Source organism: Numenius arquata, chromosome 15, assembly GCF_964106895.1.
Source record: "Numenius arquata chromosome 15, bNumArq3.hap1.1, whole genome shotgun sequence".
Taxonomy (NCBI): domain Eukaryota; kingdom Metazoa; phylum Chordata; class Aves; order Charadriiformes; family Scolopacidae; genus Numenius; species Numenius arquata.
Genome location: NC_133590.1, coordinates 6,730,181 through 6,802,269, shown reverse-complemented (window position 1 = coordinate 6,802,269; position 72,089 = coordinate 6,730,181). Strand labels below are relative to the sequence as shown.

At 41.5% G+C, this 72,089-nt stretch overlaps 1 protein-coding gene across 2 annotated transcripts; it reads right to left on the bottom strand.

The window, feature by feature from the left end:
• Nucleotides 1-18,314: 18,314 nt before the first annotated feature.
• On the bottom strand, nt 18,315-57,324 carry SHOC2 (SHOC2 leucine rich repeat scaffold protein). Of its 2 annotated transcripts, XM_074159030.1 has the most exons (8): nt 56,622-57,324; nt 42,195-42,332; nt 28,507-28,637; nt 24,670-24,858; nt 23,247-23,369; nt 21,053-21,190; nt 20,440-20,557; nt 18,315-18,523 (listed from the first exon to the last, which is right to left on the bottom strand). In XM_074159030.1, exons 1-8 carry the CDS (start codon nt 57,322-57,324, stop codon nt 18,315-18,317), a joined length of 1,749 nt encoding a protein of 582 aa, XP_074015131.1. The 2 variants fall into 2 exon arrangements, with proteins under 2 accessions (XP_074015131.1, XP_074015132.1); XM_074159031.1 differs by lacking the exon at nt 42,195-42,332.
• Between the last annotated feature and the right edge of the window lie 14,765 nt (nt 57,325-72,089).

The following is a 72,089-nucleotide window of genomic DNA, read 5'->3' as shown; positions in this document are numbered from 1 at the left end:
GCCCCAGCATCCTGCTCCACGGGGAAACGCTCCTGCCGGGTGGGGGGGGGGGGGCGAGCAGCCCTCACGAAGGGAAGGATGGGGGCAGAGCAGCCAGGGATGGGGTTAGCCCCCCCTCCTGCTATCCGGCCCCCCAGGCTGGCTCAGACCCGGCTGCACGGCCCTCCCTGCCCTGCAGCACCCACTAGGGCCCCCACCCCACAGCGCCAGGCTTCCTCCTGGGCCCCCCTTGTTGCCTCCCCCGTGCTCCCCGCTGGCTCTCCCCAGCCCCACAAGCAAGAGGGAGGGAGGTGGGCAGCAGGCACAGGAGGGCAGCTGCCCCCACACCCTCCCCACGGGATGCCCCATCCCTGGGGAGCATCCCCAGGGGGCTCCCCCAGCAGCACAGGGGCTGGTGTCACCCACCTGCGCGGCTGCAACAGCGACACGGGACCTTTTTAACAGCGAAAGAGCAATAGTGACGTACCTGATAGCCCGCCCGGCCCCCAAAGCTGTCAGCTCTCAGCATGTACAGATTACTCACCGGAACGGCGCACGGACTCCAGCCCTGATCCTCTCGCTCACGGTCTCTTCTCCCTCATTTTCAGATGGCTCTAATGATGCTCACTTGGTGCTCCAGATACAGGCAGCTCTCAATTAATCGCCGTACTGAACGCTCGGGCCAATGAACGTATTTCCTCTGCGAGATGGAGGAAGCCCTGTCATCTTCATCCCTACGCCACACACCGTGTTATAAGCCAGGCCCGGGAGTGATGACGCCCGGGAGAGAGGGACCAGGAGTGGGAGAGATGGGGTCTGGGGGCTGGAGAGCACAGCCTCTGCAGCTGGCATGGGGCAGAGTGAGGGAAAATGAGGGGGAATCCCACTGTTTGAGCAAGGGAGTGCAGGACCCACTGCGCCGGTTTGCCTAGGAAAAGGGCAATCTGCATGGAGTGCCTTAAAACCTGTAAATTGAACCCAAAATGACCGACACACGCACACAACCACAGACTTCACTGCAAGGGGCAAGTGGAGACACAAAGGATGAAGGGACTCACCTAAGTCGATGGTAAGACCAGGCGGGATGTCAAGGAGGTGCTGGACTTGGTGAGCATCTCCTGCCTTCTGCTCATTGCATGTGTGCCCTGCAGGAGGACGCGTAGCTCTGCCCAGCAGTGGGTCTTCCTCTCCCTTAGATGTGGGACCTGCAGGGGCTTGAGATCCCCCCTGGCAGAGGCCTCCTTGGTGACTGCTTGGATAGAAGGACCCAGAGAGAGGGAAGGTGCAGGCCATGCCCTGTCTGACCTGGATAACCCCTTCTCTGACCAGTTTGACCCCAGTCATAACAGCGCACCTGCACTAAGGCCACCACGGACCATCTGAGATGCTTTGCTCCAGACCTGGGCTGGCACCTTTCTGGAAATACCCTGCATGTCCCCATGCTCTCCGCAGAGCTGAGCTGCGTTCCCCAACACAGGCAGAGAGCAGATTTAAACAACAAAATATGACCAGCTGCCTTGTTTTTCTGTCTCCTTTTGTGGCCGGACACCCTCAGTCCACCTGAAGCTAAACCCAGACAACAACTCACCCCTGAGCCACTGTGTTGGAAAAGCAGAGCTTTGATCGGGTCTCTTTGCTGGGACAAAGAGCGTGAGGGAAGCACGTGAGGCCAAAAGCCTGAAGAATCACAGAATCACATGGGGTTGGAAGGGACCTCTGGAGATCATCTAGTCCAACCCCTCTGCCAAAGCAGGTCCACCTACAGCAGGTTGCACAGGAACTTGTCCAGGCGGGTTTTGAATGTCTCCAGAGAAGGAGACTACACCACCCCCCTGGGCAGCCTGTTCCAGTGCTCTGCCACCCTCAAAGTAAAGAAGCTCCTCCTGATGTTTAGGTGGAACTTCTTATATTCAAGTCTGTACACATTTCTTCTTGTCCTATCCCTGGGCACCACTGAAAAAAGACTGGCCCCATCCTCTTGACACCCACCCTTTAAGTATTAAAAGTATTTAAGAAAAGGGTTTGTTCCAGAAACCACTGGAAAGAGAGCTCTCTGTGAGCGGGGAACAGCTGGGATGGCATTGTATTCATCCCGGAGAGGGAGAAAACCTGCCTCATCAAAGGCACTTTCCTCACACGGCCACCATCATTGTGAGTGTGACATCTCTGATTTTATTGACACCAGCAGCACTCAGCGCTGTCTGCAAAGTGACTCGGTAACACCAGGTCTGCCCTTTGTCTCCTCTGCAGGTCATCTCGTGGCTCTGCCCAATTCTTGAGATGAAAGGTGGTCGGAAGCTGCTGGGGCTGGCAAGGACCCTTAAGATCTCACATGACAACTCGTGGTGCACCCTGTCCTACAGGACGGCCGTCTTTATGAGACTATACCATGCTTAATGATAATTTGTAATATTCATAAAGCCTCAACTCCCACGGTCCTGGGATTGGGCAAGAAACTTGCGTTTGTAAACCCTGGAAGGCTGCACAGAAAAGCTTCAGGGGGAAAAAATCCAGCTAGTAAATCACATTTTTATATCAATCCCCCAGCATTTACATACAGATGCTCAGTTTTTGAATGCGTGCTGCTGACAGCACTGGTACGGGTTATAAGGACTCTGCAGTTCGAATTCAATCGACAAGTGCCTGAGGAGACAGCCCAGAGAAGAGCCTGTTCTCTGGCAGCATCGCGCTCCGCGGAGCCGCGGGAGCCTGCCCTTTCCCTGGGAAAGCAGCCTGGTTTCTCAGCAGAGCCCCATGAAGAGCCGGGCTGGCCCGGCGAGGTGGGACAGCCTGGATGCTGTGTGCTAACGAGCGAGGCTGAAGGCTATCGATCCTCCTCTGACAGCTCACCCTCCGCCAGCCGCCGTCCCGGGCGGGCGGCGATGCCCTTTCCGAGGCACAGCGGCGAAGTTTGTGTTCACACGTGTACCTCGAGCGCGCCCCCCGCAAACAAGCTGACCTTTACAGCTGGTTTCAGGTCATTAATTAGGCACACCGCTTCCATGTTTATACATCTCTTCCGCCTGCCGGCTCCGGCATCGCTTCCAGCATCATGGGGTGGAGCAGTGGGGGGGGGAACCGGGACCACCTTCCCCTGCTGCCTCTCAGGAGAAGGAGCTGAGAAACACTCGTGGGGTCTCGGAGCTGCTCACAGCACGGAGCAAATCACATGTGGGGAGATAATCTCTGGTAAGAATCGCTACGATAATAAGGCTGCGAAGACGTGTGTTTTGAACAAGCAGCCCCAGGAACTGTTTATTTCCAGAAGAGCAGTGAGATTCTGGCAGGGAAAAAAAGGAGCAAGAGCTGCCAAAGGACCGAGACTTGCTTTTTGGACATAGTGGTTCAGGGTTACAGAAGCTGGACAAACCTAAGGGTAGCTCAAGGCACACCAGCACAGGCTCCTGGGGCAACCCCACGAGAAGGCAACCCCTAGAAGAAGGTGCTGGGATTATTTCTCAGCAGAAGCTTTCAGGAGCAGCTCTGCACTGACTTGACACAAGCCATCAAAGAGGGGGGGCTTTGGGTTGGAGCCGTGGGTGTTCTGTGACCAGAGGTAAACAGCAGTGGCAGTTTGCTCTGTGCTAGGAGAGCTGGGGTTCGCTCGTTTGCGCTGATATCAATATTTGCATATCCATGGCAGGAAGCCCTTCTTGTAGCTGTGGATTTTGATCGTGCTACCGGGTATATTTGAATAAATCAAAGCAGGGTGTCTTTCCGGAAGATTTGCCTTAGTAACTGGGCTCCGTTGGGGGTAACGCACTGAAATCCCATGGCTTGTGACACCCCATGGACTAACGGCTGAATAGCCCTTCACGGCAGCTTCAAATTGGCCGGTTTTCCTCCAGGGCTAAGGCAAGCTGGCAGAAATGCACCCAAGTCACACAAAACCCCACTTTTCCCTTTTGCTGCGTTAACTCCAGGAGGAATGACACCATAGGAGCTACCAGGGGAAGAGGCACAGACCTTCTGCAGGCAAACCTGGCATTGCTGGGTGTATCATGGTGCCACTGCAGGGTAATAAAAAGTAATACAGCAAGCCCACCAGCCATTTCCAGGGAGGTGTTTCAAATGCCATGATTCATATTTTTCTTCTTGCATTTTAAAAATTGATTAAAAAAAAAAAATCATCACCTGGTCCAACCACCCCTCCAGCTGCTTTAGGAACCCAGGCACTTTTCCTCCTCTGTGCACATTCAAACCCACAGCCCTTCCTTTCCCCCTGCACGTGCAGGTTTGGGCTTTGCTCTTGCCATAGATCTCACAGCAACGGCTTCTGCAGAGCCATGTTTTTCAACAGAGTTTGTCTGGCCTCAGCTGCTGGATGTACTTTTCCGAGTTGTTTGAATAAACCAGTGGGAAACGGATCGCTGCGACAGCGGTCTGTGCTAGCACCTAATCCCCCCAGGGGCAGGGACGCTGCCACGGTATCAGATGTTCAGAGGGGAAGGGAAGGAGGCACGATGAATATTACCCGGGGTGGCAGTTCTTCGCTACCCCCCATCCGCAGAGAGCTGGCTCACACCAGCACAAGACGGATCCCGAGTGGCCACCTGCTCCTCCAGTGGCTTGGGTTGGTTGGTTTTTTTTTGCAAACAGCTTGAAAGCTCTGCTTGCCTTTCCTCGTTCGCTGGCGTTCAGGTTGCCTGCCCTGTTTGGCAGGATTTTCACTACCGGGTTTGATTGCACAGCCCTAAACCAACAGCCAAGAGAAACATTTTCCACGCTACAGATTAGAGCGTGGCAGAGCTCACCCCAGGCTGAGACACGGGGACCGCACTCGTGTCAGCCCCTGGTTTATTTATTCATTATTTTCCCTCTTTTGCTTCTGCCTGGCGTCACGGTGGCCTCTGTGACACTAAAGGCTCGTTTGAGCTCTGCAGGAGGATTGATGCACAACAAAAAACCTCCCCAGATTTCTGCGTGTCACTGGCCTTCTGCCTCTCAGGCACTTCATGCCGAGGGGAGAAGAGGAGAGAGGAATGTGCATTTTCTCTCTCTAGCACCCGCGAGTACACACACACGTGTTCCTCTGTGCTGAGTGCAGAGGAGCGTGGTTTTTACGCAGCTTTCTTTATCCAGTTCCCTGGCTGGAAATCCTCCTTCCTCGCTGCATCCGGCAACGTGGCCAGAACTAAACACCTATAGAGCCATCCCTCAGCGCGGGGGAGCAGCTCCATGCCCCTCCCCAGGCTGCCCGTCCTGCCGGCTCACAAGATGAAATTAGCCAATAAGGGCAGAAATATAACGAAAACCAAACCTGACAGACTATGGACCATCCCTAATATATGACAGGCACCTTCTGTATCGCTCACCATCAGTCCCTCACTCAGGGGACTGACTCAATGCCTCCCATAAATCCCTTTACAGGACTACGATGGGCTTTTCCATACACGTGGGACCATATAGCCAAAACACAGCAAGAACACAGCCAGGCCCTTCCAGCCCTGGTCACAGAAAGGGAAGGCAATATCAGCCTCTGATACCAACCTCACAGAGGTTGCCCCCACGCAGCCCTGCTCTGGTGGGTGCTCCCTGATTCGGCAAAGGCAGCTGGATCCCCAGCAAGCAATTACAGAGCCAGGAGCATCTCTGTGCTCCTGATGCCGGGGCTGGTAGGGCACTGCCATCAGCCACTCCAGCCAGCCACAAAGGGAACGGCACAGAAATGGCCAAAAGGCGTTTTCTAACCAGCTTTTCAGAGGAAGAACAGGTAGTCCTGGGGGTGTGGAGAGGTGCCCAGACCAATGTTCAGAGAGGAGAAAGGTTGGGCGCCACTAACTTTCCTTGTAACCTTCCCTAAATGAAACTAATCAAGTTTCTGCAGCTCAACAAGTTTCCTTTCATCAGCAGAGCCAGCCCACATTCAAGGCAAAATTGAGGCTGCCTCACTTTAAAGCATTTGATTTCCCAATTGGGAGAGGTTAACATTCAATTACTCAACTGGGAAGTAACTCGCTCATCCAAGTTTCACTCCCCATGGCCTGAGCATGTGTCTCTGCCCTTTCCCTCCCCGTCCTTCACCACCTCCATCTGAGACTGACACAGCGATGCTACCTCAGGGCCGGGGGCTGCACTCAGCAATATTCATTCCCTTCCTCTTGCGAAGGCAGAAGTACCCCAGGTGAGCCGTAACTCTCCGGTTGGCTGCACGCCCCCAGCAAGCTCCCTTGGCACAACCAGAGCGGAGCTTCCAGCAAAGCAAAACAACTCTGAAAAGAGAGGGTACAGCAGAGAGCAGCCAAGCAGGGATTGAAGGTTGCAATTCCCACTTGGCGAGGTTCTCCCAGCAGGTTCAGCTCATTGTGGGAAAGGGGGATTGCATCATACATCCCCCTTCAAAAACCAGACCACAGCAAGCTGCTACAGCAGGAGACAGCTTTCCACGCACACTTGCATCAGGCAGGTTTGCTGTCTGCGTTTAACCCAGCTTGCCGTGTCCATGTGAATCCAGGGTGGCAGCACTAGATTTAAAAAAGATCAAAGAGCCAAGGTGGCAGCAGCAGTTCCTGAAAGCTGAGCCGTATAACAGATCCAGGGGATAATTGCCTGAAATTGCCGGGTTCCCAGAAAGCAGAGCACGTCAGTATGGTTTCACAGGGAAGGAAGCCACTGGGGAACACGGCAAGACTTTATCTGTTTTCCCTTATTAATTATTTCACCATCTAGTGGCAAAAGCAAATAACGCTGAGAAACCGTCCGGGAGCTGCAGCCGGCTCTGGAGGGAGACCTCCCTCTGCACCAGCTTCTCCCAGTTACCCCCCTCAGCTGCCTGGGCTGGGGACACAGAGGAGGACACAGGGGAGCATCCAGCACCCTGCAAGTCCCCCGGTCCTAAGTCATGGTACAGACTCCTCAGCACAGGCTGGCTCCCATCCCAGGACCCCCCAGCCGCTGTGTCCCTGCTTGTCCCCCCACCCCAGCTGTAACCCACAGGCTGCTGTATCTTCTCCCCCCGGCACTGGTGGCCACCTCCCACCCTCCTGCCCTCCAGGTTCTCCCCAGAACCGCCTGGCTCAGCCCTAGGGGGGGACAGTAAGCTGGGACAGCTGCAGAGGAGCAGCACAGGGTAGGGCAAACCCAGGTCTCCCAGTGATCAAACCCAGCTTAGCTAAAGGCAGGGGCTGAGATAAGCCCCCAGGAAAAGATGTCAGGGTGAGCAGTTGAGGCTTTTCCTTCCCCACCTCAACCGAACCATTAGCCAGGGCTGTGGTGGGTGGAGGAAGAAGGTTGGTGGAGATGGACACAAATACCTTCAAGGAAAAACCTTCACTGTGGACTCAGCTGGGTGTTACAGGCGCCTGCGGTGCTGGGGAGAGCTTGCCTTCATCAGCTTCCTACAGGACCTGTCTCCCTGTGCTGCCCCTTCGCCACTGGACCGTGAAGAAGGGTCAGGGCCAAGCTCCCTTCCCACCCCTGGCCACGATCTGCCCACTTGGGAAGCGGCAGAAAGGTTTGCACATGGATCTGCTCCATGAAGGGAGGGAAGGAGCCGGGACCTGCCTCTGCGGGGGGAGTTCCCGGAGAGGAGAGCTCACGCTGCACACACAGCCCTCGCAGCAGGGCCAGGGGCTGCCCTGCGTCTCAACTCCAGCTGGAGGATGGTCCGACACCTTCCCGGCCTGCGTGATGATAGCCAGGCGAGCGGAAAGCCGACAGAAACATTCGTCATCCGGTGGGCGCAGGAGGGATGTTTCCTCTCCCCAGAGCCAGGGTTTCCATCCTCGCCGTGGTTTGCAGATCCTGCCGCAGAGGGAAATCCGTCATCGTTACTGCGCTCATTCCCTCGTTGCCTACAATACAATTATCCCTATGCAGATTGCAAGGTACAACTTCTTACCCCACCCCCCCACCCCACCCCCCCGAGAGGCTCAAACTAAGTTTAAACACCAGCTTTTGATTTATTTGCTTATTCAGCACCATCAGTTGCTTTTCAGCACTGCAAAATAGCTCTCTCCTCAGGAAACATTTATCCCTATCTGGGAATACTATACCAAGGGTGGTAATGTGTAATCAGGACAAAGCACTTAGAGAAGGCAGGCTGATGTAGTAGATGCTGAGAGGAGAGGTATAATACATCACCAACTTGTGCTTTTTCAACTCAGATTTTCCTTTTCCCTGGAGACATCATAGGTAGCAAGGGAAATTCCTGCCATATAAAATTCAAGAGCAAAATAATCCATGTCTTGCTTTGAAATTTCACAGAAAACTAAGCACATACTGACAAGCCTTAATCTCTGGTGCTACAAACAAACTCTCTTCCTTCTTTTTTTTTTTCTGAGAAGTCATTTTCCACCCTGTGCAGCGCAACACCACCAAATTCTTCTGCCCCGGTTTTGTCTTTGCCCCAGGATGAAGGATGCTGCCGGGCAGCGCTCTCAGCACAGGACACCATCCCCATCCTCACAAGGCTGGATGTCTTTAACACCCTCTGTCACTCCGAGAGCAACCGATGGCAGCTACGGCTCGGGGGAGGGAAAGGAGAAATCTCCACTACTTCACATAGAATTCTGCTTTTCAGCCTGTCAGCGCCAGCTAAACACAAGGGCAGGAGGAGTGAAAGGGAAAGCAAACCTTGTGCGGAAGGCTGGAGCTCCCCTGCAGACAGGGAGCGTTGAACCCACCCCAAGCTCTGCTTTCCGCTCCTCGAGTCCAAGCCATTTGCTGCCTCGTGACCACAAAGAGGTGGAAATGCCGTACAGCACCCACGCATCGCCGGAGGCGTAGTCCCAGCACAATCAGACACTTCGAGAAGAAAACAGAGCAACCACAATCTCAAGACTTAACAGCACCCTTTCAGGTCAGCGAGGCTAAAAATATCCCCCAAATCCTCAGAAAGGCAGCTCATTGCAGACTTCCCCTGGCTTTAATGGGCAGCCCCTCGAAACTGTTTTGTTGAGGAGACAAGGTGTATGGGATCAACCACCCACCCAGCAGCCAGGAACCAGGCTCAGGCGCTACTGAGGGTTCCCGGTGTCTCTGCGCACCGGGACACCTCACCAGGCCAGCAAAGTCCTCTGGAGTTGAAGTCACAGATCATCGCCACTGACTCCTCACTACAATCCAAACTCAATTTTCCTTAAGCAGAGCTAGAGACAAGAGCGGCAAAAAGCAATTGTGGCAACTTTAACAAATATATTAAGAAAATCTAAATTTTTTAACACTTCCAGGGGATGGAATGTCTGTATGAAACGAGAATGTAATTTTCTCATTAATATTTCACTAACAATTTAATTGTGGGAGCGTGTGCATTTTCCTAAAGCAAAAGCGATGAGTATTATTAAGCATTACACATATTTCAGAACTCTTTATGGACCGCTAAATGCTCTGTGTTACTTCAGCAACGAAGCTATTCATCCTTATTCCTAAATGGTTTGGAGCAAAGATTGGCCACAGAATTGTCATTTAATCAAAATTCATTCCTATCGGAGTCTTGACACGTATTCCAAGCCAAACCATTTATCCGGTAAGTAGTCAGCCATCAAAACCCTTCCCAGGGACTCTGAGACACCATGTAAAAACCTGGCTGGGCTCTATAAATCAAGTGTCCATGGAGCCAACAGAGAAGCTGTAGAGCAACACACAGCTGTGCCATGTGCAGCTGATCCGTCTTTTATATTTCCCTTTCCCAGCCATCTGTTCCCAAATCCTGTTTTTCTCCTGGTGTCTCCATTCTGCAACAGAACTAGAGAAAAGGGGCTTGTAACCGATACGAAGCACGTTCAGAAGAGGAGCGGTACATGGATACCACAAGCCGCTGGTCCCACAGCATCTTTTTGCTCTCCCTGCACTTCTCCACTCCGTTCAGCTCAGCACAGCGTGGGAAACACCAGGGTGAGAAACCCCAGGCTGTTCGCAAAAAGAGGGAAATCTGAAGTAGGAGAGATGGGAGGTGAGAGCAGCAAGTGGAGAGGATGAGATCGGGTGTGACACTGCAAGAGCTCACAGCGTAAAAACCACGCACTGCTGGAAAACCCCCCTCCTTCTCACGGATTCCAGTACTTCCAAATACAGCTCTGTTTTTATGCGACATCAACCCACCCTCAAATTTGAAAAGCTTCTTCTCAAGAAGCGGTGGCCAGGCTCCAGGACCATCCATCTGGTGGAGCCACAGACCCAAGAATCTTGGCTCTGCTCTCCTGCTCGACGGCACCAACCGGGAGCCGCTGGCCGCAGGGCACCCGCTTACCGCTTTGCTCAACCGGCTTTTGGGGAATTTCCTCCAGTGCCTTTCACCCCTTCCAGGCAAACCTCTGGCTCTGCCGCTGCTGGCCACCTCTCCCGGTCCCCCACACCAGAACCGTATGGTGCTGTCTGGTGCGGCTCCTTGGAAGGCTGGAAATGCCTAAAAAGAAGTACTTTATATAAAGCCTGAAATCAGAGCTGCCTCGCTGACCAGCAGCTCCTTGCTTGTTGGAATTTCTTGCCCTCTGCTCTGCTGGCAAAGAGAGATGATCTCAGACTTCTCAGTTATAACTTCTCACTCAGTTCACATACTCGGGAAGGACCAAAAAAAAAAAAAAAAAAAGCAGAAGGGCATCCAAAAAATCTTGGGCCATATAGAGAGAAGAGTTTTAGTGCGTTATTCTTACCAAGGCTGTTTTCAAACACCACTTCCATATTTTCATGGAAAAATGTATTTCCATTAAAACTGTCCACACGAAGTTTGGAAATCCCTTCAAGGCAGCACAGCTGTAAGGATGCAGGACAAAAAGCAAACGACCTACTACTAGGTCAAGCGAAGCAACTACCAAACTACAGCAAATTAAGGATTCATTATGAGTCTTAACACAGAAAGACTTTACCAACAGAAAGGAAAAAGAGGGTGTTGTGGAAAGAGCTTTTAAAAGGGAGCACTTGTGTGCAATTTTGCAGATAGCATCTTACTCAGAGGCAGCGGGGCAGATTGATCTCTAAAGGCTCTTAAAAGCTTTTGCAGTGGAAAAAAAATAGTTGCAAGGCATAGAGTCGGGTCATTAACGGTGCAGCCCAGGCTGCCAGCTGCTCACTCAGATACTCCAGATGGCTCCTCCTCTAAATCATCATCATTTGATCTTGGTAATCAAATTATCTCCCACTCTTGCAATCCCTAAGTGAGGCAAGGCTTGTAGGGAGAGATGATGTATTTTATTTTATTTGACTGAGGTGGCTTGTGAAAACAAAACAAACCAGCTTTCAAGGCATTCAGCCTCTTCTAACTGTATCAAAGCTCACCATCTCCAGCCCTTTAACACCTTTTTCCTGCCATTGCCACCACATACAAAGCACCAGCTATAATCTACAAAGCTGCCCAGCATCCAGATTTTACACAGTACTTGCACATTAAACCGCTTCAACGTACAGTAGGTTCCTAAACCCACAGCTTCCCACCAGTGGGAAAAAAAAAAAAAAAAAAAAAAGGACCCGTCACTGGAGAGCAGCATTGGGAGACTTGGGATCCTGGAGCACCTAGGCTGGATTAATTACACCAACACACACAATCTGTTTCTCTCACCAGGGTCACCCAAGACACCGCCTGCATGTTTCTGAGGCCTTTAATACAGCCTTTAGGACATAGGGTGCCAGAAACAAGATGTTTTCTTCACTTTTCACTCAATTAGAGACAAAACGTGTTGTTCTTCTGAAGGCTGGGCTCATCTGTGGACGCTCACTTCAATTATTTGAACAGAAAGTGGTCATGACCAGCAAGATCCCTTCAGTCCTGGTGGCTGCCGAGCGCTGTCTGCAGGATGCTACATTAAATTTTTTTTAATTTAAAAATTTAAAAAAAAAAAAACCCCAAACCAAAACCCACTCCAAACCAAGATAATTTCTTACTTAGCTTTCTGCAAAGGCTTCAAGGAGAAAAATGAAACTCAACCAGTGCACTGCTTGTCTTCAACTTCTCTTCCAAAGAAAGCACAACACCAGAAATTTCCCAATATTTTCAGAAAATTTTGAGCTTTGACAGTTTAAAAAGGCCAGCTGAAATATTCAAAAGTCACATCTTCCAAAACTACGCGTTCCTACTAGCACGAACAGAGTATTTTAAATCCTGGCATTATTTGAATCAGCATACGTATGTAAAATTTCATACTGATTTTGTTCCTCCTACCAAGTTGCAAGAGACGATGAAAGTCAGTTATAGCTAATCAAAGGAAACAATTAATTACCGCAGTGGGCGGCCAGCATCTGAAGTCTGAACCGCAATAGGATCATTGCCCAGTGGGATTATTCCCCACTGGAGTTTAGCACTAGACTTCATCGCCCACTCCACTTTAATTTTCACAACAGAGCTGTACTTTTTATTTCACACACTAGCAGTACACAAAGAACAAAAGAGCTCGCTAAAGGCCATGAATTAGGAAAAAGAATCAGAGCTGGAACTAGAAAACTATGGAGAAAGGCAGCCAGAATTATCACAGAATGGGAGAGGTTTTGCTTGAAGAGAAGCTAAAAAATCAGAACTCTATAACTCGGAGAAAAAATGCTGCCATTTAAAAAAAGAAAAAAAGAAAAACCTCAAGAGTAGTAAAAAGCAGATGAGCAGGAAAAAAAGACTGTGCATAAATTTCTCAGAATATGAGAACTAGGAGTCACCAAATGAAATAAGGTGTTGTGGTTTGAAACAAACAAAAGGAAGTACTTTTTCACCCAGCACATAATTATATTGTAGAATTACTAGACACAGGATGTTGCAGAGGCCAGAAATACAAATAGATTTAGAATTTAAAAAAAAATAAAGAAAAAAAATAAAAGCAAGCACTTTTTTCTGCGAATTTAACTGATCTATCAATGGCTACTAAATGCAGTGATGCCGTTTCCTTTTCACAAGCCCTTCAGACTCTGGCTGGCGAGGCCTGGAGCAGCGTGCCGGAGGATCGGCACATCCCCGGGACGTCCCGCGCCCATCTGCCACTCAGCCCCGAGGGACAGGGGAGGGACGGTACGAGGTCCAACATCACGGCACGGGAGAGCCACTCTTGTGACGAGACTGCCCAGCTCCTGAGCTTGTGCTCAGATCGCGGGATCAGTTACAGCAACAGGGATCGACTTGACTCACAGACAGACCTTTCGGCGGTCTCATCAGCCCCTCCGCTGATTTTATTCAGCAGAGACCTGATGTAAGGACCAAGGAACTGAGATTGCTGCAGGAGTGACTGCCGCACACCACGAGCACCCGTTACAGATTTTAAAGCCATCAGCTATAGCAAGTGCACCGGTGCCACCCTCCTCATCATCTTATCCATCTGCTGAGGCCTTTCTATTCTGACTTCAAAGGACACTAGCGTTTTTTTGTTTGTTTGTAGGACATGAAGCGTGACCTTCTTGAAACAGTGTCTATCAGAGTGAACTTCACAGAGTTAAAAGACATCAATTTAGAGCTGTGTCATGTCAGCTTGGCAACACTCTCTTATTTAGCCAGAATTTTAAATGTCAGTGTCTGTCTTTTAGGCACCAGGATTCTATACATACTTTGTTATTGTTGAAATGCATTTTGCACTAAAATCCAAGATTTATTTTCCCTTTCGGAGAGAAAGGTGGGATTTTTTTGACTCCATGCACTTCTGTACTGTAACAAAGTGAAAATAAAAGGTTTTACCAACATTCATGTTAAAAAAGGTGTCCAATCTCCACGACTCCACACAACAGCAGTTACTGTCACGCAACCTTTGAAGTTTCCTGTAATTGTTCTACATGAAAAAAAAAAAAAAAAATCTATATTTCACTTGATGTCTTTTGAAGAGTGACGAGTATATAATGAGAAAGCAGCTCTTGATAGTTTGGGGCACTGCAAAAGTACGACTTACATCCAAGTTAATGTTAGACTAGAAATACTAGAAAACTTTCAAAAGACTCAGTGGCAGCTTATTTACAAATATACTATTTATAATGAATGCATTGATACAGAATGACTCTTATAAAAAAGCAAGGCAATCTTTTATATAGACATAACAATCAACATTACAATAATTCAGATTAAAAGTACATTTTTGTAGACTGTTTACACTCTTGTTTAGCTTTTAACCACAAAATTAGTGTGGTCCGGTATTTTTCCACAGCAAAAGTTCTGTGCAGTCCTGGTTAAGACCTAAACATCAGAATAATAAACATAATCTTCCGATCTTTGCTAACGTAAAAACAAAAACCATTTGTAGATACTATCGTTTCTTTGTAATTGTCCTTACTGTGCCTTGAAGTTTGTGTTGTGCAAATTACTGCCAACTGCACATTTCTAATTTCTAATTAGAAGCTATTCTGGCATGCCGGTTTGATACAACCCAGGTGTGATATTGACTACATGAAAATCGTTAGTTGCATCCAGATATGAAGACTTCCCTGATATGGGTTTGCACTGATTCAGAAATTTAATTAAAAAAAAAAGTTTAAAAAAAAAAAAAAGAAAAAATAACACCCCAAAGTTTTCTAATTAAATAAAAGGTATTTAAAGGTATTTTTCAAACCCCCAGGATTAAAGATGAAACTTGTATTCCAGGTGACACAATGGGTTTAAGCGCTAACCAGCTGGACAGTTTAAGTACTAATTTACTAAATCATGTACATGAGCAAACACGACCTTCAAAAAGTCTGAACATGCACTCACGCATTAGCAAAAGATGGACAATACTGTAGAGAAAACCTTAAATCCAAGAGAGGTACTGAAGCAAATATTCTACAACCCAAGTCTCTTTTTAAAAAGGGTGTGTGAATTTCAAAGTTTCCAATAGCATCTGGTAAATGGAAAAGTGCCAATTTTTACACAACTGTGTGACCCACCTTTACGTGCAGCATTTCCACTGCATTTATAATGGACAACTTTGGTGATGAACCTATATGAGACAGCCAGAGACAGAACTTTAATGGGTTTATACTAAAAGAAAACATTTTTGCAAGGAATTCCCAAACAACTTGCTATTTAGTAAATTTAAATGCAATATGTGACCAATATGAGTCACAACAGCAATTAGTCCTTCTTTTCATTATTTACCATATCCCTAATCTGCTTTACACCTTACCAGACTCCCCTAATACTATATAGTCTATAGAACAGTCATTTAGCTTGTTAAATAAAGGCATGATTCAGGATAGTGTCCTTATGGGGTATGTGTGTATGTACATATTCTTATGTACATTGGCACAGACACACAGAAAATTGATATTTTGTCTATGGGCAAGCCATCAAGGTTGTGATTTCACCCAAAGTAAAGATTGTCACACTTTTCAATAACCCTTCTAAGTTATTTCCCCCAGTATGGCAAGGGGGATAAAGATTTAATACAAGTATCTGGGAATCACCTGTTTCTCCATCTTGTTTTCAAAAATGGCATAAAGAATTAATTTCGCCACCTTGTCTATGCTTTCATACATATATAGATACACATATATATATATGTATGTATGTATATATACACTTGTCAGGTTGAAGTTCTTTCCATTCATACTTTAATTGATTAGACCAAAGAAAATTCTTAAACATGTGTAAGTCAGCACATGTGCCCAACTGAATGTCATCAGGCATCAAACACAATTTTAAAACTGCCCCAGTTAACGATCCAGCATCCTGGGAAATGCAAAAGTCTTATGTCAGGATGTAAGACTATTTGGGATGATCAAAACAGCTGGATTTACATGGATCTGTGCATAGATTTGGATATAAATCCACATACGTACTTACATGGACTTATATGCATCTATTCCCAATTCATGCCATACATTTAATAATTAAAATTTTGAATCATTTTAAAGAACTTTTCAGATTCTTCTGAGTTGATTTTTCCTGTATCAGAACTTCTGTCACACTGCTTTTATTCAAATCTCTCTTGAAACACTGAAAAAATAAGCGTGCACCTCAGAATGTATAAAATTAAACTCCTAAAACAGGGCTCAGGATTATCTGGCATTGCAACAACCATACTAGTACAAAGATAGTTTGAAAAAATATCCTGCTTTTAATATAGTAATGAATTAAAACATAGCTTTATTTATTCCTATAACTGTAATGAAAAGAATAGCTTGTTTTTAAGCGAGCGTAACGAGCGCTATTTTGGTAGCCAACATTCTCTCCACAAGAATTGATGTGAGAGTCAGTCAGCTCCAATCATACAGTCATTAACCATGTACCTTAACAAGGTGAATAATCAACATATTTACAAACTAAACAAATTCAATCCCATCAACTCTTATAAAAATGGGATTGAGGAGCAGACAGGGAATGAGACCAAGATGCTTGAAAACGCAAGGGGTCGCCACTTTTGGTTTAAGGAACCATATTAATCCAACCAGTTTCCCCTAGTGACCTGAGGGCACAAATATGGATTTAGCAGTAATTTCAGAAGTCAGATTACAGTCTTGATACTAAGCATTTCAGCATCTTCATATTTTAACACCTTAATGCTGAGAAAGATTTAACTTCAGGCAGAATTGTAAGGAACTAGCCTTTTATAAACTAAAAGTCTAAACTGAAAAGCTACAGTAGATGTAAAAAAAAAAAAAAAAGGGGAGGGGGATGACAGAGAGACAGAGTGTGTGAGAAAGGAAAGAACATTACTTAGTAAAATCCAGTGACATCTACAATAGTTTTACAGCACGTTTAAGCCACCTAAGGTTTTATATCTCCACCTGCCTTCCATTTCAACTTACTCCTTGTTAATGAAAAGACATATGACAAAACAGAATGCAAATAGATCAAGGCAATACGTCTAAGTAAGCATGCCTGAAAGCCAGAAATAATATTACCCAAACTTCTGCATGTGAAATAGGTTTCCCATGGCATCGGTTGATTTGATTTTGTTCAAAAGGTACAGTCCTCTAAGTCACACTACCCCAGCAGCAATTCCAATGAGTATAAACTGGACAGTTCTTGAGTAACCGTGGAATGCAACCGCCTCGAGCTCCTGCCCTCCTGAAAAGGGACAACTGGCCCTACAAATGCAGCAATAGCATCAATCTCCCTGAAGCAGCTTCTGCCTTTTAAACAACCGAGGAAGTCATGATAAAACCGAATGTCCACTATTTACAGTGTTTCTCTTGAGCTACCAACGTCTATGCACAAATGAAAAAGGTGCCTCTTTTTTAATAGATCGGTTTAATACTGAAACAGATAGGATGAAGTTAAAAAAGAATAATCAAGATACTGAACTGAGTATTTTGAAGCAAGTGCCCCGGGTGTGGGGAAAAGTGCATTTAGTTCAGCAGCAAAACAGCACAGTGTGAAGATATTGTGCTTGGACACAGAAGTTCCATAATGGAAGGAGGTACAAGGCAAGTCAAGATATAAAACCATAGTACATTGTTAACCAACCTTAAAACTTACATATATTGCAGTGTTTAAAAGTAAGACACATTCATTTATTGTACAAGGACTATAAGGAATCCTTAAAATTGCCTGTTGTAGTTTATGACTCAACATTGTAATAAAAATGTACATATATATTATTTCCTCGCCACTTAACTGTACTGTTAGACCTCATGGAATTGTTACTTCACGAAATGAAAACCGCTCTTCACTGAGTTTACTCCGCGTTTTTACCAATCTGAAAAGATTTACTTGTGCTAGAAAAGACCAACCGCAAAAGGCTCAGTTCAGATATGTTATGCCTGCAACTGATAACTCAGGGAAGCAAGACTTAAAGGAATTCAAGCTTTTTTTTTTTCTTTTCTTTTGCTTTTGACTGCAACCTTTTCACCTGCCAGTTGTTCTGATGAGTATATGCTTTTAGTATACAAACCGGTTGATAAAAATTCATCAGCAGAGGCATATAAATTCTAGATATGATTGATTAAAACAGAGCAAATCAGAATAAAACAAAATCCAGTGATTTACTCTGACTGTAAACAATATAAAAACACCATTTGCTTCAAATCTCAAAATAAGTTAAAAGAAAATCCCAACCTCAGGACACATGACCCTTTCAGGTTTTGACACAAAAAAGAAAAAAAAAAGAGGGAGGAAAACAGAAAAGTTCATTATATAAAGGTTATACATTTCTCTTAACTGAAAGTAAATCTAAGCAAAACTATTTTTGTCCCTTAAATTTAAACTTTGAGTTCATTGGCAATTGCTTTAAATGAACTGGCATTTCCAGATTATTCAGACAACTTCCATCAAATTCAGCAAAGAAAACTTAGACAAGCATTTTTACAGAATAAAAAAAAAAATCTAAATGGCTATGATTCCTCTATTAGCAGAAACACATAATGCAGTCTTAAATTTGCCTTTTTATATTATTTATATATTTATATATATATATAATATAATATAAACCACATATATTATATTATATATACATATACAGACAATTACAACATTAATGCAGTTTGTATTTTGTACAGTGTATTGGACAATCCGATTAGCATCAGACCATGGCACGATATGGTCCCTGCATTTTTAGGAACTGGATGATGAAGGAGGGTCCTCCTGCAACAATCTGAGGTGGAAGGTGGCTGAGCGGGCAGTTCTCAATACTCATTATTGACAGTTTGCTGCAAAGAGCCAGCTCAAAGGGAAGGCTGTGAAGATTGGGGTTGTCATTCAAATACAGTTCTTCCAGATTCTCCAGTGTACCTGGTTAAAATAAAATAATACAAAGAAGTATTTTTTTGATTCGTGCAGTTTATAACTTTTAGACAGAAGCTCTAAATCCACTTGAAAATTCTTTACTATGTAGAATATAGAGTCAGTGACTCATCTGAACTCCCATCTTCAAGCACCAGAACCTAAGCAAAAACCAATTTGCTTTTAGTTTCCCTGTAAAAATATCCATTACTACATCTCCTTTAGATAACAACTGAATTGAGAATACACAGAATAAGAGAACTGAGAGAGACTTCACCATAACTGTTCAGCCAAGTGCTTTGTAATTGCAGGCAACATGGAACAGCTATCTAGTTAGAAGGGCCTAGAAAATATATGGTACAGTATGTATTATCTCTATAAAAATATCTATGCTATACCTTTTATTTAATTAGAATACATATGTTATAAAGACCTGAAGCTGTAACTGTAATGCACCACAGGAAGAAAGCAGGAGAGATCTCTGCATGGCACTGAATTTATTAAATGCAACTAACCCATGTGAAAAATTCCTGCTGAATACAAATTTTACAACCTGCCTCTACTAGGGATACTGCAATATAGATTAACCAGAAGATGGAAAACCGACTAATTTCTTCTTTCTTAAGACTTGCATTCCTCCACAGCAATCAAATATCAAAAATAATCCCTATCTTTGACATACACTCCAAATGTACAAGTCCTCCTCAAAACATTCCTCATTTTCCAATCTTATACACCATAAATACCTCCTACAACCTAAAAAACTATTTCGTCTTTCACAAGAGAAAGCAGTAGCCAGGGCTCTAGGCATGGAAAATCAACAAAAAGAAAAGGCTGGGAAATAGCCGATAACTTTAGATGAAGCAGTTGCATCTGAAAATAGTTAGCTATTCTCTAATCTATTAAAACAACCGGCTTTAATAACCAAATTGTGCTCCTACAATAGTATTTCAAGTTTACTTACATAATTTAAGTCCACAGCTCGTTTCCACAGTATCCAAACTCTCTCTACTAACTTATGAATTAAATTACAAAGCTCCAGATTTACATTGTTTTAGGCCCTTCTCACACTGAGGCATATACAAGATGAGCAGAAGCTCTATCAGCTCTTCACTAAAGATGCTGGGAGAGACAGACTGTGTCCCAGCCTTCTCCATCTGCACATCACTGTTTCTGACCACATCTTGCTTTGTGTAGCTTCTCCCATTGTTTTTTCCTTCATAATGAGCTCTAACTTTAAGATTTTAACTTAAGCGCTCAGAACCATGCTCTGGAGGTACTTGTGACTGACTATAAACTAAATGGGGCTCTCAGTTTCAGATGCTCTGAATCTCTTTTACTCTGGATGTCTCAAGCAGACAAAAAGAATCCTATTCCTCCCTTTCTTTCTGTAGATTTCCTTCACTTCGTTCTCTTATCTCATCAAGGTGAAAAATAACACGGTGGCCTACAAACAGGAGTGTGTGCAGAGGGACTATCAGGAGAAACGTTTGCTTCAGCTGTTTACACCTTACACAGGGTTTTGTCTCCACCACGGAATTACAGCAGGAGCAGCACATTTCCTTTCTGACACAGCCCTCTCTCCAAGAATAGGTTTATGAAGCCGAGTGACTGATAATACACAGGTTGTGGGAGAATTTGGAGAGAAAAGGAATCTCGCTATTCCAGGTTAGTGTGTGTTTGGCAGCTTTCTGCAGAACAACTGAAAAAAGCCAGACCATTTGTTTTACTACAGTTCAGCAAGATAAGGATTGTACACTGTGGTGCTGTTCCCGTGGCACATGCTTCACATCAGGTTGTGTATATCTAGAAGTTTCACATTAATTTTGTGGCCTCTACTTGAGAGTGCAGTAGATGCCTGTCTTCTGTGTCAGTAACTGCTTTGGCTCAGGCTCCCTGCATAAAACCAATAAAAGGGATCTTACCAATTTCCTCAGGAAGGTGTGTGAGAAGATTCTCTCCAAGCCCAAGGTGCGTCAGATTGGTAAGGTGACCGATACCTCTGGGAAGGGTGGTCAACTGATTATTAGTCAGGACCAATTTCTAAAGGGAAAAAACACATTTTTAAAAATTAACTTAATGACCTTTGCTTCAAATGACAGCAAGTAAAACAAGATATATAGCTGACAAATTGATGGGTTCTGCTCTCCGGCATTTGAACAAAAAAATTTCTACCCTTTGGCAATATTTCAGACCTCTATTAAGCACCACTAAACAAAAATAAAATAGTGCATAGTAAAATACACACCTAAATATAAAAGCTTTCATGAATGTGACTGAAACCAGAGGCTATTCCTGTGGCAGTAGTGTATTCGTGGTGCAACAGTTAAACTCTTCAAAATTTGTTTGTTCAATATTAACTGATACACCTGGGGAAGAATTAGTGGGGACAGATTGTGGATGAAGTTGCGCAAGATTCTTAACTTTTCGTTCTATGTCCAGTCCCAAATAGCTTCCCTCATCAAACTAGCTGTAATTAAATCAGCATGGTGTAAATAAAGGACGTAATATGTTTATCTCAGCCCATTATTGTTTCACCTGCAGATCCTTGAGGTAAGCTATTTCATTTGGCAAGGATTCCAGTTTGTTTTCCTCTAGATCTAGCTCTCGGAGTTTCCGTAGATTTCCAATTCCATGGGGAAGTTTCTTTAGTAGATTGTTTGACAAGATAAGAACCTCAAAAAAACAAACACACACACAGAATTTCAGCAACGCAATCAGTAAATAATGATTAACACAGGATCTTGTTATATTTTCAAGTAACGAAGTCCAAAATTAGCCTACAATCAAATTATGGAAGTAAATTGCAAAGACTAAAAAAAATAAAATCAGTGATTAACATCATTTTTTGGAAGTCTTTAATGATAACAAATACATAGATTTATGACAGAATTCTTTCAAATATTATTTTGCATACTAATAAATGCAGAGCATAAACAAAGAACACCTTATTTCCTCAAATGACCAAAGAAAAATTTCTTCCTGGACTTGTTATCCTTCCTCATAGCTATCTCATAACCATGTTTTACATTATTTGCTGTGCTTGCCAAGTTCTCCTTATAAAGCTTGATACTTCCTCTTCTCCCTACGTCCCTTGGATAGGAGCAGCAGCAGGTAAACATACAGATGAGAGCACCCAAGCAGAACACTGCACAGATACACACTGGCTTTTCAAAACAGTCTCCTGTCACACTCCCACCCCTATTACAGTGTCATCCTCTTGGTTTTCTCCTCCTAAGTTGAATTATAAACATCCTAGGTTCAAGAAAAGTATCCATATTTACAATGTCATTTAACAGTTATTCATTATACCACAAGCAAGTTAACAGGGGTTACGTTTCTCCTCCAGAGAAGTCGAACAGTCCAAAGAAGTGATCAAGCAGGCAGTTAGGTAATTAATCACCGATTAAACAATGCTATTGTCTAGTTATTTAACAAGGCGCATTGAAACAGGAGGATGTGAAAGGGCACCTAACGTGGACCCTCCTGCCAGCCACGCGCAGCTCCCTGCCAGGCCAGCCAAGGCTGCAAACGCCTGACTTCTACCACCCCCAACTCTCACAAGCTTCACGTAACGTGGAAACACCACAGGCAGGAGCAGAACAGAAAACAAGGCTAAAAACCAAAGTGAAAATCAAAATTAACAAAAGCCAAAATCTTAGCATTAGCACAAGAAGTATTTCAGTGGCCTTCCTTTATGCGCTACGATATACACAGAATGATAAGAATAGTAACATTTTAATTGCGCATCAAGAAACAAAGGCAGGAACAGAAAATACTACCTCCACGCAATGCAGCTGACTTAGCACTGCTGTGGGAACCTTCACTTTTGTGTAAACACTGCCCAAATAGTTCTTTGTATTTGACTCTCTAATCACAGAGAAAAATAGCGGCAGCAGGTCTGTGGACCGTGCAGCTTCGGCAGCTGGGAGACCACCGGCAAATCCAGTTGTTAGAGGTTACTGACTTCCCAATCACATCAACCACAGCCTTAACTTAAAGGCAACTAGGCTACTCAATAGCTATTACTCAGACATATCATTTCTGACCCAAACTACAGGAATTATTAATTACTCAGAGCAGCAGTCACACTGGAAATTTGCAATTTCAAATACGTACAGCAGATTTTTCCCAGCAACTCACAGATGCTACGAAGTCCCCTCAACTGCCCAAACAAGCACCTCTACCTTGACATCCCTCCAAGGCAACTATGTTTGTCTCTGCTGATGGTACTTTAGGAAACAGGACTAGGGGACACAACAGGTTTAGTTCACGGTTTCAACCTATGAGTTCTTCCCCCTCAAAGGCTGAGAATTCCCACCCAGCTGCCTACAAGGTTCACAGTGCTACATTCAAGCCACCTCTGGCTGTAAACCATTTCATTATGTTTTTCTGATCTCTGCTGTTTCCATGCTGGTCTCTCCAGGAATTGAACCGAGTTCAGTGCCATTTCATTCACAACAGCAACTTTCTGTTGAGAAAAATTTTCTTTCTATATAGTTGAAAATATATATGTATTTAGCCCTTTGTGCACACTCATCTGGAACCTAAGGAACAACATTCAAAAAGCTGTTGACAACAACCGTAAAAGATGCAACACATGTATTTAAACAACATACATACATGTATTTTACTTGTCTTTATTGGACCCAAAAGTAATAATACTTAAATCTGAAGTAGAGAACACCTGTTCACAAGGATTCACTCAGCTGTTCATTTATACTCTTCTCACCTCAAGAGAAACAAGCCCAGATACATCCTCAGGGATTTTTGTGAGCTGATTAGTCGCTAAGTTCAGTTCTACCATACTAGTCCAAGTCCCAAAGTCCAAGGGGAGAGAGGTCAGCTGATTGTCCTGTGATTTAACATAGCAAACATTTAGGGTCTGCGCTCGCAAGAAGTCAGCAAGGCATCTGAGAAATTAAACAAGCAGCTCACAAAATACTTCATAACAAAACAATCGATAATTAAATCAGAAGAATAAAGCGTTGATAATTGGCCAAATATTTTTTAAATTCCTTTAAACATAATAAGCAGTCCCAGCCTAGAGTTACAGAATTGACTCTGTGTTCCTAATATGAACTGAAGTGGAAAAATCAGAAGTACACAATTATGAAGATTTCACACGTCTCAGTAGTTAAAACATTTTTTGTCCTTTCATTGCTGAATACAATGGAGGCTGGGAAAAAAAAGAACAGAAAATTCACCATAACTTACAAAGGTGCTATCAGCAACACTGGAATCCTAAAAATATATGCAGTAAAAAAAACAAAAACAAAACAACCAACCAAACCACACCCACCCCACCCCAAAAAAAGCAAACCAAAAACAAACAACACAGGAAAAAACTCAAAACCACCAAACATACCACAAAAGAAATATACCTTAACAGTTCAGAGTAAAAGCATCTGAACTTAATCTAAACATCCTACTGCTCAAAATGTTGCTACAAAATTTGATCTAGATTAAACACTAAAAAAAACCAAACCTAAATAACCAGGTCATACAAAGTCCTGGTAAACATACAAAGTTACAAATGGGTATGTGATAAAAAATGGTTTTAATGCAAATTGAGAATCCATTTGTGCCAAAAGATATTCTAAAACAGTAGCTGAGCTTAGCTACTGCTCAAACACTTTTTTTTATATATATATAGTTAAAGAACTTGAAACAAACCCATTCATAGATAAACATCATCTCTTTAAAAGACTTAAAGGTTCTTTTTCTGTGCTCTACAGCTACTGCTAGAAGTCTCCAAACTTAGGTTTTGAAAGAATATATTCAAAAAACATATTTTACATAATTCTGTTTATAATCTAAACTGTAACAGTAGAGGGGGGGGAAGAAATAAGCTACTCTATGTGCTCATATCCCACGTGAATATTGAAGAACTATGCAACCAGCTTTCTTATATTGATTGTCGAAACTCAAGAAAACGTGACAAAAGCTTAACTAACAAAAATAAAGACAAATCAATAACTTCTTGATAGTACATTTTTAAACTAATACAGTACTGTTTCTATACGTGACAGCAGCAGTATCCACTTCAGCAGGATCAATTCATTCCTTACATCATTAAGTTTGCCAGAATTCACGGAGCAGCAAACAGTGCTCCTCATTGATTTTACACACAGTAGCATGTTTCTGTGCCTCACCTTCATGTTCAGCTTACTTAATACTTTAGCTCTAGAAAAAATTCCAAAGGGGATTTTATTGATGCGGTTGTGCTCCATATTGAGAGAGTAGATTGTGGAGAACTGGGACGGGCCACCCACAGGATAGGACTGGAAGCAGTTCCTGGCCAGTGTTAAACTAGTCAGTTTGACAAGGCTGGATAAAAGACCCTGTAGAGAGAAGAAAACCACCCAGGAACTTAGGACAGATTTATTTGAATAGCACTTTTTTCCCTCATGGGTGTAATTAGAAATGTTTTCCCACCCAAGTCTCCATCCCCTAAATAAGTATTGCAACACATAAACCAGTGTTAAATTTGATAAAACTTCCATCAGCAACAATCTCTGCTCACAGGCATCAGCCTTTACCTTATTTCCCCCTTTCTCCTTACATACTGCCAGATGCACACAAAAAAAAAAGGCAAGCATATCACATTGAAAAGCACAAGTTTAGGAGGTGTGGTAAGTCTTCTCCTCCGAAAGGAATTTTTTAGTAACACATTGGGAGACCTCGGGCAGCTCTGAAGCAGGCAGGGGCAGCGGCTGGCAGGGGCGGTCAGCAGCGTGGCCATCCTGAAGAGCGGTCCCGGCTTCGGCCAACGTCACCCACCCGCAGCTCGCTCAGTTCCGACGCCTGCTCACAGTCAAGAGCGGAGCCCAAAGAAGTTATCAACAGCGTGAGCCGTTTTTCAAACTGGTGTTTGATACTTGCAGTACACATCTTTGTTAATAACATAACAATCCATAATGCGAACCCATCTGGTAGAAGTTTCCTTTCAGGCTGTCACAGTTTCAGATAACCCGGCAGGACAGAGGAAATGAATGGAAACGCAAAGTTTTGGAAGTTCAGGGTTTTTCCCTGTTTTCAAAATATTCCTGAATAGCTACTACTCCACTTCTTTTTATTCCCCCGCCCTAAGAAATAAAAAGCAAGAAGCCTGGAGTAAACTGGGTAGCAATGGTTGCCCATTGAATCCAGAGTCTCATTTCACTTCGCAACCTAATTAGATTCTACAATCTCAGCAGCGCGGATCTGGGAGTTTATCTGTTAGTTACGTGCCAAGCACGTTGCTGGAACTGTGGGGATGAATAATGAGATCTAAATTACTGCTGAAGTGTCACCTTTGCTTATTACTATGCCAACTTGAATTCAGCCCTATTTGCTTAAGTATTGCAGAAATTGGAGATTTATGCGTGGCATTACATACCATAAATAATGCAACATCTGCAATCAGGAATGAGCGGTAACAAGATAATGATTCCAACCATATTCCTAATGTCAGTATTTCTGGGTTGCAATTTCAGTGCTATATTCACCGTAAAAGGCTTAAGAATACGGCTTTGCTGTTTCACCAGGAAAACTCTGGCTACTTTTCTAAATAGTTTATTAACATTATTGTAAATAAAGCAGGATTAAATAGGGACTTGCCTACATGCCATGTCTAAAACTTTAAGCACTGAAATACAATTCTGGGGGCATCTCAGCAAATATCAGTGAAGCAATTTCCTCCCTCAAGATAAAATAATGGATCTTCAAATCAGTATTAATCTAACCTAATCATTAACTAGTATAATCTTTGATTAGGAAATACTGCTTCTAGCTATACTTTAATTAACAGATATTCCTTGTCCTAGGGTTAGGCAGTCCCTGAGCTCTGTTACAAACACACTTTATTGCTTCAAATGGATCTCAACATTTCAAAAAGCCATTTTTGAAGTCTGCTTCCACACAAAAAAAAGATATTAAAAATATGTTAGCTAATACACTCTAATAGCCTAGAGTAATTAAACACATTTGAAGGAAAGCAAGAGAGCTTTGGCAATACAAAGAGAACAATGTTCTTGTATCTATGAGAGCTGTGGCAGCGCTGCCTTCTCCCAGCCCATCCTTTTAAGATAAAATATTTATTAGGCATTGTGTCAGCAGCTTCAACTATGTTTTGAAATTCAGAATTTTTTTGCACAAATACAGCTCTTTGTATTATAGCACAGAATGCTTTACTTTAAACAGATTACAGTATAAACTCTACACTTCTGCAAGGTAGCAGCTTAAGTGTTATCATATTGTTGGCAAATGTTCGTGAAGAAGGCAGCGCACTCACAAAGAGTTTTGTATTATGACTGAACATATTTTAAAGCAAGTAAACATCCCTCACATTAGCTCTCTGCAATTATACCGTAGTTGCTTTTATAATATGTCTGGGTGGGGTGGGCTAGCTTAGCTCTCATCTTAAAAGCAGCCTGGTGGCTTTCAGTCAGTAGCATTTTCTTAAATGACAGTTTTACCCAAACAGTTATTGAATTCTCTGGTTTCAGTTTATCATTGCTGAGTTCAGAAATTTATCTGAAGGAAAGCAGTTACTTAATGCACTTTGTTACTACGAATACTTTCCCTAAATCCAAATGTATTTTGCTTTTTTTTTTCTTCTGTGTACAGTTTCCTGTATAAGTCTTTAGATACATTTTGAATTATTTGATACTAATAATTTATATTTAAAAACAAACAAACAAACAAAAAAAAACAAACACACACAAAACCAAACAGCTTAGAAAAGCAGTTTGGACCATCATTAAAAAAAAAGAACAAAGTATGCACTCAATGTTGTGTCCAGAAGCCTTCATCTCCAAACAGTTCTAAAGCAATGGAAGAAATATCCAAACTAAGAATCAATCACATCTGATTTTTTTCTGTCACTGGAGCAATTCTGCCCAGACAGTAATGCTTAAAAGTCAAACATTTTCTCTAAATGTTCACTAGCACCAAAAGTATGCAGCTGAGCATCTCACACTCCGCTGCCCTGAAAAATCAGTTTCAAGAAACTAAGAAAAGGAAAATCAGGATGAAGGGTATAACCAACAGCTTAAATAGTTTCAACATCTGCCGACATCAAAGCTGTTATTTAAGAAATGGTCTGTAACCAACTACTATCCAGGACTGTGAAACTGGAGTCCACAGGGGCACCTTTCAGAGAACTCTAGGGAATGAGCATAGAAAAACATACAGATGCGCTGGGGAGTCGGACTTTCTGCCTCTCCACCCCACAGCTAACAAAGCACTTTGTTCAAGGAACGTGTTTTGTGAACAGAACATGACACGGTGGCTCCAGAACTTCGAACTATGGACATTTTTCTTGCTTCCACACTAAGCTTGAAGCAAGAGAGGCCAAAGTAAAGACAAGCAAGTGCAGCAGCTAGGAACAGAAAAGCAAGAAAACACATTCTCTTCCCCTTTCTCCCGTGATCCTTGCGGAGTCACCAGAAACTGAAAAATGATGTAAATTTTTATTTTTCATAATTGATGGAACGTGTGTCAATGAATTGCCAGATGATACTGCGCTAGTGCAAACAGCACACTTTTCCACGTTAAAATGAGAATATGTAGCTGTGACAAGCTTTACCTACTCTCTTAAAGGTCATTCTTGCCCAATTAGATAGGGAATGAGATATCCCATCTTCCATTTTTCTACTTTTTCCCTACCTCCATGAAATAGAAACACTGAGAAGCTCTTATCTAGCTTGAACGCGGACTCCTTATTTAAGGTTTTTTTAAGAGAAAGGAAAGCAACCACAATCACAAGTATTGCTCTCACTTTTCACTGCAGTTGTATGACATCAGTTCTTCTGTACTGACACACCAAATATGTACAGAATTGCAATATTTCACATTACACACATGTAGAACAAAACAAAGGATAATTTGTTCGTATTGTGATGAGTTGTGATACAAGATGAACTAATTTCACATGTTCCAATCCCTCTACAAAACCCCGATGCCTTACAAGAACATTCCCTCCCAAATCCACCCCCTCTAATTCTCACCTCCGGTAAAGTAGAAATGTTGTTGTTCTCCAGGTTCAGTTCATCAAGTTCACTGCATTTTGCTAAAGACTTCGGGATTGCTGACAGCCTATTGTACCTCAGGCCAAGACGACTTAGACTGGACAGATTTCCTGCAAGTAGGAAACAGTTATTCATATGTCATTACATTAACATAAAGGCACAGAACAAGCTTTGACTTCTGATTCTTCTGTTGTCTCAAAGTTCACTCTTCAAACTTTTCATACAGTGAAATACAGCTATCGTCCCAAAATAGGAGATTCACAGATTACAGTGCTTTCCAACGCTGAAGTCAACCATGCAGTAGAAGTACATTGTGCATATTACACATTCTGAAGTTGTGTATGATACAGTAAGCAAGCAAGGCCTATGTCCTACTGCAGATGTCCTTCTATCCTGATCTTTATATCAACAAACAACTCTATCATTTTCCAGATGTCCCCAAAATAACTTTTTTAAATTACAGATAGCATCATTCGGTGCCATGACTCATATTACCAGAACTTGGGCATACATCACACATCAACTGGCAAAATAATTTTCTCTACAGGGAAACAACCCCTTTACCATCCTCTAAAAACAATGAAGTCTTTAAGAAGTTATTAAAAAAAAATACAGTTTTCTGAATGATACTGAAGGAAAAGTCTGGAGGGAGTCCACAAAAAGCTGGACAATAATGCATGTAAAAATCTTACTGAATATTGCCAGATCGATAGTCCCAGTTGATACGTATTTCTGTCAGGAAAAAGAGTCTTGAGAAACTTGAAAATTTCCCATCAGAAGTTCCTTTTAGCTCCAACCACTAACATCTAACAAGTCCTTAAGACCAAAATCAACTGCTTAAGGATGTCTCCGAGCTATACGGTACTGTGGCATTTAAGACACTCCTGAAGTAAGACCTTGAACTTCACTGCAAAGCCAACTGGTAAGTAGTGTGAAGAACAGTGCTTAGGCTTCTGGCTTATTCACCTGATTAGAAAAATGGAAGCTTATGGACAGATTCCCACAATGAGTCTATCAGCCCCTTAAAAAACATTCACTATTTTACACTCATTTTTACAACCCCTTGTAGCACATTTGTTCTGCAAACTGAAGCACCAGAAAGACACATTAGAAAAGGAACATAATATTTAACAAGCAGCAGCAAGAATAACCATAAATAATTTAAAAATATGAAGGGAGCTTATTATGTATAGTCTAACTACTCATTAAATGAAAGATATGTTAGTGCCAATACCTATGCACTTACACAACTGGAACACAGCAAAAGAAGAAATAAATGTAGTGTATGAAATATGCTTGGAAGCAAAGGATGAAACAAAATAAAAAGAAATGGAAAATGAAAATTTATACAAATGCTACAATGGGATCTGCTAGATGGAGGAAAAGTCTCAACAAAGGAAGTGGCAAACTACCTCCTTCTTGAACTTCTCCAGCCTGGTAAAAACACACTGTAAGAATGACTGAGTAGCTGGGAGTGTAGCTAATAAAAACTGGAAACTGGGCATGTTCTATGATTCACTGTAGTTACTAAAAATGGAGATTCACAAGAACATTGAAAGTAAAAACAAACAAAACAAACAAAATACACACACACAAACACACGAACCGCAAACACAACCAACCCCAAACCCTATACATAAAAATTATCCAGGTCTTATAAATCAAGATGTTGATCTGATAAATATCAGATCTTTAGCTAACAAGCTTAGCAACAAATTTCACTTGGTATTGTCAGTAACAAAACAAAAGTTAAACCAAGAGGTAGTTACCCAGAGCTGCTTAACCAGTAGTTCTCCCCACTGGAGTTTTTATTTATATTTTTTAAGTACTTTCTTTCTGAGCAAGTATACATTGAGCTTTTGCAGAAGCAGGAAAGTCTTCCCTTAACCAAAAAAGGCATTTAAAATCCAGGGCTACCAATAATGGTCTTTTGAGGTTAAATCCTATAGTTCATATACACACTAAAGCAAATAATTGAGACCTATTTTTGATCCTACAACCCACTAGTGTAAAGATGCACATTTGCAGGTGATGTAGCTATTTCATGCCGTATTTGGTAAGATCTGGCATTGCTGGCTGTACAGAAGACTGGTCTCATTTCACACGATACATACCCTATCGCAAGGTACTAAGATCATTAAGGATTCACCATTCTAGGAATGAACAAAGCACGTCCTGACTGCTTATTTAACGCTTTACTTAGGAAAAAAAAAGTGACAAACTTTACACAAAATAAGTTATTAATCTACTATTCTTTCTCATTACTTAAAACCATGAGCTGATCTTGATTTTCCAGGCACTCTCAGGGAGGATGAAGGGGGAATGGCTCTAGCAGACAGCATGATGCCAACTGTTGCTTAGCAATATGATGTCGCCATGCCAATTCCCAGATTGCGAGCACAGGTTGGATGTACACGGCTCGCTTCCTACCAGCAACGTGGCATTTCAGAAAAACGAAACAAGGCAGCTATTAGGGAGAGTCAAACTGTACTGTAATTTTCCAGGAAAGAATGACACATGTTGGCTATCCTCGTGGCATTATCAGAAAGGAGGCACAAATAGCAGGTCTCAGTAATTTTTTTTCTTATCATAAGTAGCATTTCTTAATAGAACTTTATCACAGTTTCTCCACTAGTTATCTTTCTCCTCCATGGGAAAGACATGCCACAGATACAACACACACGTCTTGTGTGTACCACGCTCCTTGTGAGTGTTTTTACACACCACAGCACTAAATACAGTTATTAGTGAGAACTGTAACGAAAGCAGCAAGATTTCAGCTGGAGCTTCACCAGTAGCACCTCTCCTGCTGCTCCTGGTAAGGCTGTCCTGCACCCAGCTGATGCAGGCAGTACCTCCTCACTTCAAGCCAGAATCCATTTACAGCAAATTTATCGCCATTTAGTCTTGTGTCAAAAAGACTTAGTCTTCTCTTCACAAAACAGGATGATCCTTAGAGCTCTTCCCTCTGCTCAGCATGTTAAAACTTACCCCCCCTCCTTTTTTTGATTTTTAAAGGATCGCCCAGAGTCTTAAACATGAGGAGGGTCAGATTTAATGTCCAGTACAATTATACCAATTTTTCTCTCCACAGTACATGGGCCAGCCACCAGGCAGCTGGGTAACACACTGGGGCCTCATCTGCTCTTCAACCACCAAGTGACAAACTCTGTTTTAAACCAGAAATTGTTAGGAGTTCCTAAAGAAGACCTTGAACGTTGCACAAACAAAAATGATCCCACTTACAGGCCCCAATGAGACGCACCCACAAGAGCTGAGGGAACTGGCAGATGTTACTGCGAAGCCACTCTCCATCATCTTTGAAAGGTCATGGAGAACAGGAGAGGTGCCTGAGGACTGGAGGAAAGCCAGATGGGCAGTGGGTTAGATGGGAGGACAGTGAGGTGGACTGAGAACCGGCTGAGTGGCAGAGCTCAGAGGATCGTGATCAGCGGCGCAGAGTCCAGTCGGAGGCCTGTAACCAGTGTTCCCCACAGGTCAGTACTGGGTTGGGTCTTGTTCAACATATTCATCAACCACCTGGATGAGCGGACAGAGTGTACCCTCAGCAAGTTTGTTGATGACACAAAACTGGGAGGGGTGGCTGACACACCAGAAGGCTGTGCTGCCATCCAGCGAGACCTGGACAGGCTGGAGAGTTGGGCAGAGAGGAACCTGATGAAGTACAACAAAGGCAAGTGTCAGGTCCTGCACCTGGGGCAGAATAACCCCATATACTGGTACAGGTTAGGGGCTGACCTGCTGGAAAGCAGTGCTGTATAGATGGACCTGGGAGTCCTGATCGACAGCAAGCTGACCACAGGCCAGTAATGTCCCCTTGTGGCCAAGAAGGCCAATGGTCTCCTGGGGTGCATTAAAAAGAACGTGGACAGCAGGTTGAGGGAAGTCATCCTCCTGCTCGACTCTGCCCTGGTGATACCACATCTGGAGTACTGTGTCCAGTTCTGGGCCCCCCAGTTCAAGACAGACAAATAACTACCAGAGAGAATCCAGCAGAGGGCTACAAAGATGATCTGAGAACCGGTGCACCTCTCTTACGAGGAAAGGCTGAGAGACCTGGGTCTGTTTAGCCTGGAGAAGACCGAGGAGGGGATCTTATCAATGCTTACAAATATCTAAAGGGTGGGTGTCAAGAGGGTAGGGCCAGGCTCTTCCCAGCAGTGCCCAGTGACAGGACAAGGGGCAACGGGCACAAACCGGAACGCAGGAAGTTCCACCTGAACAGGAGAAAAAACTGCTTTACTTTGAGGGTGACAGAGCACTGGAACAGGCTTCCCAGAGAGAGTGTGGAGTCTCCTTTTCCGGAGATATTCCAAACCCGCCTGGCCATGATGCTGTGCAACCTGCTCTGGGTGAACCTGCTTTGGCAGGGGGGTTGGACTAGATGATCTCTAGAGGTCCCTTCCAACACCTACCATTCTGTGATTCTGTGACATGGTTAAGTCTAAGAAATAAGGCGAGGGAGGTAACAACTGATCACTATCAGCTCAATCAGACAGTCATCAGGATCATTTGCGGTTGTACTTTTGTCACTGAAACCATACTTCAGCAGTTCCTCTGAAACGGCCCCTTGCAGGTACAGCAACTCAGAAAATGCAACACTAGATGTTCACAAATGTGAACAGTTTGGTAACCACAGCTGAAAAGCAGCTACTAGCAGAAAAAGCAACAAATTAAAACCTTTCCGATTTATTTTCTTACAAAGCCCATTACAAAAAAACTTGTAAACTCAACTGCCCCATCCATTGGTACTTCTAAAAATATGATACTAAAGCCTGACTAAGCGCTAAACTTATGCCAGGCCTAAGAAAGTCACAGAAAAATTGTTTAAGTTCAACTTTTGGTGTGAACAGTCGCTCTTGGGAATCAGGTTTCACACAGTCACCTTTGTTTCAGGTCCATTTTCTCACCAGCAAAGCATATGAACGCCCACCAGTGGGCTCCACTTTGCCCAGCTCTCAGGTTTGAAGCAACGTTAAGTGCAGAATTCATAACCACTTCACTGGAGTGATTACATGTCTCTCAGGGTTTGCTGTTTAATTTACACAGAAATGAATTAAAAATTACTCGGAAGCATGCAAATCCAGAAACATTAAATTAAACTTGGTTACTCTAAAAGAGACTCTAAATAGATGGTTTAAATTAAATTCTTTATTCAAGTTATCTCAAAAATATTAGTCAAAGAAAAATCAGGTGTTTGTGAATCCCAGAATGAAAGGAAGACTGAAAATAAAGCAGAAAACCATGCTTACAAAACCACACGTTTTAGAAAGACAACCTTGAAGTGGTTCTCCAAGTAAGAGCAATACATCACTTTCTTGAATATTTCAAAATCAAGAGAAAGAAGATTTGGTGTGTTGAATAACATAAAGAAATAAAAATTCCTAATTCAAAGTCCTACCAGTGTTTTCTAAAGGGAGTGGAAAATGCTCTCTTCTTCTGAGATTTACCACATCTCTTCCTTTCCCTGCCTTAGTTAAAATAATCCTTCAAATTTCCTATCCTTAGACGAAGGGTCAATTACGTAGCGCAAAATATTACTGAATCATTACTAAAAGATGGAATAATTAGTCTGTTTGATATAACTTAGTTCATAAAGCTAGTTTGCTATCAGGATCAGTTGCATTCTCCTAAATAAAGTAATAGCATGAGATCAATTTAAAATCTGTTCACTAGAGCAAACTCTTCTGCAGATAACGTTAAAAGCACAAATTGCACGTACAAGAGCTGTGCACATCAAAAAGCCGTAAGATTGTAATCAAAAGTATACGTGAACCTCAGCACGCAATAGATAATTGCAAGAACTTGCTGCAAACAACACAGAACTAGTATTTCTGATGGTCTAACTTCTATAAATATTCTTAGATTTTGGTTTGCCTAAACTCTGCACACAATGAGTACCCACCTATTAAAGAACATGTTTTATTTGACCACAGATTATTTCATAGAGCGCAGTGCACTGAATTCACTAAGAAATCTTCTTCTAAGAAAGAGAAATTGCTGTTTTGCATACAAAAGGTACCAGATGTCTCTTTTAACAAACAGAAAGCAAGAGGCACATCCAAAATTAATAAAAGTTAAAAAAAAAATACTTACTTGATGTCACTTTAAAAAAAAAACCATACATGAACTAAGCTTAACACACCATAGCATATTCATCTTGTAGTGAGAATAACAAAGAGGATAATATGAAAGAAACAGTCAAAAGAAAGGTTCAATGAGTATGTTACAAAGCAGGTGGGACCTAAGGGCTTTAAAAGAGGTGAAAACTGTACAGGAGAGACTAGACAAGCTAGCGATGGCCAGCTATGGATAGAGATTAAACACTGTGTTCAAATATTTCAGCAGTGCTCCCAGCCCAAAATAGCATTAAGTCAGAAGATGCCTACACCACACTTTGTACTTACTACGTATTAGTTTTTCCAGATGTCACCTATACTCCATGACAATTGCTGAACAGTTTCACAGATTTTTAGGTGAAAGGAGCTTTTGACATGTTTAATCTAATCTCTTGTCAGAAAGCAAACCATTTCCCCAATAGCTGTAGACTGAAGCGAAAGGCTTCAGATCACCCATTTTAACCTTCAGTTGCATTCCACGAGCAAAGACGATGCCTGCCAACGTCCAACACTGCGGCAGCACCAAGTGACTGATCCAGCAAGACCCCCTGAAGGTGATCTCAGTGAGCACGTTGCATATGAAAGCAGAACAAAATCCCATAGTCATCACTCATCTGAGCTGGGGGAAACTCCTTCCTAAACCAAAGCCTATAGATTCGTATGAATGTAAATTCGTGCCACCAATCAATCACACAAGAGAGATCAAATGCTTTCTATAACCTGCAGGGCTGGAACATCCCTAGTGTTTAAAATGCTCTGGCTAAAGGCTGATGTTTTTGGAAAATTGGGAATGGCAACAGAAAGGTGACGGGGTGGGAGGGCAACCACTTGGGAAAACTGTACAGAACAGAATCCCTCCTGATCAATGCTACCAACTACCAAAGCCAAAGCAGTACATGTGATTATACTCTTCCAAACAAAAAGTTATAGTTGAACACAACTCAAAGCTTGATTTATGAACTCCAGATTTCACTGCTTTAACAGTCAAGTGGTTTTCAGTGTATTTTAATTTTTCTTTCCAGCCACCAGTACCTCCTGATACATCAGGCAGACTCAGACTCACAAATTACAAGGTCAGCAGGGCTCATCATTTTTTGTCCTGCTCAAACCAAAGTGCATTATCCTCCTTACACAAAGTCCAGGAATTCTAAAAGATGTTATCTATTAGAAAGCTAGTTAACACAAATTTAAAATGAATCTCTACCACCCTTACTGCTATAAACGCCATTTGGAACAAGCAAAGAGATTCCTCTCTATGTTCAGTCTAACAGTATCAACCAAAGACAGGTTTCCCCTCATTATTTCAAAATTAAGGCTAAAGCGTGACCACGTCAGCAGTTATTTGTTTTTCAGCTTTGATTCAAGAACCATAATCATTGCTGACTGCAAATGTGTGAAAGACGCTGCCAAGATGCTGGCAAAACTCGAGTGACAGAGGCTCAAGTATCCGACAGGCACCACACACAACACCCGCGTGAGGGCAGGGAGCACAGACTCCCGCTGACACCTTTCTGAAACTGTCTAAGCTATGAAAATTCAACTTCATTTAACGTGCGCTCATCAAAATGCATGTAACTAATACACCTGCTTGTCTCAATTCTGATGTGTTCCTTTGAATCACTCTTCCCCTGTGCCCGCTTCTTACATAAAGAAAATAAGATTATGGGCTTTTTCTTTCTGCAGTACATAAATCACTCTGGAAATGCTGAGCTGCAGTTATAATGTATCTGTACACATTGGTGTCCGCATCTAATTACTGTGTGACAATATGTACATTCCCTAAAATCAACTGTCCCCATCCTTACCCAGTCTTACCAGGAAGAATACCCAACAAAATACAAAATAAAAAATATTTTCATAAACACACATCAAATCAATAAACTCAGAATTAATAAGCCCATAGTAGCCAGCCTGACTTTTACAGAAAAACCGTACACACGTATTTAACTATATCAGGCTTGCATTAGAGATTTATTTATTAAAACAAAAAAGCGAAGTTATAATTAGCTGAAAATGATACAAAAACACTCCACACTGCAGAGTCAAAAGCAACAGTTGGGACTTATTCGGGGCTATTAATGAAAGTGTTGCTTTTTACTCAATTCATACCTCATGCAGTAACACAAAGCAAATGAAATTTATTTAATTTATTTTTTCATTGGCAATCTTATTTTCCTTCTCAATCGACTATTTAAAACCTTTCTGTAAAATTAAAGATTTTTATAAATGTAAATCACATCGTAAGAACAGTTTATACCTAACTGGCAGTGCAGAAAAAAAACATTAACCTTTCCTAAGTGATAAATGTGTTCAATTTTTTCAGTCTACCCCACTATATAAACATATACAATGTGTAATACGTGAATATACATATATAATTTTAGCTAATTATGGAATAGCAGAGTTATTGCATTCAGGCCAGAGATCCACCTAGTACCTTCCCTTTGGAAAAAAATGCCCAACAGCAGATACCAAGAGAAGGACCTAAGAAAAGGGACGCAAGAAAAGCACACCCTGAAACTTCCCCAGGAGCCGGGGGAAAGTTCAGCAGCATGCGGCTCAGCGACTTCCTCAATTTACAGCAGCAACCGATGCATTTTTCCTCTGCATAATTGTCACGTTGGCCTGTGAGCTTTTAGCACCTACAGCAACCTGTGTGAACGCCCAGACCCAAGCGTTCCCTACTCATCGCACGCGGTACAGTCTGCTTTTAACTCATCTGAGGTCGACAGTCACAGCTCTGCTCCATCCCTCCCGTTCTGCCGCAGGAGGCAGTGAGCAGTCACCTCCCACTCGCCCCCTCCTGCCACTCACTATTTTCTGGCCAATTTCACTGCTTTACATTCACCAAGTCTAGAAGCGAAGCCAATAAGAACCAGAACTTCATTCCCTTTATGAGACCACCATGAGAACTAGAAAAGGCTTTTAATAACCCAAAAATGAGAATAAAAGAACGGGAGCCCCTGCTTTCCACCAGATAAAGGCTGAACTTACTGCAATTGCCCCAAACTAACAGAATCTAACTAAAAATGTTTCCTTAACAGCACAGTCCAAGAACAAAACCTTAGACAAAGCACTGAACGCTGATCAGATCTCCCAATATGGGTGTGTGGAAATGGGCTTGATCCTGCAAAGTACTCGGTGCTCACAGACCAAAGCACTAGGTCATGTGCTTACATTTAAAGAATACGAATATTGCCTTCAAAGCCGGAGCAAGAGCCCATGCACTTTGCTCCATCAGAGTGGCAAGTCATTAGTAACATCAAACCCATCAGTCACGTATGAACATCACCCCCAAGCACCAAGGGAGCTGCAGGTCCTCTGCTGGGTCTCATCAGGACCAGCGCATTTGTCAAACGTTTCAGAACAAGACTTCTCAGTTTTTTTATAAGCCTGCTAAACTTAAAATACTATTTTAAACTAGTTCCACTTTTTTTTTTTTTTTTTTTTTTTTAAACAAAAATATCTTTACTAGGACTTCTAGGGACTTAAAGCTCTCAACCACAGTTTGCATAACCTGAGCTGTACCAATTACATACTCCCGGGTCCGGTCACGAGGCTTCACGTTTTATCAACTATATGTTTTAAAAGCATGACAGTGCTCTCAGAGGTACCCTGGGGCCGAATGGGTTAGAAGACTAGTTAGTAGCACAATTTCAACCAGCCAAAATGGCAAGACTACTCCGTGAGAGTCGTGATTTCAGGTTCTGAGCTCGTATCTTTAGCGAAGGGCAGGAGCGTAGTGCAGGGCTTTGAATGTGCCTCTCATTTTCCCAACCATCCCTTAGGAACAGTGCCATGTCAGACACTGGAAAGCGTGTCCAGTGCCGGAATTTTTTGTGCTTTTAAAGCATCATTTTGGAACATTTACAACTGACTATTCTTTTTCTTATTAAAATGTCTGTTGCCTTAAATGTCCATGAATATGGCACATTTGACTATAATCAAACTGCACACGTAAACACACAAAACTAGAAAATTACAAAACACATGAAGAATCTGATTTTTTTAAAAGCTGTAATTCTGTTTCTGTTGAATTTCTCTCTCAAATAAGTGTTTCTGTGCTCTGAAATAAGAAATTGTGAACACATTTGTACAGAATGATAAAATTAAAAGTTCAAAGAAGGAACACTCACAATGTGGCATTTGCAGCACAAACTTTTCTAAGCTAAGTTGTAATCCAAAGAAACTCTTTACTCCACCCAAAATTTGCTTTCTCTCTGTCTCAAAAGTCCCATTATTATTTTTAACATAAATGGTATGTTCTTCATCTTCTTTTATATAACTCTGGGATATATTAGTGAGCCAGCTAAGTACACAGAGATAAGACATAGTGTAAATAAAAGTAGATCATAATTCCCCACCCCCCCAAAAAAAACCCGGTGGGGGTAAGGGGGAGGGAAATCTGCAATTAAAACACTAAGCAGCTAAGATCCCGCTATGATTTTGATTCTAGACTTGAGACTCTTGGAATGTGCTAAGCCGTTCCACAAAGCTCATTTTTCTTACAGGAAGTGATCTAATATACGAAGTACTTTACAATTTTCAATCAACAGAAATACAGATATGAATGTATTAAGCCAATATCTATAAAGCAAGACATTAGGTCACTTCCTGACAACTAATATCTAAAATCGACATTTGTTACTGCACGAAAGCGTGCTTATAAAGTGTTAGTTGAAACAAGGGCTTTGTATTTTTACAGAGTGGGTACATTGGCTCTGTTACCTCCGTAATCACTGCTGATGCATAATCCCTTCCCTGCCACTCCCCTGCCCGTCACCCTCCAACATCCCTTCCCCACAGCTCCGCCGGGCTTCACTACAGTACTCTTAGCTAGAAAACAAGCCTTTTCTCCCTTTTTATTTTTATTGGCTGGTCCAGAAATCTTTCGGTGGTAACACCAAAACTTGGTTACATAGTCCAGCAGTCAATTTAAGAAGCATTTTGCATGGATTTTGGGTGGGGGAAGGAGAGCAGGAGTCCTTTTTGAGGGGAGGAAGAAACAGAAAAGGAAGGGGGCTGTTTGTTTTTTTGAAGCAGCTTGACAAAAACATCCTTCTCAAGAAAAAAAACAGGCCTCCATTAAAAGGGTGTCGGTGGGGGAGGAGAAGACAGACCTGGCAGTAATGGAAAGTCTGTTCCATAACAGGAGGCTCATAGTACATTAAATATTTATAATGAGCAAATGCGCTTGGTCTTTCTTGTACCAGCTCTGTGACCCCCACCCCAGTTTGACTGAACTGGGGAAACATTAACAGCACATATATTAAGCATAGCAAAACCTGGCAGGGTGTAAATGTTGCAAGAGAAGGCAGCTGGGCCAAACTCCAGGTAGATACCCACGAGCAGGAGAAGGGACGGGGAGGCTGGAAAGGCTGTCCCACAGCCCCGCCAGGCCACCATGCACCATCGGCTCCTCGGCTGGGCTCCTCTCGGCGCTCAGAGTCTCTCGCTGAACAATCCTAACCACAAAGCAAGCTGTAATCTAAAAAAATCAAGCCGCAACTTGCTTTAATGTTGAACCAAAACTGCCATGACTAAGAAATAAAGCCAATGTTGCTGAACTGGCTACGGCTGCCTTGTCTGTAACATGCATAAATGTAGGTTGATCATTATCATTTAAGCTGGAGTTTAAAATTTTTCCCTTCAGTTCTGGCTGTTTGTGAACTATATGCGGCACAAATATTGATGCCTGATTTTAAGTTAACAGAAATGCTCAGCTACTACGGGTCGGTCAATACAAACAACAGGTATTTTTCCAGTGGAGCAAAAACTAAACCAGTGTGAGGCTAAAGACACGACGGCGCACTGCTGCCTCTTACCATTATTCATCTGTCTTTGGTGGTTTGTTGAGCTATACAGCATTGATATTCAGCTCAGATAAGCATGTAGAGAGACAGCTATATACATTTAAAAATAAGTAACTTCAAAAAAAACTATAAAGACACTGCAAGGGAAAAACAAACCAAAGAAAATAGGCAGAAATCCAGTCCAACCAGGTATGAACCTGACTCAGTACAAACCACTTAAGCCTACAATAACTTTCTGAAGAAATAGGTGAGTCCTAACTCTCTTGATTGCAGAGTCAGCAATTTCCTGTCTATCAGAAATGACTTAACTGCCTAAGTAACTTTGTGCCTCTCCTACCCAAAGACCTTTCCCTGTACACACAGTCTTGCAGCATATTATAGGCAAGATTTCTGTGGTTCTCTGAGAGGCTCAGTGACTGCCAGTCACTAAATTACTCAATATATTGTAATATTTTTCTGCACCAGAATCATCGATAGTGGTCTATCAGCCCTGACAATGGAAATCTCACACTTGCTTAGAGATCTTTCCCCATAATTAGCAGTTTATCCAGAGAATTCAATTCCTAAATATGACAGGTACGCTATACATAAATTTTATTTAAAACAACTTTCAATCAGATTTACAAAATAGCTAGAAAAATAAAGGCTGTGCTTATGAATTGTGTAAGTTAGATGCAAATTCCAGATGGAACGGGATCCCCAGAGTTTAAAAATATCATCAATCCAGGAAGGAAGTTTAACTCCAGTGGATATTTCATCAACATAAACTCTGTTCAGGTCAAACTTTCTAAACAAAAAGCCACAGTAGCTCTACGCTCAACAATTTACTGCCAGAAGAAAAGCTGGAGTGTTGTTAAGTGGTTCCTCACTCTTCTGCTCATTCCCTCTAGTATGCACTAAAGTACATTAACGAAATGTTCAGTATAAATATTGTTTAAGTGATAATGTTCATTCTTCTGAGTATGTTCTGGCGACAAATACGAGCTTAAAATCATGATGGTCTTGTTTTTTGTCTTTTTAAATCACAGCATGCATCTTTCTCTGCCATCTGTTTAAAACTGATTTAATTAACTAGAAAAAGTCATATTTTGTTGTTTCATCCTATATCACATTCTGAAACCGACCAGGACAGCGCTTATTTCAGTCTTATTTCTAATCTAAGTTGCATTTTATTGCATTGGAACATGGACTTTGTGGACTTGAAAGTTTTTTTTCAATTGTTCTATCAAAAAGCATAAAATATACAGAATTCATTTCAAACATTTATGTTTTTAGTTCTATTTTTCTTTAGCCAAAGACACTAGTTAAAACTATCAGCCAAAGCATTATGCTTCAACTAAGTCTTTTAGCCTTTTATTCCTTTATATGCTCAATTTCATTACCGAATGAACAGCCAAGCTATAGATATTTATTTATAACCACAGAACACCTTAAATCAGAGTCAGAAGTGATGGATTTGTTTCCCTTATAGCTCTCATTCTTGACAATGCTGCACTCTGCAGCACCGCTAGATTTAATAACATCATTCAGAAAGCTAGAAACTACATTTAAGGTAACACGCACACCTTGCTTTTGATCTCGAGAGCGAAGCTGCCTTGAGCTGAACACCAGTCATTCCACAGTCATCAACCAAGTACCCATTCTGAGATTTGTTCCTCTTACTGAACATTTTGAAATAGTAATTTATTTTCTCTTCTCCAGCCTCTTCACATACCTATGGTTTCTGGCAGGTCCAAGAGCTCGTTGTGCTGCAAGTCAAGGTTGGTGATCTGCGTGCAGCTTCCAATCTCTTCTGGAAGATGTTCAAGCTGATTGTGCGCTACATCCAGCGTTATGAGGTTACACAACTCACCTAAAAGCACACAAGAAAACCAAAACATCAAGTTCTTTAATGTACAGCTCTAGACAATGACTTCCAAACAGAGATTAATAGAATCAGATCTGGGGATAATCTGAAAAAAAAGCTATTGCTACCATAAAATTATGTATATAAAATAAGGCATTACAGGAACATAATTTCATTGGTCAGATCTAAAACCCGATCAACAATTTTTAAAAACTCAGATAAAGCTTTTATAGATTCTCTGAAGAATTCTTACTTATTGATTGATTTTCTTCTGACAGTTCAAGCTGTGGAATAAGAGTACAAAACACACTTGTTTAGGCTGACCAGAAGTTTAAAATATCATGGAGTGGACTGTATTGAATTTTGAGAAATTAAGATCTGTTTTTATACCATGAATCACTTTCAGGCACAAAATCAACAATTAAGAGACATCAAAATTATATGGCTGACAACGTACATAATCCACCCAAAGTCCTGAGCACCATTTTTAATCATTTTTAGTCATCACAAAAAAGGCAACATATGATAAGTAAACTGAAAACGTATTTACGCAGATTATTATCTTTTATATATGCAAGCAGAGCTAAAGCAAATAAAAGTTTGAAATAAAAGGCTTATCTGTTAAGCCTTAAAAAAGATTGAACTTGCTTAGTTTAGAGCTACTTTACACTGAGCTGCTTCATGCCTGACATTTACACATTAATTTAAAAGTACAGGTAGGCACAACTCTCTATCTACAGTAGTTTCACCTGTTTTAATGACAAACATACTATGTTCTGAGCAATAGCTTGTTGGGTTTAAAAAAAAAAAAGCATGCATTCATATCTTTTTTGCATCCAATGGAGGTGAAATTAATGCAAATTATTTGAACAGCTTCAACCCTATCCAGTAAAGATGAGGTCACTGTATTTGTGTATAAGAGCATGACTCAGTGAGTAACAAATTTGGAAGAGTAGCAAATTCCTTTTGAGGGGTGAATGTCTATTTTTAAGCTTCAGTGTTGTATCTTTGACACAATCCTTTAAGGATTTTCCCACAGGCCTGCAGGACAAGCTTGGGCAAGTTCTGACGTGTAGACTGTCTACCCGTTAGGTCAGAAGAAAACCACAAATAATGGTGATTTTAATATATTGCAAAATATTTATGAATTCAGACTCTCTATTAAGTTGCAGGTGTCATGTAGCCCCAACATTTACTATGTATCACAAAACAGTTGGGAAAAGCCAGCAAAAAACAAACAAAAAAAAAAAAAAAAAAGCCCCAGCAGCTTCATTTCTCCTTTTTTCTTAGATAGTTAACATATAACTGATCTTATTTCCTGCATTTATTAACCCAAATTGGGATGTTTTTCTAGAAACTAGGCAGATGGAAATGTAAAGGTGGTTCTTAAGCAGCTCATCCACGACTGTGTGTGTGCCCCCTCTCGAGTCAGCATTCAAGTGTATTCCAGGCAACCAGAGTCAATAGTCAAACATGCAGTATCCAGCACTGCACAAACCACACGTTTTAATGCCATTAATATGCAGAAGAAAGGAAATTTAAGCAAAAATTGAGCAAGAGTTAATGTTCTGTGGTAGGAGTGTCTTTTTGTTGTTCACGAAAACAACTGGGCTAAGCGTAGAAAGCAATAGAAGGAGGAAGAAAAGCTTGAGGAAGACTTCAAAATCCCTCCCTCTAAACAAACCAACCAAAAAAAGAACGCCACAAATCTTTACTTAGATAACTCAAGAACCTTCCTACACTTTGGGGCAGTAGTTTTCACTTTGTGATTGCTGTTTTCATTTGTTTTCACTTCAGACCCAAACCAATGATGTCAAATGTGAAATGTGGCATAAATTTCATTTCATCACACCGATTTCTCATTTACTTGACTCTTCCCACTCTACATCTGCTGAAGTCGAAGAAAGACTTGGGTTTTTGCAGCAACATTTGCTGCACTTCATTTTTGCACCTGCTGAAAACTTTGACAGCAGCAAGCTACATGTTTGAAACAAACATCTCACCAGCTAATTCTGCAGTGGGAAAAAATAAAAGAGGTGCCCATGTTTATTTAGCCAATTAAGGGCAAGCTAACACTTTCGTTTAATTTGGATAGCCGTACTTAATACTGTTATATTAAAGATGCAGGCATTATTTTTAAAAAGCGACACTGGTAAACAATTAACAAAAATTTGGAATGTTAAAACAGATTGAGGGCTGCCCAACAAATTTTAGACTTAAGAGCAGAAATCAAGCAAAAATTAAAGCCCAGTGACTTAGGGAAAGCAATTTCAAGAGATAATATTCAGCTTTTAGTTCACATTGCTCAGTAACAGATCTTGTTCTTGGATGTAGTAATACTTATGGTTTGACAGCATCTCACCAAAATGTTCTTTTTTTCCCCCCCCTAAGGGCAGAAGGAGACGGGAGGTGAAGTGCTGTTGGCACTGAAATTCTTTCAATACTTTAACTTGGATTGTTGAGACACAACACAGAGAGTGTGCAAGTCAACAAAAAGCACTCAAGGTACATTTCCCCTGTTATTCTCCATGATGTATGGAAAAAATTCTTACATCCAATATGCTTAACAAGGTGAAAAATGTTTAGGTGATGCAGTAGAGGCTCATCTTCACATGCAAAGGCACAGAGAGAACCAGCACTGGGTGGGAGAACCGGGCTGTCCCAGGAAAGCCATCAGCCCCATGGCCAGTGTGAGCCCCATCACTGTGTAAACGGAAAGGCTCGACACAGCACCTTGAAGACTGAGGGCTGTTACTGCATACGGGCCTTGAATACCTACTCTGAGGTGCAAAGGAGAGCAATTTGGGACACTAAGAGTTGCTATGGGATCTTAAGGAAGGGGAAAAGGGAGGAATCAATGTGGTTTAGGAAGGACAAGTGTGGGAAAATAGAGGGATAAGTAAATAGAAAGGTCCAGCCCTTTACAAACCAATGCTGGTCGTGCCCTGTGCCCGATCAGCACCATCTGCCCTGTCTTCTCCTTAAACTCTTATTTCCCGGGGTGAGGGGCTCTCTGTTCTGAGTGCATAGAGATCTGAGTACCAGCAACACTGCCGTTAACGTGACCAACACTACTGAAAACGTCCCGGTACCTGGGACCAGAACCACTCTGCCACCAGGCCACCAGCTAAAGAACAGGGACAGCTCTTTCACCGGCCGAGTGACAGCAGTGATTTACCCCGTGAATGGACGCACTGTGCACTGCACTGCTGCACAACAGCAGCTCTTTCAAAAAGTATGCCAGGATAAACACATGGCACAAACAATTGATACAACAAATAATGATCTGCAAGAACAAAGAGGCCAAACGTAAGGCCATCTGCACAATGCTGTTCTTAGGAGCAGATGTAAAGCCAGCTTGTTTCAGTGACGGAAAGTGTCCTTCTCATTGTCTGAACAGTGGCTACTGTACTGAAGAAAATGCTTCTCAAAGAAAGTGAAAATAAGTTTCAGCAAGATACACTGAAGTCTGGCATTTCAGCTGGGCCAGGGTAAGAAGTATATGTCGAAATCAAAAATAAAGTTTTCCTAAAAGAAAGATTTGCTCAAGTACAAAGAGAAAAATCAGCTAACGAGCGAGGAGCTCATGATCTTACTCACATTAAAAGAATCAACATTTGCTCACTTCTGGCATACTACATAAACTTTGCTGACACACATTTGTATTTTAATCAATTTAACAGAAATATGCCAGCTAGAAACGTGCTACAGCTCGAAATCAGCCTTACCCAGAAAGCAGTTTCCTAAGGAAAAACCCATTCCAGTTCACCATGTGGACAACTCCAGCATCGCTTCACCAAAGGACTGTTCAAACACCCAAAAACACCGGAGCAAGGCAAGCACTACTGCAGGGAAACGCTCATCACAGGTAAAATGAACTAACTCTTTTTGCCACAAGTAACATCCAAAAGAGGCAAATCTTTAGCTCACAGTAGTGAATAAAGGATTCTCTATGGACTACTTGCAATTGCATTGAAGGGACAAGCATCCTCAGGACAATTGAAAAATAAACTAGAAAAGTGCTGGGGTTTGAGGTCAGTTGGGTGGGGGTTTTTGGTGGAGTGGGTTGCTTTTTTTTTTTTTAATACTACATTACACTGTAATTGCAAAGAAAAAAAGAAAGCAATTGAAGCTCAAGGTCTGCCAATAAAGCAGACAGAAATGGCATGTACTAGCTGGCTTGACAATAACGGATTTTAAAGTAGAAGTAATGCCCCACATCCCCACATGAAATACATAAAATAACCTTCACAAAAGTTAGTTACACCCTATTATGTAGTTTTAAAAAACTTGTATTTTAAAAGGTTCTACAAGATAAAAATTTCAGACGATCCACACACATTTTTCAGATAAAATAGTTTGTGAAGACTCCCAACCACCTTCCAGTCAAAAACATTAGTAAAAAATACAGCTGAGTATACAGCTCAACAATCCTTAAAAAAGGTGAGGTGAGCAATCACCTCACTGTTGTTCTCATATGCACGGAGACTAAATGTTATAGTATGACAAAGCTAAATATACCTGCTGAAAAAAACCCCAGCATTATGAAATGACTAATGTTTTCTGCATAATGAGGCAGAATTATAGTCCCATTACATGGCCAACCTTGAAAGCCTGTTATGACAAGAGGCCCAAGTTACATGCCCTGACTTACATAACTCTGAAAATTCTTCTTGGCTATTTAAAAAACAAAATACGACTTCATTTAAAAAATATAAAAGTACACACAAATTAACGGTCATATAGGGAGAGAGTATAGGTCAATAGCAAAGAGGCTTCAGTGTCTCCTATCACTAATTCACACAGTGGGCAACACTCTTGGATGGCAAACACAATTTGTAATACAGCCTGTTTTCCACTGGATTAACTCCGTGCCTGCCCAGGCTTAAGCAGATTGAAAATTATGAAATCCTTCACAACATGATAAATCCTGGGCCAGATGACACAGCAAGAGGATCAAGACTCTTATGGAAAGTACAAGGAAGAGGAGAATGCAAATATTAGTGGGACTTCAGGCTGGCGTGTCACAACACTGGTTGTAAACTAATTTCTTAAGAATAATTATCCCAAATCAGCAATGCTGGCAACAAGTTACAAATAGTTCCCATAACTTTGGTAGCTATTCATGTCTCACTAGCTTTTCTGCTGGCAAAAGAAAAAAAAAAAAAAAAGGGGCAAAAGAATTTTTAGTCTGTCTATAAAACTCTTCGGGATAAGTGTCCTGATTTTAGGAAATAAAACACTTTTACAGTTTCAGAAACTTTTCCCTCTCTATGAGATTTGAGAATATGACTGTAACAGACAGCCCAAACTCGTTGCTGTGCATTACCAACCGCCCAAGAGAACAGTTAAGCAGTTAGAGCTATTTTGAATTATTACTGCACAACTAGAACTTACACAGAAGAGTTACCAAGTAGAAAGAATGCAATTTTAATATGGTAACAAGTGACTTATGTACCAAAGTTAAAATATTCATACAAGAAACAAATAAGCACAGTTAAATATTTAGAATTTGCAGAATGTGCAACAGGATTTAGTTATGGGAACCACTCAAAACCACAAGCTAAGCTCAACTGAAAAGAAAGACTCAAAATCTGGTCTTAAACAAGCTTCGACAAGACACAACAGCAAAACACATTTTATTTATTGTTTATAACTGAAAGTAACAAATATAAATAAAATTAAAAACGTGTTCAAACAGCATTTTAAACGTGAAACATGTAAGAGAAACAATCTTAGCAAGGGCTCAAGGCAGGATTTGAGCTGGGCAGTAGAATAAACCAACAGGAACCTCATGAAGTGCCAAGACAAAGGCGAATTCTTGCACCTGGCACGGAATAGCCCGTAAAGCGGTACGGCCTCGCACCAGCCGGTGGGGAAACAGCTCTGCAGGGAAGGACCAGGGGATCCTGGTGAAGCTGACTGTGGGGTCACATCTTGGATCCTGTCCATTTTGAGCAAGGAACAAGTGTGCTCACTCTCAAATAATAAAGGCTAACCACCTACCGGGCTGCACGAGCAAGGGTAGTCTGAGGGAAGTGATTATTTCGCTCTGTTCAGCACTTCTGGAAGCATTTAAACAGTTAAAATAGTTGCAGCGTTGATATTTTAAAAAAAAAAAAAAAAAAAAAAAAAAAGCTGGACTTCTAACAAGCTGTCAGTATTTACTGGAATTACACTTGGGGCATCATCCCAATAAGCTCTGCGAGTAGATCAAAAAGGCAGGACTACTTAATCATTATCCTAAAGCCGGTCTGAAGAAAATGTAATCAGGAGGAATTTGACTAGCTGACAAGACAAAACTGCGTCCCCACAAGAGCTTTCACAGGAATCAGGACCCAGACACCAAAGCTGAAGCCGGCCAAAATCCAGTTCTTCACTCTTCCTGCAGCCCAATAAAGCAACCAAAGAACTGGATCAAACAGGCAGTCATTTTCTCTGACTTCTAGGGAGCAGCACACACGTATCAGTGCCTATATTTATTCCACTTCTGTTCACAACTTCATGCTTTTATCACATTAGAAAGCAAAAATATAAAAATATTCTCAACCACTGTGTTTGCAGACATTAGCATGCCAGCTAAGCCCAGGAACACAACTTGGTTTCCTTCACACTGCTGAAACAGAAGAAGGGGTTCTTAGATACAAATAATGTAAAGAAGTATTTCTCTATATTGTCAGGTCTACTAAAAAAAAAAAAAAAAAAGGGGAAATGAAATTCAGAACATCACTGAAAAGCTTTGCAACTAACAAGTCATTTAATAAGGAGGCACTATATTCAGCACAGAGCGAGTTGACATGAAGTGATGCAGCTGCACACATCTGGTTTGCTGTCTATGCTACAGAAAACCAAACAGGTGCAAGTGTTATGAAAAAGAGTTTCAAAGTAGTGAAGAAACCACAAATGATCTAAATATTGGGTAGATGGGGGAAGGGAAGAACAGAAGAGAGTCTCAGAGACATTCCAAGTCTGGTGTAGGCAGATTCCCTGAATTACAATCTAAAAATATTTCCCTTGCAGAACAGCCCTGACCAGATTCTCCATAGAATAAGAGTTACATTCACGGACAGAAAACACAATATTTGGAGTCTTAAGAAACTTGCAGAAACTATGCAAATGTAATTTCAACCACGTTAACAATATTATTTTCATTTGAGCTGTGCGTGTTCAGAAGACAAAAAAATCCCAAACTGGTATAAGATGCAACCTTGTCTTTGCAAAGAAAATATTATCAATTTGATTGTGCAAAACAATTCCTTCAACACAACACAGAGGAATGCAATAAAACTCCCAACACAAGAAATGCAGAAGGCTTGCTAAAGTAACAGCCTGCAAATTGAAGCATTTGCTTGGCCTCATCCCAAGACAGTTCCTCTGGTTTTCATCCTTCTCGTGCTGACCGTCTGACTCACCAAAGCGTTCACATTCTTCCATTCTAATCTTCAACTTTTTGATCTCAGTGGAATGGACAATTTACCAGATATGGCGATGAAGCTGGAGTCCACCTTGTGAACTCATTTCCACAATCATCCCTCCAGATTGCGTTTTGGCAAAGCTTCCACATGGAAATCTTTCCCTTAAGGTTTTATTTCATGGATGATTCAACAGCCAAGTGAACAGGTAAATTCTGCTTTTGCACTCAGTATTTATATATATTCAACATCTGCATAACAGTGACCTTTTGGTCAAGAACAACGTTCAAAGCAAACTTGTGGACCTTGCTGTGGATGTGAAGCATTTATAGGAGTTTAAAGGAAAAAAAAATGGTCAAGCCCTTGGAAGAGGAGTCTACTGAGAATTAGCAAAGCGACAAGCTGCACCAGGCTTCGGAAACCCCTGATATGAAAATAGCTGGATCTGGGAAAGGAGTCAGGTCAAGCCTCATGTATACATTTACCCTGGGTTTATGCAGACTTTGCTTAGGGCTACAGTCAGCAACAAGATACTGGGAAAGATGCACTCTGAAAATTTATCAGTGGACGTAAAGTACCTTTGCCATAAAGAAACTTGCATCAATGAATTCTCACAACTATACACAAAAATATAACAAAAAATTGCTTCAGGAAGGTGAGGCTGTGCTGATGCTACCAGGGCTCCAATAAGCTACACAGGGTTTTGCGGAACAAGACGCGGAAATCAGGGGGGAAAAGGAAGAAAAAGAGATTCTGAAAATATAATCTGATGCATTTTCATTAGCTCTCTGCAGACAGTAATCCCTCCCTTCTTCAAACCACTTGCAGCGCGCTTCACGTGCTTTTACACAACCGGAGCAGTCCTACCTGTGAGGTTTCCCGAGTGAGCTGCAGTGAGCCACACTGATTGAACAGCTCAGTGTGGGCAAAAGCAGCCCTCCTGCTCTCCCTGTTCCAGTTCGTGCTCTCCCACTCCTCCTCCTACACCAGTTCCACTCTTATCTGAAACTTCACCGATTTCAACTAATTAAAGTAACAGGCAACAAAAGCAGCAAAGCCGTGAATATTATTCTGTTAGTTTAGCGAGATAAATCAGCTCACCCAGGAACGGCTCGGATGAAGGAGGCAGAAGGACTGAGGAGCTGGGAAGCTGTGAGGAGGGGAGCGGATACTGCCTCTTTCAGCATCATGAAGCTGTTACACATCAGCACAGCCATTTCACAAAAACTCCCCCTAACTCAGCTACTCTTGAGCAGAGCTTTTGGCTAAATATGCCAAAAAATGGACTAAAAAAACCCACCTCAGAATATGTTTTCACCTAAAGGGATTTTTAAGTATTTTTAGATGTTATTGAAACAAATCTATTTATGTTTGAAAATGCAATAATGCATATCAAGACCTCAACTTACTGTGCAGTCTATTAAAATAATTTCAATTGCATTAAAACTGTAGAAGCACTACATATGTTGCTGGAAAAGTGCTAAGAGAAGTCCAACAAGTGACTAGTAGCAATGACTTGCTAGGTGCCTAGAGCCTGAATTTGCCGAGTTACTAAAAGACCATCTTCCAAAACACAGCTAATATTTCCTTCAGTTATTGGTTTACTGAGTTCAGTTGAGTAAACTACTGTTCAAAATTAAGAAGCTTTCTGAATATTGAAGAGACAGGATGCAAGGCAATGAGAGGTACTGCATTCTGGAGGAAAAAAAAAGACCAGAAACACACATATCTGTTTACTAACTAGAGATAATAACACTTCCTCTTTCTCACTAAAACGCTTGTATTAAATGCAAAGCAACTTCTCCCCCAGTGCAGTCACCTCATCTGAGTTTGTGTTGTTTATCTACTAAAGACAGTCTAACGCCCAAAATAGAACCAAACTTTAGATTACGCCCCAGTAGCTCAGCGCTGGTAGGTTCACCTCTTCTGGCTTTTCCTCCAGACAATACACACTGTGTCAGGTCAGTTGTCTTAGAGCAGTTTCCAGGACCACTTAAAATCTGATCAACAATGTCTTTTGCAAACAACGTTTTGTTAAATGTTTTATCTTCACTCAGGCTTTTAAGAAATGTTTTAGAGTTAATTTCGGGTTTCCCTAAAAGAAATCTGTTTCTAACAGGTATTAATGCTGTAAGCTTGCACAACGAGCAGCAGATGTTCTAGATAAGCATTTCTAGAAACTTATGCTGAAAATCACATGAGTATAGCTTCTACATGGCATCCAGCAAACAAGGAACACTACCGTAGGACTGAAGACTATCAATTCCAAATGTTAAGATAAGAGAAATAACAAGAGGAGATTCTGACAACCTCACAGTCATCTAAACACTACACAGACCAACAGAATTTGCAGGAAACATTAACAAAAGGCATGAAAGTAAAAGGCATGAAAACAGAGACAAATAAATAGTTATTTGAAACAAATATCAGTAAAATATTAAATTAGTTTGGCATAAAGAGTTAACAGTTTTCTAAAAAAATATGGAAGATCTAGTTTATTCAGCCTAGTCAACCTACATTCCATGAAAACATCTGATGTAGATGCACACAGAAAATAACTAGGAGACTCGGGTGTCTAGTAGAAGATGTCAAGATACCTGAGGAATCCACTACAACTTGCTACGGACGTAACAGGACCGAAAGTAAAATACCAGCTTGGATGAAGGTTACATCTCCAAGACTCCAAAGAATCTGCCTCAAGACCAATCTCGCACAGTGTCTTCAGCAATGACTTAGTCAGAAAGCAAAGGTCTTCTAGCAAGCTAGAGGCGTTGGAAGAAACAGGTAACTAAAAATAATGGGAACCGTATGAAATTTAGTAGTGTAAAAAAAGAGTACGTTTCTACCAGGATCTCAGTGTTGACCTGTGGCAGAGAGGGCGAGCAGAGAAGGCAAAGAGTGCAGGTGTCTCAGGTGGTCAGAAGAGCCTTTGTGTGATAAGTCTAACACAGTTACAATACGATCCAGATGCATGGACAGAGCTCTCTCCAGTACAAAGAGGGAAACTCTCACCTGGAACAGTATATTCAAACTAATCAGGCATGCTCAACGTTCAAAACATAAGACTATACAGAAAACGGATAGTGAGGTGACGGAATGGAAATTTTAAAAAGGACAAAAAATTGTGGTCTGCGTAACAGCTGGGAGAAGATATAACGGCTGTCAGCACATACAGTGGGAGAGCAAATGTAAGCAACAGAGGGAAACTGCTGCATCCAGGAACAGTGAGACATCACTGGCACAAAAATCGATTAGATGTAGGTATACTGGGTGTTGAAAGAAAGGTCTCAAATATCAGAGCACTTAAGACTCCAGGACCTACTCTCAATTGCTTTCAATGACAGCAGAAGGAAAATAAACTTTATTTTGTAAGGCTGAAGACCAAAGACTCCTAGAAAAGTAATTAAATGGGATGATTTCTTACAAATCAGGTGAGCTGTTATTTTAAAGCAGCAAGGTCCTAGAGTTGAAAGCCTTTTATAATTATATAGAACTGATATTTTGTGTTCAGCGATAGTGAAAGCCAGGTCAAGTCTCTAGCACCAGGTTAAGACTTTAATTCCATCACACTCAATGCTGGCTCTTTGAGGGAACAGGAGCAACATCCCATCTTTCAAGGTGAAGTCTGGGGTTTTAATTTTTTTTTTTTTTTTTTTTTTTTTGGTCCAGGGCAACCTTTTGTAGCACATCTACCTCCAGAAGACAAAGTGAAGAAAGCCTAGGGTTCTTTGCATTGTTGCGTGCCAGATTAGCAACACGAACACAGTGTCACTAATTGCTGCAGGACTCTTCCTTGTTGGACAAGTCTGTGGCTTAAATAAGCTTTGAATTTTTAAAAATATGAACAAGCACACTATCTTACCATCAGATATGTGAGCCTTAGGCCTTAGAACAATGGAGTATTTTTAAAAAGAATTTGAAATGCTCCGCATGATATTGCTTTATAAAAGATAATGGCCTCATTTTACTTCCTGCTTTGCAGTAACAAAAATTTCTGTGTTATTTAAAAGCTGATAATATAAGAGCTTTTGCCTGTATATAGTATTTGGAACTGTATTATAAACATACAAAGGATTGCTATCATTGGGACTTAAAAGGCAAGGCTTTTTTAAAGTGCACGTGTAAAATGTAGATAAATAACAAGTGTTTAAAGAAACAGAAATTCCATCGGAAAGTAAGAAATACATTTCTCAGCAGTTTCATTTTTCAGCTGTGTTTCCAACTCAAACATTTCATCTTTGTAGAACAAAGATACATGAAAGAGGGTGAGTAGAAATCAATTACAAAAGTGAAACTATCTTGTATGTTTTTACTGTTTGAGGAAAAAGGTTTTTCAAACGCCTGTTCTGTATGTCTTGGCAGTTCAAATTATTTGTGTTACTTAGAAATCCTTTAATTACTTTATTTTTCAACTGATTCAAATGCTGGCAACCTAGCCAGAGAAATTTACTTTGAATAAAAAGGAATGCTGTTCAACAGAGCGATTTCCCTTCGAAATTCTTCAGAAGGGTGACAGTCATCTTGCATTTGTGCTTCTAAAATGCCTTCCACGACTGGGTACTGACCCGTAATAAGGCACATGGGCATTATCACAATACAAATAAAGGCAGGACTAACTGCTGGATACAAAGACAGAAGTAAAGTAGTTAATGGTCTCAAGCCAGGGTTTGATATAGAACTGAGAACACTGCCTGTATGTGTATCAAGAATAAAAACATACAAAAGAAAGAAGCAAGTCACATCTATTCCTTCATGACACATATCTACTAAATGTGTAACAGTTTCATGGAGAAATTCTCTCTTTCAAGACTACTGTGAACAAACACATACAGAAATTACATGCTTTAGACTTAACCATAAGCATTCAACAAACAAAACAGTTAAGAAACAAAGAGGTTCCAGCAGCAACAATAATGTCTGTAGTATCAAACACACCTACAAAAAGTTTCTAAACGGCAACATCAAACACCGGAATGCAACCTCTTACAGAAGTTTTTTTTCTTCACACACTAGTATTAATTTAAATTTATGCAGTACTATCCCCAGTTGAACCTTAGAAGCTGACTCTTTGCTAGATTGCATTTAATAACCCAGCCACAGACAGACCCAGGTAAAGTACTGACAATTGTGTAATAACAGTTCAACCAGCTAAATCTGCCACAGTTTCTTCAATGTACGTACAAACATGTGGTATGTTGGGTTTGGTTGGGTTTTTTTGGTTTTGTTTTTGGTTGTTTTTTTTTTTCTTTTGCAAACAGCAGCCCCATGGTTTCCAGCATGATTCCTTGATTAGTAAAAGATTCAAAGAGGCTGATGGATTGAAACAGAAGTGTCAAAATAGGTCAAAATTATAATTCTTTAGTTCTCCCAAGGGAAATTCCCAGGATTGCTGAGATGCTCGTGCCAACTCAAGAATCATGTTGATCAGAGAACATACCACATTAACCATTTAATTTTTGCCAGGCAAAAGCGTGTTTCTGTGGCTACAGTAGAATCCATTCCAATAGCTGCTACAGGGAGCCAAAGGCTCAGAGCAGGAGCCGACAGTCTCACTGCATTGCTTCTCTCCTGTTATCAAGCACAAGACATCGCTGGTAACATGATTAGCAGTTTTAGACGTGCCCAGGAGTTCCTGCCCTCAAGAACACGTTATCTTACATATCTTTCATATCGAGGTGCAAGAGGAAGAGGCAAACGCTGCTGGTTTGAAAAAGACCCATTAGGGATCCAAATGAGCATTCCCCAAGCTTTGCAAAACCAGTAAGCATGGGGCCAGCTTCAGTAACACTTCACATACTTGTGCCCTGGCTTTGGTTAACAGGAAAAAGTCCCACATCAGCTTTTAAAAACAGGGCACAGGAATTATTACTCACAGAGTTACAAGGGCTTTTACAAGTTTTTTCCACACTTGAAAAAAGTCAAAGCCTGCATGAAGTTTACGTTCCCCCTCCCCCTAAAGGGACTAAACTATGTTTGCATTTTAAAAACTGGTGATACACAGCGAAAAAAAAAAAAACCACTGATGATAGGATCTCCCTTTTATGAGGCATGTACGTTGTTCAAATATCGCTTGAGAACAGTGTGATAAAGAGATCTTTTCCATGAAGCAGAACCTACTAGGCACAACTTAGGAGTTCTTGATGTTCAGCTATTCCAGCACAGTTTTTGTAATAAACTATTCAAATTAATAACCCACTTTCATACTATTTCACCACCTTTCAAAGTTTTGCAACAATGTTTGGAAAGACAAATACTATTCATTAAAAAGTCACAAGAATCAGCCACGCATACATCATTTGGTCACTTTATAAGAGTCCATGCATTAATAGATTCATGACTTATAAAAGGTAGAGGCTTTCGTGAATCATTAACCTGCATTATTAACTGTTACAGCATCCAACAGCTTGCTCACGGTAATAGCATGTAGCTACCTATTCTACCTTGTATTACCATGGTCACACCCCTCTGTAACATGCCCATAATGTGTTTCTAACTTGCAACAGTTCATAAATGATTTATAAAGAAATCTTAAAATGAAATATGCCCCTGTATCTTTTTCTTTTTTCCCCTAAACCATCTGGGCTCTGAAGACACAATATGTGAAAGCACAAGGCAAAGATGAAAACAAGATATATCCAATTTTAAGGTGATAAATGAAGAAAAAGGGCATTTGTTGTTTTTTTGAAAAAAACACATATGTATCTCCAAGGTATTGATTACTCTCAATATAAGCTAACATTGCAACAGTAAGATCCAGAGCATAATTTTATGTCATTTTAAATGAAGAAGGGCACCTGGAGAAGTGGCAGTTTATGTATACTTAACAGAATCGCAAAACGAACATAAGCACAGAATTAACCTTTCAATCAGTGTAATCGCTTACCAATTTCAGCAGGTAGTTGCTTGATTTTGTTCTCTCGTATGCTAAGCATGGTGAGCTTTGACAAGTTTTTGATATCCTTTTCCACAGTAGTTATACGATTAAAGCGTAGGTAAAGAGTGGCGAGAGAGCTTAGCCTATACACCACCGAAGGGATTTCTCTAAGTTTGTTATGCCGCAGGTCAAGCATGCGCAGTTTCTTCAAGTTATCAAGAGAGTCAGGCAAACTGGTAAGAGAGTTTTCACTCAGGGCCAGTGTCATCAGGTTCACAAGACAACCCACCTCTGCCGGTAGGGACTGCAGTTTGTTACTGTATAAATAAAGTTCTGTTAACTGCGTTAGCTCTTTGATAGCTGATGGAAGCATGTGTATAGACCTCTTGGACAAGTCCAAGCGCATTGAATTCTCTTCCCGGCATTTATTTAGCTCTTTGATCACTTCAGCATTGCTGGATTTTTTGCGGGTACCTGTGGCTGGATTAGGTCTTTTTATCGTATTGTCCACTGAAAAAGCTACTCCAGGCTGCGTGCTACTGGAGTCCTTCTTTCCATCTTTGGCATCTTTCCCTTTGGTCTTAGGCTCTTTTTCTTTGCTCTCTTTCCCAAATCCTCCAGAGGCTTTGGCCTCCTTCTCCCTTTCTTTTGACGATGGGACTTTTGGATCCTTCTCTTTACAGTCCTTTTCTTTTCCTAGATTACTACTCATGGTGACTCAGTGTTTAGCAAGCACCACATGAAATCCGTTTCTGAAGTTCACAAGAACAATTCACTGCTGAGGCGACAAGGATCCTTAAAACACGCAAGCGTTGAACCAAGGGAGAAGCTTCGGAGGTGTGATACCCATTTGCTACATATTGGTTCTGAAGGCACTCTTTCCTAATCCTGGTATCAGGAGATTCAGCTCTAGAGATTAGAAGGTCAAATGCTCCGTAGTGGTAGCTCTGTAACAGAGAGAAGAGAAGCCAAAGTTAGTAAGTATAAAAATTAACTTCCAGTTAAATGTTGAATATTTCTACATCAAGCCTGGGCTCATTAACTCAGGTTAATGATTTGTCCTTCTCTTCAAACGTCAATGAAAAACTCGGTGTTAAACCAAAAATACTACACCTATTGCTCAGAAGACCCACTGTGGTAGAAGAGCTATACTAACTAATATATATGAGGAAAGAAAAACTACAGTTCTTAAACATAATACTGCCTTCAGTGCTACATTTCAGTCACCATCTTACACCTTAGCTAGTTCTTAGCATAACACTCTGGTCATCAACATGAATATTCCCTCTCCCCTCCGTGCCCAGTCAATAAAGATCTGCTATAACTTCACGTGCCTGCCTCTTCAAACAAACCTGTACAGACTTATTCTTTCTGCACAAAAGAGTCTCAATTCGATCTACAGTGAAATCTAATACACTACTGTAAGACAAACACTTCGCCTCAAGATCTCCCTTCTGACCAGCTCTGAACCACAGGTCTCTGCTTTTAACGCGAAACAGAATGTTGTCACCAGCTTCATGTGGTTTGAAGACGCAAACACGAGAATTTTTAAAATAAACCTATCAAAAAGTCAACTGAAAGCTCAGAAGAAACAACATATTATGCTTCAAGACAAGGAAAATTATGAAGGAATTTCTCATGAGAGTAGGATATAGCATATCTTTAGACAGTATCTTGAATATTCCCCCCTCAATGACTACAATGCAGCCTAATACGTGAACTGATGTCTGAAACCTATAGAGCCCCATTTACATTTTTACAAAATCATCATGCATCAGAGAAAGTAGTTTTGCTTCATGTTTCAATTCAAAACACATGGCATGCCCGAGAACTCCACGATTCTGAATACTCTGGAGAGATTTTTTGAATATATCTCTGCGGAAGAAAATAAATGGTCGATCAATGGCAACAATAATTTCATGTCTCCATGTTAGTCCACCTTTCAGCCTAGAATCAACTTCCCTTTGTTATGCAGCATTCGCTGATGTATCTCAGAATAGTACCTTTTTTCCTCAGCCACCTGAGCTGGGGAAAACACCCTTAAAACCTCCACAGGAGCTGTGTTGCTGTCCTAGCGTTCCATCTTCTGCACAGGTTCATAAAGCTCGTAATCAAAAATCAACTAAATAATATTTCATGTACTTAAGCCATCAGCAAGTAATAGAAATACAAACATTTTCTAGCAAAGCTCAAGTAACTATTTTTAATTGCGCAGTTATGCTGTGTATGCTTGCCTTCAAGTATAAACATGTGCTTGAGCAACACAAAGGAGCAGACTCTGCTTAATATATTTGTTCACATTTAAAAAAAAAAAAAGGAAAGAAAAATCTATTTAAGGACGGTAAGAAGGGCAAGCCACATTACCTCGGCTGCAAATCAAGCTGTTTAGTAACAAAGCTCAAGAGAACCTCCCCCAGGAGGTGACTTCCAGTCCCTCACTCTGATTCACTGCTGCTGCAGTATCACAAAGTGTCTGCTACAAATCCCATAATATTAGAAAACCCCACTGCCTCCAGTTACTGTGTTCTGGACAACTCCGTTGTAAAGGTCCATGGCCGGTTGCTGGCATCAGCAAACAACAACAGCTTTTAACTTGGAAATTTTCTCCAACGCAGGGTTCTCTAGAGCAGCACAAGCCGGTTCCTCACTGCATCCTTAAGATTTCCACCCAGCTTTTACACCACCCATTAACCTGACCTATCCTCCGGATTACAAACCTCACTACCTGGTATTTTAAAACTTGTTCTCAGCGTTCTATAATCTACGTGGCTTGTAAAACTCCAGCGATAGGAAATGTAATGACTCCAAAGGCAAAAACGCAGCTGACTAAAGGGTGGGAGCCTGAAATTCCTGACAACTTGTTTTCAGTATGAAAAGTAACACAAAGAATCGAGAACAGTTTCTAAATTCTGGTAATACACAGAAAATTCAGCCACGTAGCAGCACCAGACAGCTAAAGCCCCGAAAGTGCAAAATACTCAAAGGGCTGCTGCTCTCACGAGCTTTCAATTTAATCAAATTTAGGACCCACCAAGAGATTTGTTTCATTTCTTATGTGCACTGCAGCTGAAGGAGGTTTTGAAAGAGCCTCAGAAACGAAAGAGGGCTGGAGATTAGTACTGCTGAAAGCAGCTCGGTAGTGCAAATGCGCCAAATAACCTGCACACATTTCGCTGTCTTTGTCAGCAATTACTTTAATTGTACCTAAAAAAGAAAACCGGCGGTGGGAGGGGCTCCCTGTTTCAATATGCCACTTTAACATTTCATTTTCTGGTAAGGAACAACAATCCTTTGCCTATACAAAAGGATAAAAAAATTGAGACGTCATTACAAACATTATCTGAAACATATAAAGAAAATTCAGAGCGATACCAGGGGTCACGACCAAAGGCTTCAACCTCCTCACGGTTACAGATGTTGGGAGGCAGGTCAACTTCGCAGGGAAGCCGCAGGCATCCCTGGGTTTCTAACACACGGAACCTGGAGCCAAGCTCGCAGCACAGCCAGCCTGCAAAACGCACTCCCTGTTCAGGCTGAGAAAAGGCTAAGACTTAAATGTACTGCACCTGTGTCATTTTTATCTCTTTACTGAGGATTTTAATTACTGCCTGAGACTGTAAAATATATTTAAAATAGTTTGAGGAGACTCAGCCTCTTCTTTCCAAATAGTCATTCTCTAATGCCTAGAATGACTACAAGGAGCACTTATAACAAGAAAAAGCTTATGATGAGACCTTTACCAGATGAAACACCACAGAAGCCAATGCAGGGGGAATCACATCAAAGAAAATGCCTCGACTGGAACAGCCTCAGCTCTCCAGAGTCTGAGACACCCCTAAGACACCACTATCTCCCCTTTCCCCTGCCCGTTCACTAGGGCTGGGATTCCCGACAGCAGAAGGTCCTATCACCCTGCAGAGCGGCGCTGCACAGCAGGTACCAGCCGGGTTTCACCCAGTTACTCCACAAAGCAGTAAACTCCTCTGCCACATGGCAACGTCTATGTCCTGGTGATTCCTGTCACTCTTGACATCCCTGCAACCTTTCTTCCCCTCTTTGTTTTAGTTCGGGGAGCGAAAGTCCCAGCAAGTACAAGAACCAGAGCAGAACTGTAATTTATGAAACAACCCTTTCTCTTCTTAAAACTGAATCACAGAATGGTTTGGATTGGAAAGGACCTCAAAGATCATCTAGTTCCAACCCCCCTGCCATGGGCAGGGACACCTCCCACTAGACCAGGCTACTCAAAGCCCCATCCAGCCTGGCCTTAAACACCTTCAGTGATGGGACATCCACAGCTTCTCTGGGCAACCTGTTCCAGTGTCCCACTACCCCCATAGTGAAAATTCCCTCAGTCACCACACATCACTAACTTCCACAAGTGAAAGATGTCCAAGCAAGAAGCTAAATAACACAGACTTACCCCCCAAATTGGCCAAATCTGTGAAACAACTGTTCTAGGCTGTCCTGTAAGAACAGTACAACCTTCTCATATCGTAACACAGAGGCAGCACACAACCTAAACAGCTATATGAAACGCATCCTATTTCTAGCATTTTGTAACTTTTAACACTTACTGTCACAGCCTATCTAGAATTATTTTTAACATATTTGCAAGCAATATAAATAAGAATGCATATTTGATACTGTATGCTTTCAGTTAGCGGGACTAAAATCTTGCCTTTTCATACCTTAATGACTGAGTTTTAAGACAAAACTCAACAGAGCAGCTACGCTCAGGACTCCTTAATTCCACCAACACGTACACAAATGAAACACTCAACTTCACAAAAGCAGCTCTACAGGACTTTTTTTTTCTGTTGCAGATCGTTTGAGCTGATGGGGTTACTCACATACATCCAGTTAAGCATGTATGTAAACTTTCAGTAGACACGAGCTGACATACATATACTACAGAGGAAGCTAAATATGTTTCAAAAGGTTATTCATATTTTTCAAGCCCTTTTGGTTAAAGGACAAGAGTCATCATCAATTCTAAACTACAGTCAAACAAGCATTCATTGTATCTCAAAAGGAGAGCTTCTTTTACAGATATTTTTAGCAAAAGGAAATTAAGTGAAATTAGCCAGTTCTGCCAACTTCTTCCATTTTCCAATGCCGTTCAAACTGGCTTCCTGTCAATATTAATTGACACAAAAATATTTAACTATTATGTGCTGGATAATTTGGAAAACTGAGTAAGAATCTTGCTTGGCGCAGCATACATCGGAAAATAAAACTTCTAGAGAAGTTAAGAAAAATCTCCTCCCTGTGCCAAATATCTATTTTATTGTTTTTTAAGGAAAATATTTGTAAATAGCTACCAATAACCAGCATCAGAGTTTTGATTCACTCCTCCTGATGTTTGGTGAACAGAATCCAGATATGTTTATTTTTTTCTGTCAACTGTAACTGACAAAACTTCAGAAACACAAATAACCAGCCTAAACTGTATGCCTGAAGAAGAATAAGACACCAAACTTGTATATTTTACTGATTTTTTTTTTAACACGTACAAGTAATTGAAAAGAGATTTCAGTTACTCTAAACAACAGAACCCAAAACATTTACGCAATAAACGTTTTATAAAAAAATGTGGTAACGGATGAACAGTCGTGTCTGCATTTCTAAACTAATCACCTGCAACTTGGTAATGTAAATCCTGATGCTTTCTGGTCATTATCTAATAGAATATGAGGCTTGAGATAAAGGATTTCATCCAACTGCCACTCAAAGAAGACTGTAAAAGATTTAACTGTCTCCTACCCACTACTGCAGAGCAAATTTACTACCGCCAAAAAAAATAATCAATAATCCACTGCCAATATTACTTCACAGCTTAGTACAGGTTTCCCCCCAGTTAAATCTTTTATATTCGATTTTATACGAATAAACTCTCGAGCAGTTACCATGCAGCTCCCTAATGAAATGCCACATCAGGTGACCAGCAGCAGGGCTGTGCTGGTGCCAGGGTGACCGAATCCTAGGCGCCGGAGGAGGCCAGCCAGCAGGAATGGCCAAAGCTCACCTCGCTGACAGCACCAAGGTCCCACTGTGAGTCACTGGTCCTTCCCTGGGGCAGTGGGACCCCTCCAGAAGAGGCTGTCCCTCTTAGCAGTCCCTCAGTTCTCAAAGGACGCATTACGTGTCTTGTGACTTGCAAGTACATGAAAGTTTCCTGTATGTTCACAGAGGTGGCGTGAAGAAGAAATCGTTAATTGAAATACTTCTCCCACCGCTGAAATATTTCCCTCTCAAGTGATGAGGGTAACCAACCGCAGTCTTTTCTGCCCAAGGAACATCATCGTGGCACATCATCGTCTTACAGAATGGTCACTTTATAGCTCCTCTTAAATGTTTACTGTTTCCTGTTCTGCATTCAGTAGACAAAACAGGCACTTCAAATCATAAACATTTCTAATATTCTGAGCATGCATCTAAGGCATCATTTTCACTAAAGCTAATACATTACGCTCAAATAAAACAGAATTTCACCTCTTCTGTAACGCAGCAGGAAACCTATGGGCCTGCAGTTGAAAGGAAAATTCCTTACTACGTGTATAATTTTATATCATGGAACAGGAATGATTTTTCGCTTCGTTCTGTGTTTGTACTAAACAACCCAAAGGGCACACACCATGGGAGAGGATCATTCCAAATATTAAACCTGTCGAAGAAATAAGGAATCAGCTCCTACTGACACTCCAGAGTAAGCAGACAATGATTCCACTATAAAGCAATCAAAATGTTTTGAGATTGCAATTCAGATCTAGGAAATTCTGATTAGTCAGACCCAAGTGGCTTTTAACAACAAGGCAAAGTTCAAATGCTTTCTAGTAATTGCAGCAACACCTGTCCACAAACAAAAACAACAAACAAAAACCAAAAAAACCCTACCTTCTTAAAAGCATTTACCTTTTAGCTAGAATAGCATGGGATATCATCAAAAACATTCCATATTCCACTACACCACAAATATGAACACATCAACAAGCAATGGATGAAATTTATAGTTCAGCCCAAACGGCTACGACGACTTTCCATTCTCAATACCACATATGCAAAAAAAGATGGTCGCTACTCCCATTTCAAAACCCAAACAGCTTAAGCCAACGAGTCACTTGCAAACAAAGCACATTCTCTCCTACAATTTACTAGCTTCAAACATCTGACCTACAGAGTTTTCATCTGCGTAAGTGCCTTTGAGCTTCTGCCGCTGCAGCCACCACAGCCCAGCTGGGAGCAAAGTGCTGAATCAGTCACCAGGCGGTTGCAGGGCTCCTCTGAACACAAAACCTCATTCAGAGGTGGGGAGACAGCACGGGAACGGCCAGAGATCAAAAACGTTGCCTAAACTATCTCAACAGAAGTAGCGCTTCCAAAATACGCCAACTTTCTTTTCTTTGGGAAGAAAACTTTATTTCAGCGTACGAGACAGCAGCGTGATGCTGTAATGGTTCTTAGTGCCAGCTGTGATGGCTGGCTTGTTCAACAGAGAAGGCTGACCATTAAATTCATCTCGCTCCTCTAAATGAACGGCTGGCAGATGGTGGTTTACAGACTACCAATCTAGCCCGATTTCCACGTATCTGGACGTGATCCCACTTTTTCCCCCTAATCCCCTCTCACGCTGAGGGAGCAGCTTGGTGCCTCCCTGCAGGCACAGCCCAAGCCGGTGGAGCTGGGTCAGTGAGGAGACCTGGACCCTGAGAGCCCGCTAAGCCCTTTGGGGTATCTTCATCTGCCAGAGGACTGCAGCTAAGAGCCTCTCCTGCCCGCTCGCTGCCTCCACGGCTGCAGAACAGCTGAGCGTAACCCGGTCTCGCATTCAAACAGAACCTGGAAGGAACAGCTCTGACAATTCTGTGAACTCAACAATCACCAGACCAAGGGGGCAACAACTAGCCCGTATCTGAAGGCTTGCTTACGCTTTACTTGTGGTTTCTTAAATCTGCAGACACATCTGTAACTGTAGGCATCTAATTACAAACCTAGGTGCAATTAAAGCTAAACTTACTACAAATAAGCAAATCGGTTTCAAGAGGTGTTTGGAGGTTGATTGCTTTGTGCTTGCGGAAGCAGGTGTATCTCCCAGGACATCCCATCACGGCTTCCGACACAACCCTGCCCTTCCACAGCAAACACATAGGCACGGGGATATTACTGACGGTTTCGATGCTTTCAAATCCATCTTTTCATCCACTGGTCACAGATTTGCTGCTCTCTGGAAGTACTTCATTGCACTAAATGCCAGGTCACGTACCAAAGTCCAGATCTATCATGACACAAAGGCTCCACGGTAGCAGCCAGAAAGTCACCTACGCCTTGAGTTCCTAGGGGGCAGAAAGAATCTTTTGTGCCCTGCTTTTGAACTCATCTAGGAAGTACAAAAATATACATACTGTGATTCATTCTATGTGCTCCAACATTATTTTTATGAAGCATTTTCTCTTTTTCTCCTTCACAGGAAAAATACCCCACTAGTTTTTGGCCAAGTTATAAAATACCATTTCATGTTTTTTGTAGAAATAGACTCTAAGAGCAAGTACAAAGAATTCTGCCAACTCCATGTGGCAGCTTATTTTAATATGTAAAAAGGTACTTTCTGCATGTGTGGTCCCCCAGCATGTACCTTTTGGGCTGCATGTCTCCGTTTCCATGGTAACTCGTTGTATCAGCAGGCTGTGTAATCCTGCATAATACATGAAATTTGAAAATCGTAACTTGCCAGATGAAACAAGTTTCCCAGTCTCGGTACAGCTCCTAATAAGTAGATATGCCTTAAAAAAAGGTTATTCTAAATAGACATACTAGTCTAGGAAAATCTAGTTATCTCATTCTTGTGACTATACAGATTCTGCATCTATAGTGGTGCACAAACTTCCACGAGAACACGTGCTCCCAATCTACCCGATACCCTTCTTTGAATAAAGATCACCCTGCTGTAGCAAAAACTTACTATCCACTATAAAAAAACCTTCACTATTACCACTACACAGCACCCAGGCGCTACCACTCAGATCCCTCAACAGCTCCTATAAGCAAAGGAAGCAGCCTGCCACACACGGCTGTTAACAAATTTGATTGAAAATGGCATTGGTCCCACCAAAGCTGATGGTGCAAACTTTAAACCAGCATCAAATATTTTTCTTTTATTCATCATTTCCTCTGAGCAATAAAAACAACGTACCAAAATAACCCTAACCAAACAGGAGACAAAACAAGGACGATGGGCAGGAGAGAAAGTAAACACACAAAGCAACAACAGAGTAATATATTATCTACTAATTATCTATATTATCAACTTCAGCTTTGCTCATCCTACAGAAACTGGGACAAACCACATGCTAAATCCCATCTCAGCTAAATAAAACATCGCTCTATTACTATCTAGAGTAGCATCCTACCGTGGCTCCTACCAGCCACACAGAATTACCTAGCAAAAAAGCCAAAATTATTGTTTATTGTAGCATTTCTCTTTGTTTCTTTGTCTCTGAATTTGTAAGTTTGCTCGTCTTCTTCAACATGCTTTTATGTAATAATTATGACCATTTCATACAGTTCAGTGCTGGATGACTCTCAGTGCCTTGAATTTTCTGACCATAATTAGTAACTGTGCAAGTCACAAGATCCCTTTGCAGAGGGTTACCACGCTAGGAAAAAAGCCTATCTGAAAACCAACTTAAAATGCACTTTTAAGACAATTCTGAACATGAAAAGGAGCAATGACTCTTTACCTTCTGTGTTCTCGCAGACAAAGCCACAATGACTACATAAGGCAGCTCGGCACTGCACAGTATCTGGCCTCTGCTCAATTTTTTTTCTAGCTAAGATTATTTGCAGTTCTTGATCTTCAGCTAAGATGAGAAAAGCATGGATATATTTGTTTTATTGAACACCTAGTTTAAATGTAAGGAAAGTATAGAAAAGATATATGCAATAACATTTACTTTCCAGCTAACATGCTTAAGTTTGGAAGCTATAAAAGTGTAAAAGTCCAAACAAAAAATATACACATTTATCCACAAGTTTCCAATTATAAAATCTCCTCACTTTTAGAAGTCATTAACATATTTTGCATCTGACCTGCTCTCAGAAAATAAATATCTTCTTGAACAGATCAGCGTTCTTCACAGAGAAAAGATCACAACCATAATCGGAATCAAATTTGCTCCAATTTAAGTGTACATTTCCGCTTCATTACAGCTATATTAAATAAAAACGAAATTTATTTGAAAACTGCACAATGATCAGATAGAGTTGCCTTCTTCAGGATGGCATATTTTCCCAAAAGTTTAGATTATACATCTAAATATTACAGGAAACCAAAAATAAAAATTTAGAATAGTCTGAATGAAAAAAAAATCAAAAATATCTACACATCTTCCCCCATTACTGCTTAACTGATGTTTTTCCAGGGAGTTTTTTTGTTTGGTTTTGTAATCTGACCCTTTTAGATAAATGCATTTTACTTAGCAAAAGGTAACTGAATCAGGCCAAGTTAGGATACAGATAGAACAAGAATACAAAGAAACTGCTACATTTCAGATTAACCGGACTTAAGTCAAAATACTCGTCTCTTTTTTCCAACAAACATTTGCCTAAACACAACGTGATGGACCACTTCTGCCCTCCGAGTGTTCTTATTAAGATGCAAAATCTACATACTGCCAAAGAGAAATGGTATTTTTCCTGTAGTACGTGTGTCCACTCCAGCTAGATTCTCATTCTTAACCGTTACACCTATTTCTAAGGTTAATTGCATTCTACGTGCCCAAATTCTCCCTGCAGTTTCAGCTGGATTTTGAATTATTGGAGTTTGCATTATTCCCTCCCTTTCCTTTCCCCCTTGGTATCCCCATTGCTGCACATGGTTGAACAGCTTCCACGTTCCAATGGACAGACCACCGTCCTGCACCGCTGCTTGAAACGATGCTCAGCCACAGCTGGAGAAGCCAAAGCACCTCAGAAACACCTTGGGGAACTTTGTAAATTAACAGCACCATAGAAACGTAGGCTCATTTTACACTCTGATAAGGTGATGAAGAGTAAGATTGCTCCCCAGCCTTTTTCAAAGCTTTCAACTGTTTTCCCCCATGAGCAAAACAGAATTAAACATAATGACATAAAGCAGGGGAATACTATTTAAGCAAATAGATGCATATTATGGGCGATTCAGGTAGCGCTGTATAGAGCTCCCTACAGCCAATGCTCTGTGGCAAAGGCTTCTTCCATCATGTTGAACTTTTTAAGACTTCACTCCTCAAAGCTAACGTTTGCCAGCAGCTCCCTGGCAGCCCCTGGGGGCTTTGGGGTTTGTTCTGAGGTTGGGGAGAGGGGCCTTGAGGGGACAGGAGAATAGAAGGAAAAGGTATGATAATTTATTGGGTTTGGCTGTTTATAAGACAGAGCTGGTAAAAGCTTTGTTCATGCCAAAGGTAATCTAAACACTGATTTCATACAAACTCTGGCATTTTTGTTTGAGATTACAGACTTCAAATCTATTAAGGTGATGTCTGGTGCCACAGTGAACGTCACCACATACTCACTCATGGCCACTTTGAAACCTCTAATAAGAAAAACTGCAACAAAGAGCCGAGTATTTCACAAACCCTGAGCCTGTTTCACCTCCTCGACTCCTACACACCGACTTCTTTTGACATAAGGCATTCCCACAGAGCAAGCCAAAGGCACAGTGGCTGAACAGGCCTTTCCTACCTCCTACCTGGCTGAGACACCCTCCTACCATCCTCCCCACACCTTCCGTGGGGTCACAGTGACCACACAGAGGAGAAAAGCTCCTGCCTGGAGCACAGGCGAGCTGAGAAATACGGGGAAGGGGGAAACAGGCAGGAGCTGGAACAACATCGGGGAGACAGGAGGGTGGCGGGCAAGAGGCAGCTGGTAGGAAACTCCACATAAGAGAGTATCACATATATAACAATACTGAGACAGTAATCAGTCAACAAACACCACTCCTGCTCCTTCACACTGCATGGAGAAGTGGTCTTAAACAAGGCAAAGTCTGTAGTAATTAGAGATGTATTAAACACATCCTGACAAGCAGAGTCACCTAAAGCACTAGAAGCCATCTCATTCACACCTGTTTAATTTTGACTGCTTTATATTGCAAACTTCATTTTCATAACTTCTTAGAGTATTTTTATTTAGTTTTTACATTATTTTTTTCCCCCCGATCAACATTTAATGCATTAGCATTACAAAAAAACCCAAAGACGGCAGCACTTTAATTTCTTGCAAGTTCATCCACATTCTTACAGATTCTAATGACAATCCCAGAGCTTTCTTTCCCAGGATAGAAGATAAAACTGAAACAAATGTGGAAGAGAGAAAACTGAAACAAACATGGAAGAGAAAGCAAGCTCTCTTCACCGTCCTACGAAGAACCACCTGAAGTCCAAACCTGCCACAAATACCCCTCCTGCTGTCGAGGAGCTTTAACCACACAACATCTTAAGCTCCAGCCTGACACCCAAAAGACTCCAAACAGCACTGACTACTATTTTGTTCACAAGTAGGAGCCTGATTAAAAGATTATTTCACATATACTAACAGTTCTGGAAAATGCATGATAAATTGGGTATCTTCACAGGAACAAGATGTTTTCCTTGAAAAGAAAAAGAAAAAAAAAAAAAAGAAACCATTGCAATCCCTTCCAAGCAGATTCTTCAAAATCTGTTCAGATGAGGCATCCTTCTCCCCCCCCCCCCCCCCCCCCCAGAAAAACAAAAGGTCTTCAATGACATTTTTACTAGAAACAGTAAAAAACATGATTTCTGCTTGCCAAAAACCAACTGGATGATATACTTTTTATCATGCTTGAAAGGCTTATGTATTGTAAAAGTAGAAGCAATGTGAAACTGAAAAAAGTCATGGAAAAAATTTAGACACACAAACTGAATTAAACAATACTGCACAAATATCACGCAATAATAAGCCTTTTACCTCATCCCTTTCTAATAAATGAAATAAGGTAATGGAAATCTGAAAAAAAATGCTGAAAAAGGAGGCTAGCTTAAAGCTACATGAAAGTTCGTATCACTATCCAAGCAAAATGGGAAAAAAAAATAACCTGTGTGCCTATTTATAATGAATGATATTCTTGCACCTTATTGCCCTTTGTTTTAGACAAAAAACAGATGTCATTTATAAATGCCTAAGTAACTCAGCAAGGAATCATCCGATCTGTTAGTGAACATTTAAAAGTTATAGCGAGACAAATGACTAAGCAAAATACAACCTCTACACTAGCTCAGTGCCTCACCAGACCTGCCAGTCTCCAGATACTTGTACCTTGCAAAATCTGTATGTGTTAAATAAACGGACCAGAGGATTTCACTTGACAGTGTGAGCTGAGAAGAGGTAATTCACTGCGTTTGGTTTGCCCACATCAGCTTCTCTCTGACTTACAGAGAGGTGAGGATGGCTCTCGGCTCCTTGCAGCATGTCCCTGTACCCCACCCAACCTCCGCTCACCAAAGTGATGGAGCCTGGACTTTTGTTTTGATGCCCAGAGCAGGAGATGGGTATTTCAACCACCTGACACTCACATGAGTAGTACAGGTTGAAGCAATTCAGATTAAAGGAGAATTAGCCCAAAAGTATTAGACATGTGCAGAAAACACTCAGAAAAGGTATACAGACTCAGGAGCTGACTAGAAGGGCAGAACATTTTAGTATGACAATATGCTCCAGAACAATATGTTCAAAAATCAGGGCACTATATTTATATACGAACAGTGAGGATACAAGGAGAATAACTGAGAAAGTGAGAAAAGAGCTCCTGAATAGAAGGAAAAAGAAGAAACTGAAATACTGGAGAGGTACCCAGACCTCTAAAAATCAATAAATAAAAATAAGTTTAAAAAGGAAGTTGATTAACTAATTTTAACAAATAGTTGCTACCTATTTGTTCCTTTTTTACTCAACCATTCTCAAAATAGTGGGAAGGGAAGAAAAACCAGAGAACAACACCTTCAAGGAAAACAGAAAGGATCAGAGAGAGAGAGAACAAGCACAGATACAGGTAAAAGAGAGATGACAACCACCAGCATTTACCCAAGGCGAGAGAGGAGTACTGGGTACAGACTGCAAGGAACTGTAAGTATGACAACGTGTTGGAGTATCGACCAAAGAGTGGCAGCAGACAGACAGACAGGCAGGACAACAAAACTAGAGACGGTGTGGGGAGCAGGACCTGAACTGGTGTGTGTCCCCCACAACAGGGGAGTGTGCCAATGCCACCTCCTCGGTATACGCTCCCTTCGCAGCAAGGCACAACATGTCCATGCTGTATCCCACCATCCCGTCCCAAGCCTTTCTCCATCCCTCCCTTTGCTGCAAGGCAAGAAACAGACAAATTACAGCAAGTCTTTTATTCCTATGCAGGGCTGAAGGATTAGCATGTGTGTGATAAAACCTTCTCCTCCCTACCAGCCTCCAGCTCCTGTGATTCTTGGACATAAGGTTGTGCAAACAGGGGCAGCTTCTCTCCCCCACAACTCCTCCTTCCTCCCCTTCTTCCATTCTCTGACAATAATTCTTCAAACAGAAGGTGGAGAAGCTGCTGAAAATCTAAAGAGCTGAATATCGCTTGGCGTATTCCACAAATTCCTATCAAACCAAAAGCTTCCATAATTCTTACACAGAGAGCAAGTAACGTAACTGGTCTGATGATTGTCAGTACTGGCTTAGCATTAAAGTATAATTTAATGCTATAAACATGCGTTTTAAATTTCTTTTTTTAAAAATGAAGGTACACATAAAATCACTTTATATTAAATCAGCATCCTATGGGGATCAAATTCAGATATGATGCAAACAAGGGAAATTTAATTTAAAAATTATTCTTGCTTGCTAAGGCTAAATTTGATGTGTGGTTGTGAGGACTACCAGTTGGAAGCATGACTGAAAGAGGTTTTAATCACAGCCTCTGTTGTTTGGCACATTGTGTGCTGCCTTCTAACTCCTAAATTCCTCATGTCAGATTTGGGCAGATGATACTATTTCATTGCTCACTTCTCTCACAACCAACCTCTAACTTATTTTACAGAGCAAATAATACAACATTATCACTAAATCCAGGCCAGATGATCCCTGCCGTTGTCAGGCTCATCACTGCAGGCTGTATTCGGCACACTTGATCTTATACAGTACCATCTCTTTCCTACTTCTAGCACTTATTAATAAACTATCATTTTAATTCAAGAGCTCTTCATCTCTCACCAGAAGAATGCGATCTCTTCAAGGGATGCTTTTGTGGGTCCACTTCCTCTCTTATATTTACAATCACACCCTATTCCTGCAGGAATTTGCTAGAAAATTGCCTATCCCCTCCATCCTTTGGCCATGGTACGAGCAAGCTGGATGAGGCTACGAAGTGCTATGTAAGATAAAAGTTCAGTGCTTGAAGTATTTGTCGCCCAAATAGCCCTTCCACCCCCTCCTTCAGAAAAA

Excerpts from the sequence above, each read along its gene's own strand:
- SHOC2 (XM_074159030.1), bottom strand. The coding sequence starts at position 57,324 with ATGAGTAGTAATCTAGGAAAAGAAAAGGACTGTAAAGAGAAGGATCCA. Across the intron at positions 28,638-42,194 it reads GGACCTGCCAGAAACCATAG|GAAATCTGTCCAGTCTAAGT; the intron begins GTATGTGAAGAG and ends TCCTACTTGCAG. Across the intron at positions 23,370-24,669 it reads TAAGTAAGCTGAACATGAAG|GACAATCAGCTGACCTCTCT; the intron begins GTGAGGCACAGA and ends GTTAAATCACAG.